The sequence below is a fragment of the Sminthopsis crassicaudata genome, chromosome 3, assembly GCF_048593235.1.
Source record: "Sminthopsis crassicaudata isolate SCR6 chromosome 3, ASM4859323v1, whole genome shotgun sequence".
NCBI lineage: Eukaryota > Metazoa > Chordata > Mammalia > Dasyuromorphia > Dasyuridae > Sminthopsis > Sminthopsis crassicaudata.
Genome location: NC_133619.1, coordinates 247,832,381 through 247,904,469, shown reverse-complemented (window position 1 = coordinate 247,904,469; position 72,089 = coordinate 247,832,381). Strand labels below are relative to the sequence as shown.

The 72,089-nt window shown below is 36.5% G+C and overlaps 1 protein-coding gene across 2 annotated transcripts; it reads left to right on the top strand.

The window, feature by feature from the left end:
• Positions 1–12,903: 12,903 nt before the first annotated feature.
• Positions 12,904–65,516, top strand: CNGA3 (cyclic nucleotide gated channel subunit alpha 3). Of its 2 annotated transcripts, none has more exons than XM_074297322.1 (7): positions 12,904–13,026; positions 38,998–39,111; positions 46,303–46,482; positions 52,375–52,428; positions 58,966–59,073; positions 60,714–60,820; positions 64,108–65,516. In XM_074297322.1, the coding sequence occupies exons 1-7, from the start codon at positions 12,926–12,928 to the stop codon at positions 65,514–65,516; spliced, it is 2,073 nt and encodes a 690-aa protein (XP_074153423.1). In that variant the 5' UTR covers positions 12,904–12,925. The 2 variants fall into 2 exon arrangements, with proteins under 2 accessions (XP_074153423.1, XP_074153424.1); XM_074297323.1 differs by lacking the exon at positions 52,375–52,428 and adding an exon at positions 48,427–48,439 and having other exon boundaries at positions 58,970–59,073.
• Positions 65,517–72,089: the final 6,573 nt, after the last annotated feature.

Here is a 72,089-nt window from a genome sequence, read left to right as displayed (position 1 = left end):
ATCAATCAACCAAAAAATACTTATTGTCTACTATATACTATGTAGAACATAGCTAGGTAGCGCAGTGGATAGAGCATTGGCTTTGGAGTATAGAAGACTCATCTTCATGAGTTCAAATACAGACTCAGACAACTTACTGGTAATGTAACCCTGGGCAAAACTTAATTCCACTCCAATATCTTTTGCCAAGAAAACCCTAAATGGGATTGAAATTATACATAACTGAAAGTGATTCATCAATAACCACATGTACTATATACACTATTCTAAAGACTAGAGAGATAAAAGATAAAAATGAAATAGTTTCTGGTCTCAAGGAGCTTAGATTTAACTAATCATGCCATTTGGAGAAAGCCATTTAACTCCTTTAAACCTCAATCTCTCCATCCATAAATGGAGTTGATAATTGCATTGCTTCCTCCTAGAGGTATGCTCTCAAAATTTTTGTAATATAGCAGTTCTTCATCAAACACCTGCATTATATAGGTCTCATGGATATTTCCCAGGATACTAATACAGAATAGAGACAATCTGTGGCAAGTTCAAATGAAGTTTCTCTATTGAAATGAAGGACAATTTAGAACATGAATATCAGAGGCTGTGGTCTACCAACCATTACCATGCCTCTTCCAACATTGACCTAATGTTTGCCAGTCAACTTGCATTTATTAAATGTTCCAGGATCAGCTAGATGGCTTAGTGGATAAAGATAACATAGATGATAAATGGTCATTCAGCTTTTTTCTTCAAGGTGCCCAGTGAGGGGTAACCCACTACTCCTATTTGTGCAAGATCTACTTGCAGATAGATCTAATCAATAGGAAATGTTTCCTTATATCATATATAATTAGTCTTCTCAGCATCTATCCATTGATTCCAATTCTGTCTTTTGGTTCAAGCAAGATAAATTAAATTCATCTTCCCTGTAATAATGCTTTAAATACTGAAAACATCTGTTGTATCCTACCAAAGTTTTCTCCTTTCTAGAGCAAACGTATTCAGGTCCTGCAAATGTAAGAGAGGGAATTCCATGCCTCATCTTGGTTGATATCACAGATAGCCTAGGATGTAATCATAAGGTATTAATAAGAGATATATAAGATAATAATAATTTTGAGATGCATTTTACCTTATTCCATTTATGAATATGAAACCCTGATGGAATGAAGAAGGGAGCTAGACTGTTTGAGAAAATAAATTAGCTGTACCTCAGAGGACTTTAAAAAGACAAGCCTTGAAGAGCTCAAAGTATTCAATGATCTTAGAGGTTGTAGAACAAAGGGGTGTGGTAAGGGAGAGAAAAAGGAATTTTTTTCCTCCCTAATTTCTATTAACCATTAAACTGCAAAGGGGACATACTGGACTAGTAGGAAATGCTATATAAAGCAGGAGATGAGACAGACAGAGATATAGAAAGAGTCACCTGGAGTGGGGGAAGAAGGGAGCAACTTCAAGGAGAATGATCCCAAGTTAGATTGTGGAAAAGAATAGAAAAGAAAGAAAAAGGGAAGAAAAAAAGAAAAGGAGGAGGGAAGAAAAGGAGAGAGGGAAGGAAGAAATGAAGGGATGGAGGGAGGGGAAGAGGAAAGAAGGAACTGAGGGAGGGAGGAAAGAAGGAAGGAAGGAAGGAAAGAAGGAAGGAAGGAAGGAAGGAAGGAAGGAAGGAAGGAAGGAAGGAAGGAAGGAAGGAAGGAAGGAAGGAAGGAAGGAAGGAAGGAAGGAAGGAAGGAAGGAAGGAAGGAAGGAAGGAAAGAAGAAGTGGAAGGAAGGAATGGAAGAAAGGAATGGAGGGAGGGGGAAAAGAGGGGAAAGAAAGGAATAAAGGGAGGGGGAAAGGAAGAAATGAAAGGAGGAGGAAGAAAGAAATGGAGGGAGGGAGAAGAAAGGAATGGAGGGAGGGAGGGAAGAAGAAGGAAGGATTAAATGCTAAGCACTTTTCAAATATTATGTCATTCAATAGAGATAGGTGATATTATTATACCCATTTTATAGTTAAGAAAACTGATATACCCAGGGGTACATAGCTATTAAGTGTCTGAGAACTTTTTGAACAGGACCGTACAACAGAAGAAAGTACTTCCAGTCCCTACAATATCAGAAATTGGAAATAGCTTATGTTGTGGAACCACCTGAATTAAGGCCTCATTTGTACTCTTTGCTTGAATCCATTTTTATACTTAATAATATTTTTATTTTTCCAGTTATATATGATAGTTTTCAACATTCATCTTTATAAGATTTTGAGTTCCAATTTTTTCTCTCTTCCTCCTTTCTCTCCCATCTCCCCAAGACAGCAAGCTATCTCATATAAATTACACATGTACAATCATGTTAAATACACCTCCACATTAGTCATATTGTGAAAAAGAATCAGAACAAAAGGAGAAAATATGAGAAAGGAAAAAATGTTTGCATTCAGACTGCATAGTTCTTTCTCTGGACGTGATTAACATTTTCCATCACAATTCCCTGAGAGTTGTTTTGGATCATTCCATTGCTGAGAAAAGTTTAAGCCTATCATAGTTAATTGTTGTATATTGTTGTGATACTATGAGCAACGTTCTCCTGGTTCTGCTCACTTTACTCAACATTAGTCCATGTAAGTCTTTCCAGTCTTTTCTGAAATTGACTTGCTCATCATTTCTTATTTATTTATTTTTCATCATTTCTTATAGAAATTCCTTTACATTCATATACCAGAACTTTTTCAGTCATTCACCAATTGATGGTTATCCCTTCAATTTCCAACTCTTTGCCACCTACTATAAATATTTCCATATATATGGGTCCTTTTCCATTTTTCATGATCTCTTTGGGATACAGAATTTGTAATGGAACTCCTGGATTAAAAGTTATACACAGTTTGATTGCCCTTTGGGCATAGTTCCAAATTGTTGAGCCAAATTTTTAAATGGATTCTTTTTTATGTGTGGGAAAGTTATCTCTTCGTTTATGGGGGAGTTCACCAACTATTCTTATTATGCCATCTTAGTAAAAACCTTTGCTAAGTAACAGACTGATAAATGGAAGAATCATTAAAGGGAACTCATGAAGTACAGACCCATAGAATTGCCCAAAGAACCCAAGGAAATAGTCACCCTCAAGCTATGAATGCATTGCAGATTGGGGAGGGAGAGTCTTAAAAAGGGATTGCAATATGTTTGTGACAAAACATTCAGTCATCTTTTATCCTGATTATTCTTCTCTGTACTCTTATGGGATTATCAATGTCTTGGATAAAATGAAATACCTGGAACTGAACACAATATTTCAAGTGTATTCTGAGTGGCGTGATGGATACTGATGATATCTTCTAATTTCTGGCTGCTTGCCTTTCTCAGTATAACTTAAGATAGCATTAGCTCTTTTGTACTTGTGTCACACTATTGACTTACATTGACCTTGCAGTTCACTTAAAGCTCCCAGATCTTTTAAAAAGACAAAATGCTATTTTTCACACTTCCGCCTTATTGTACTCACAACAATAATTTGTTGAGCTTAAGTTACTATATGTTCAAAGGAATCATGATGGATTTTGATAACATGGATGCAAAGAAAGACATCATTGCCAAAAAGCCTCTAAGCAATATTTTGTTCTATATAATCAATTATTCATTTGGAATCAACAAACAATAAGCACAATGAGATCTTACACAATTTAATTTTTTCAGCTAATTGTAAAACAATAAACACTGGCTCATTATTAAGTATTGAGTGTAAAAGCTTTTACAATTACTTAGTCATTCTTGTTTATTCCCTAATACTCTCAGATAATTCTCATAAGAATTTGAACAAAGGAAAGAATAACTATATAAGTTGGTAATTATTCAAGTTTTCTTTGTTACCTTTTTCCTTTATTAATAAGGAGGTCTGATTTCCTCCCTCCATGTCTTTCTTGTCTTGCTTTTCTTCAGATAGCTGGGATATTGGTTTTTGAATGCTTTTACAACTATGTCATCTCCAACACATATTTCTTTTATATATACTAAATCTAATCCGGCTGTTCTTTCTTTCTTTGTCTCTTTAATGCAATTTTTACCTCTTCTATAGAAGCATATCTGAACCTGTAGTGTTAGGGTTCAGGTGTAGTGGATGTATTGATCCACATAAAAAAGGCAATTGTTACAATTTATGCACATCTTTTTTCTCCTATTTATAGTTTATCTTCCTTCCATTTTCATCTTTAAATGTTCTTGAGATGGCTTTGCTTTTTTTAATAGTGTCAACTTGAAAAAAAAACTGTTTTGCCATTCTCCAGCTCATTTTACAGAAGAAAAAACTGAAACAAAGTTAAGTGGCTAGCCAAGGATCATAGTTAGTAAATATATGAGGCCAGATTTGAATTTAAGATTAGTTTTCTGGGACACTAGTACATTGTTGGTGGAGTTGTGAACTAATTCAACCATTCTGGAGAGCAATTTGGAACTATACCCAAAGGGCTATCAAATTGTGCATATCCTTTGATCCAGCAGTATCTCTACTGCACTTGTCTTCTAAAGAGATCTTAAAGCAGGAAAAGGGACCTATATGTGTAAAAATGTTTGTGGCATTCCTTTTTGTGGTGGCAAGAAACTGGAAACTGAGTGGATGCCCATCAGTTGAGGGAATGGCTGAATGAATTGTGGTATATGAATGTTATGGAATATTATTGTTTTATAAGAAATGACCAGCAGGATAATTTCAGAGAGGCCTGGAAAGACTTACATGAACTGATGCTAAGTGAAATGAGCAGAACCAGGAGATCATTATATACGGCAACAACAAGATTATACAATGATCGATTCTGATGGATGTAACTCTTTTCAACAATGAGGTGATTCAGACCAGTTCCAATGATTTTGTGATGAAGAGAACCATCTACACCCAAACTGTAGGAACTGAGTATGGACCACAACATAGTATTTTCACTCTTTTTGTTGTTGTTTGCTCATGTTTTGTTTTCTTTCTCAATTTTTCCCTCTTGGATCTGATTTTTTTGTGTGTGTGTGTGCAGCATGATATTTGTGCAAATATGTATAGAGGAGTTGCACATGTTTAACATATATTGGATCACTTGCTGACTACGGAAGAAGAAGGGAGGGAAAAAAATTAGGACACAGGGTTTTGTAGGGGTGAATTTCAAAATTTTTCCATGAATATATTTTGAAAATAAAAAGCTATAATTAAAAATTAAAATAAAGATTAGTTTTCCTGAGTTCTAACATTGTACTCTATTCACTGAGTCACCTAGAACCTACCAATTTTTTTCACAAAGTGTTTATGATATGGAAACCTGAAGCTTTTTGTATAATATGTAAGTATTTGGGACCTTTCATTCCTCTTCCCTGAATCACATATTTCTCATTATCCTTAACCTTTCCATCTTTGCTTGAAGACAACAAATGTCAGTGTATATATCGATTTAATTTGGAAGATCTTAGCAAATCCCTTGTAAGATTTTCTTACCACCTCATCCTCAATAATATATTTTAATGCATAAGATACAATTATTTTCATGGTGGTCTTTTTGTAAACATTATCATTAGTACTATAATATGTGATGACCAGATGTAAAATATTATGAAATAATGTTTCTTGTTGCCTTTGAACAAATGTTATACCATTTCATTTCAATATATCTTTAGTAAAACCTGTTGAACCATCCAACACACTTACCCAATATGTCCTAAGGAAATAGCCACATTTTATTAAGAATATCTTAAATTTGAATAATACTTTACAGCTTATAAATTAGTTTTATTTTCAAATTTTTATTTCACTCTATCATTTGGTCATAGCAACAATTCTATAAAATAAGGCAGGGCAGATAGGGTCCCCATGTTACAGAGGAGGAAAATGAGAGCCTAAGAAACTGACTTATCTGGAGATATACAGATAGTAGTGAAGTTAGGACAAGAACACATAGTTTGTGATTCCCGTTTGCCTGTTCTTTCTATTTTTTAAAATATAGGCTTAGTCTTATAGCAATGCACTCTGATCATTTGAATCAGCTTCTAGCCAATCATCATTTCTTTCAGAATGAAAATGACCTCTTAAATTTCTTAGTAGCTTTGTCTCACCAAGAAATTTTCTGCAGATGAAAATAAGAATGAGGCTACCTTGTTGAGTTTCAAAAGTAGTGATCTTCTTACACTGATTACCTTTGCAATCTGCTCTTCCATTTTTAGCTAATCTTGGGGACAAATTGTTCTGCTAAGGAAAGAATCATGAAAATACACCCAGCCTTCCAATTCTGCATGTTCTACAGTGCATACAATGAGGAAAAATAAGCATACCATGTAACTAGAGAAAAACAGCCACTAATGTATGTTTCTTATCTTGAAGCTTAAGCAGCTAATATGGATCATATAATGTTTATAGTGTAAAAACATACAATTTAATTTTGTAACATGCTGTTGTCTCCAGAAGCTGCCGGATCGCTCTCTGGGAGATCTGCTGTGTCAACTCAAATCTCTCGGACAGATTCTTCTTCCTGTAGAGAACCATTGTCTCCAGACAGTTGCCATTAACTCTGGTCCAGAGAAGTGACTTCCCTTCCTGCAAAGAGCCGCGTCAAGCCTGGTCTAAAGCAGAGGCAATTTACCATGTGAGGCAATAAACATACAAAGTCAAGTCAATAAACATTAAATGATTCCTATGTGCCAGACACTGTATTAAGCACTGAGAATATACATTCATGCAGAAAGAAAAGCTAATCCATGCCCAAGAGAGGTTATATTCTAAGGATGGGAGAAAACAACACATAAAAAGGGAGCTAAAAAGTAAAAGAGTGGAGTAATAGAGGCAGGATGGGGAGAAGACAAAGATATTTGTCATCATAACATTATAGGGAAAGCCCAGAACAATCAACAGTGGAGACCCATAAAGGAATGAAGATATGACTGGCTTGAGTTTCCATATTATATTGGAGGTTCTAAGAGATACAAGCAAAATAGAGTAAGAAGCCATAGAGTACTTCCAAAGAATGAAATCCAAGGGTGCTGTCCAGGGTGGAAGAAGCTTCTGGGATGAAAAAGTTTATGGGCATCGAAGAGAAAGACCAAGGATGTCAGAGAGGCAGCCTCGAAAGGAATGCAAATATGAGTGGGACATAATACCTATCTTCTAAACTTTACATGCTAGTGAAGCCAAGCAGATACATTTCTAACAGAAAACAATACAATGGGTGCACAAAATAAACACAAGATGTTGTCAGAAAGTTTATAAAAAGGAAAGATTACTTTTGCCTGAATGCAGAGAGGCAGCAGAATTAAGCAAGTTTTTGTGAAGGAGATGGTCTTTCAGCTAGGATTTGAAGAATGTGTAGGTTTTCTGCAGGGGAAAATTAAAGGGACAGTCTAGATGAAGGAGGTAAAAACAAACAAACAAACAAAAAAAAAACACAGGTAATTCCAGACCTGATGGAATGGCTAAGTGAGCAATAAATGAGCATTTATTAAGCATTAAAGAAGCATTTATCAAACTCCTATATGTCAGATACTGGTCAGCCTGAGATCAAAAATTTGAGAAACTTCAGGTAGATAAAATTGAATGGCTTTATATTGTTTCTCGGAACTATAGAATGTCAGTGCTTAAAGAAATTTTCTTGTTATTGTTCAGTTGTTTTCAGTAGTATCCACCTCTTTGTGATCCCCATCTGGGGTTTGCTTGACAAAGATATAAGAATGGTTTGCCATTCCCTTCTGTAGCAAACTTTATAGATGAGGAAACTGAAACAAATAGGTTTACGTGCCTTACCCATCTAGGAAAACTTTTTTTTCTATAAATAGTATTTATTTTTCCAAATACATATAAAAAGTTTTCCATATTAATTTCTGTAAGATTTTGTGTTTCAAATGTTTTCTCCCTCTCCTCCCCCTTCAAAGAAAGCAAGCAATCCTATAAAAGTTAAACAAGTACAGTTCTTCTCATATATTTCCAATATTTGTCATGTTGTACAAGAAAAGTCAAGGCTAAAAGGTAAAATCACAAGGACAAAAAAATTAAACAACCAAACCACCATGAAAATACTATATTTTGATCCATATTCTGTCTCCATAGTTCTCTCTCTGGATGCAAATGGCATTGGACTTGTCTTGCATCAATCACTACATTGATGAGAAGAGCTGGGTCTATCATAGTTGATCATCACATAATCTTGCTTCACTCTACACAATGTTCCCCTGGTTCTGCTCCTCAATAAACTAATCCTGTCTTTTTGGTTTTTTAATTTAAAAATTTGTAATCAATAAAAATTCTTATGTTCTTCAGAATTCTGGTCAAGGATCATAGATTCATTGGATCATAGGATACAAATATTTCTCAAAAATGGGATGTGAATTGGGGCCTGTGAGTAGATTTTTTATGAGAAGGATATTTTCCCAGATAAAACAAAATATGTAGTTAGCTATGTATCATTTTCAGTGGGAAAATTGGCTTAATTTCCTATATTTTGTAGCAAAACATACCACTCCATATTATTCAAAAGATGTCCCCTATCTTCAGCCTTATCTAAACTAACATTTATAGCTTCTGTTAATATATTTCAAGTCCCAAAATATCTTATAGACATTATTTTGGGCCTGTGGAATGTGGTTCTTATTTTTAACATTCTCTCAACAAACTTTAATAAATTACCAAACAAATCAAATATGGAGTTCCAAGTCTTCAATAAAACCATAAAATTCATGTTTTTTTTTTTTATTTTAAGGAAAATATATACTAGAAATATAGCTAGAATAAAAACAAGAATAACACATTTATCCTTTCCCTGCCTAAATCTATATTTATTCCTATAGGGATCTGTTGCCTCTATTAGTCATGCATATATTATTATTATCATTATAATTATTCCCTTGTCCTCAGCAGCTTCCTAGATACATTTCTTTTTATTTGTCCTTTTATGATATAATAATCTCCACTTACATCAATATGACAAATTCCATTGAATATAACATAATTTCTTCAATTTTTCATAAATAGTGGGGCATGCTTGTTGTTTCTAATTTCCTACTTCATAAGTAAAGCAAATATAAATATTTTAACATGGTTGAGTCTTTTTTTTTCTTTTTAATGATATCTTTATGACTTAAGTCCTATAATAGGACCGCTGGGCATAAACAGTGGTTCTTATTTTATCTTGCTAGATTGTTCTACAAAAAAGTTCAAACCAATCAAGAGTGTGCCATGGCAGTGGAATGAGTACCTCTGTCACTTATGAGTTATGTAGACCGTGAACAAACACCCAACTTTTTGAGTCTCAGTTTGTTCTTTTTTAAAAGGGGACATTAACAGTTGTGCAAACTCTCAATAATTATGAGATTTGAATGAGGTGATTTATTTTATGAACTAGTAAATTATTATACACATATATTATTATTTTGATAAGAAGGTGCAAGTAAAGAAAAATAGCACTCAACTTGAAGCCAGAAAAGATAAGTTTGAGTTCTAACTCCTTTCTAGATTCTTGTATAAACTTGAGTCATTTAACTTCTTTGATCTTCAGTTCCTTTATTTGCAAACTGAAGGGTAATTATCATGCCCTGCCTACTTCTTATTGTCGCAGTATGAAATGAGCTAATAAATGTGGAAATGAATTGTGAATTATAAAGCCCTATGTAATTATATGACCTTATTATCATTATTATATTATTATCATCATCAAAAATCAAAGATAAGCAAAGGATCCCGGTGAATAATGCCATAAACAGTTGCTGTTCAGAAGCTTACAAGACTTTCATCTTATTAAGCAGTATTCATGTATGTTGCTGATGAAAATGCCTTTGTTCCTTTGTTGACCTTCATCTGTTATTAATAATTAATTTGGTTCTGGGGTGAGTCACTGGGTGATTTCCAGAAATCACTGTCTTTAGAGACCTCTTCACTAACATCTGCTACATTTAAATCAAGTACTTATACAAGGGAAGATTGAGTTGCTCCATCCAAGAAAAACAATCTTTTATAACAACTTTAATTGATATCTTTTGTTTTTAATTTCTTTTTGTTTTGTTTTAAATGTTATTTTTAATTTATATAAAAACAAGCATTTCCATAATTCATTATAATAAAAAGATAATTGTCCACAAAACTACAAATCTACTGTGTACAATTTGATATTCTTTTCAAATAAACAACAAAATTATTATACAAATTTCTTTTTTCTTCCCTTTTCCCATTTTACAGAAGTGACTACAATAGATGCAAATATATATATATATGTAAAATTATTTATACATACTTCTATTTATCATTTCTTTCTCTGAATAGAGATAGCATTTTTCTTGTTTTTATAGTTAATTTGGGAATTTATGAAAGACAATATAACTTATTTGCAACCCTTTCCTTAACTAAGTAGAACCATCTTTATAATAAATAATAAAAAAAGAAAGAGAAATAAAACAATTAACAAAATTAGTCAAAACATCAATAAAGTCGGCCCTTTTAGGCTATGTCTATCCTCTATAATCTACAGACTTCTGCAAAAATGGGAAGAAGACTCCTAGAATTTCTTCATTTGGACCAACCTCAGTCTTTATGATTGCACTATACTCTGTGTTTGTTTATCTTGTTGTTCTTTCCATTTATATAAATGTAATCATTATGTATATTATTTTCCTAATACCATTTTCATGACTTTGCATCAGTTCATAGAAGTTTTCCCATGTTGCCCTGTATTCTTCATATCTATTATGTCTTACAGCACAGAAATATATTCTATTCTAGTAATGCATGATAGTCTAATTAGCAATGTCCAATCAATGGGCTTTTTGTGGATTCAATTTTTGTGTTCAATTGTTTCTAATTCTCTTTAGTCAATTCTATAGTTCTATTTAAAATTCTTTGGCAATATCAAATGGATTTGGTGATTTCTATTCTATAATACAACTTGCCTTTGGATATGCTATTTTATATTCCTCCTTTTATTCATTGCTTCTCTGGATATAAGAAGCAAAAAACAAGAAACAAAAAAACCCAACATTCCCTCCTCCTCCAAATACATTTTTTAAAATTTTATTTGATCTCTTGGAGTTAGGTTAAGATAACACTAAATTGAATCTTTAAATTGATTTAGATAATATCCATTTTATTATGATGGCATACTCCCACTATTATCAATAAATACTTCACCAATTATTTACTATTTTCTTTATTTCTGTAAAAATATGTTGTAATTGTTATGTATATGTCCTGAATATATCCTAATAGCTGGGTTCTCAGATATTTTATGCAATTTTCCATTGTCTTGGATGAGATTATTCTATATTTTTTCCTAATTTTTGTTGTTTCTATATGTTTCTATATGCTGATGATTTTGTGGAATTATTGTGTATCTTGCTACTCTACTAAATTTAGTGGCCATTTTAATAAGTACTTGCTGATTCCTTTGCATTTCTAAGTATATAAATGCATGTTGTATAATAATCTATCTATATGCATGTTGTCTATAAGTAGGAATGATTCTGTCTCATCTTTGTCAATATGTATACACACACACATAAAAATATTTCATTTTTTTATCTTAGTGATGCCAGTAGCATTTCTGAAACTTTACCAAATAATGGAGAGAAAACTTTGTTCTATTCCTATATTTATTATGAAAGCTTCCAATATTTCTCTGTCACAAACAATGCTAACTTTTGGTTCTGGATGTATATTTTTATCATGTATTAAAAGGATCCTTCTATGCCTATTTTTTTTTAACATTTTACATGAATGCTTTTGAAAAAGGTTTTTATTTTTCCTGAAAGATATAGAGTAACACAAGATTTCAAAGGACCTTAATGTTCCTCTCTCAGCCCTGAAATGAAACTAACAGCAAGGCAATTGAAAAGGAACATGTACAATTTAGTCTTTGAGAGAAAAAAAGTAGATTTGTAAGACTTATGGCATCTTCTGAATGGGAACATTAAAGAATATATATATTTGTCATCACCATATGGTACTTGTGCAAAAATGGGCTGCATATAATTTTACATGTAATGGGGAAATTGAAGCATAATCAGAGTGCATCAGCATGCTCAAATGATGCAAATTCTTCTCATGAGAAAGACTAGAGGGCATGCTTCTGGAAAAGTCATGATGACATGTAATGGATGCCTTGGGAAGATTTGAAATTTAAGCATACATAGATATTCTGTAATTGGTTCTAATCTGTTGACCACATATTTTTAAAATGACTTTTCAGTTGTCTTGTTATCTAGAGCCAAGGTGCTTTTTTCAAAAGCATTGGAAAATAGAGCCTCAATCCCATTTTATTTGGCTCATTATTTGTAGTAATACTGCTCTTTGTTGACTCTTTTGCTAATGGTCTAATCATTCTCTCTTTTTATTTCCTCCTCCCTGTTGATTCTACCTTCACAACATCCCTGATTATACTTATTATCATTGTCACTATTTTAACAAAGACCTTAATTGCCCCTTTCCCAAACTATTTCAAACATGTCATTACAGGTCCTTCCACTTCTGCTCTCTTTGGAGAGTACATGCTATAAGAGAAGAGGTCCTAATTTTGTCTTCCAGGAGTCAGGAAAATAGGTCAGATTTCTTTTCCAAGTGGCCATTAACATTAGATCACTTTTATTTTCTTGTGACTCAGGAGGTACATATAAATCCTAACTTATGTTTGATGAAAGGAAATGATTTACGGATGAGGTTTCTAGCATGTGTTCCTTGACATTCCCCACCATAGGGATGAATTTTTTTTTATTCTTACAAAAAAATTCAGTTAAAGAGAAAATAAAAAAAAATCAATGTTACCAATTATTACCATCCATCTTAGATCTACTAGTGTTTTCCAGCTATGAGGTATGACTAGTCATTAGTGAAAACAGTGAAATATTCCATTATAAATAATTATTTGACTATTGTCTCATACTTTCCATCATATAAATGTTAATTCTTTGTGTTTTAGCTGAAATTTGGAACTTTGTGACTGAAAAACAGAAAGATGGCCAAAATCAACACACAGCACTCCTATCCTGCCACACACAGACTCTCAATCAGGACCACTGACGAAGACCTAGAAAGAGTTGAAAATGGCACCAGCAGGTAAGCTATGACATTCCATTTTGTGCCTAGAATGAGAAAAAAAGCTGATTATTTTTCATGCATAGCTTCCAAAGATGGTGTCTAAGGTAACTTTATAATGTGAAACTGCCTATGAGAGGCATTATAGTGAATTTAATTTCCCATATCCACATTTGTCATTATCCGGCTGTCTATTGCCAAAATCTACTTAGGATGACTACTGGGAGAGGCATAGGTACTAGAAAAAAGAATAGACAGCTTTAGGCTACATCTAAGATGAGACTTCATCATCATTCAATTCATCCTTTCTTATTGGTCTAGAAGCTGGAATTTCACAAGCACATGACCTTATGCCCACATTAACATCCAGAGACATCCCATGTTTATCTCTCATGGATCCCACAAGGGGAGAATATTCACAAGTCTCAATAGATTTGCCATTTGCACTTCTTCCAGCCTCATCTGGCTTTTCTCTCTGTGCCCTCAAAACAATCACAACACATTTCTGCTCATTATCACATATAGGTTGTTCTGGTCAGTGTTATACCAGCTTCATTCCCTTTGTCTGATTCTCTTAAATACCGTGGCTAACTTGTAAATAGCCTTCTATGAGGAAGTACTATAATCTGATTATATAGAAGTTAAGAAGAGAGTGAATAATATAGAAGTTTAAGCATCAAATGTAAACAACTTTTTCAAGACACAGCAGTGAAGGAGAGAAGCATGATGGGATATTAGTTACATGGTAAAGATCAATTAAAAGGAAGAGTACTTGTTTTTTTGTTATTTTTGGAGACCTGAGCATGTTTTTAGGGAAATGGGGGCAGGAACCAGTTGGTGGTGAGAGAGAGTAGGAATTTCTGGATCAAGATATGGTAGGAAGAAATGGAAGAAGAGAAGTGTTTTTTGTCTTACTGACACTAAAAACTTTGCTTGTATAGAATTATGACAATTTGTTTCACCTATTTTGTGAAGTTTTTTTAACATATTTCCTCCATAGTTTTAGTTGATTGATTTGATAGTTCATCACGTTATCCCCTAATAACTCAAGTGTTGGGGAGGAAGAAAGAAGGAACTAGTATTGGTTTTCATCTTCCTGTACTTTTTCCCTTCCTGTATTCTCTTTACAATATTTTTTTACTTTGGGATTTGGGAAGAAGGAGAAGAAGATAAGAGTGTGCAAATGGAAAGTTAAGAGAACAGAGGAAAAAATGTGTATAGGGTGGGAAGGAAAAAGCAAAAGGGAATGTAGCATGCCTCTTATCTACTCAGAAATGGGGAATTACTAAGAACAATGATTCTCATTTCTGGGCCACTTTCCTCCCCACTAAGTATTATCTTAATATAAAGGGGTTCTATAACATGAGGAGTGGAAGATATGAGAGAGGAGCAATAACTATGCCCAAATATACAAATGTTTTGGTACTTGCCAGTAGATGTCTCGGACATGGAGTGTATAAGGCTTTTTCCCAGGGCAGTGATGCTGCCATATGGGGGCTTTCTTTCTGGGAGGATAGGTTTTCTAACTTAGAGGCTTAATTTTTCATATTATTGAGCAGAGCAATGGATGACCAGATCTGGAAGGGGTATATAGGCTAGCTAAGAGGCAAGAATATAAGTGGAAAGATTTGTAAGGACACTATTGCAATATTTTAGGAAGGAGTGGATGGGCTGCAATTAAGGCTTTTACTAAAACTGGCAACAGTAATAAGTATGTTAAAGATGCTGTAAAGGTGGAATCAACAGAACTTGGTAACTATGAGACAAGATGAGAGAGAGATGCCAAATGAGAGAATGTCAACTGAGCCATATCTAGATAGAGAACTTTTATAGGCAGTTAGAATTCAAAAGATAAGTCAGACTAATACATTATTGGTGCAGTTGTGAACTTATCCAAGCATTCTGGAGAGCAATTTAGAACTGACCAAAGGAATATCAAACTGTGCAGACCCTTTGATCCAGCAGTGTTACTACTGGATCTGTTTCCCAAAAAGATCATAAAAGAGGGAAAAGGATCCCCATGTACAAAATGTAGCGGCCCTTTTCATAGTGGCAAGGAAACTAAATGGATGCCCATCAGTTGGAGAATGGCTGAATAAGTTATGAATGGAATGAAATATTATTGTTTTATAAGAAATGATCAGCAGGCTGATTTCAGAAAAGCCTGGAGAAACTTACATGAGCTGGTGCTAAGTAAAATGAGTAGAACCAAGAGAACATTGTACACAGCAACAGCAAGATCATGTGATGATCATCTGTGATGGACTTGGCTCTTTTCAGCAATGAGGTGATTCAGGGCAATTCTAAAAGACTGGTGATGGAAAGAGCCATCTGCATCCAGAGCGAGGACTATGGGCACTGAATGTGGAGCACCATATAATATTTTCATCTATTTTTTGTTGTTGTTTACTTGCTTTTTTTTCTTTCTCATTTTCCTCCTTTTGATCTGACTTTTCCTGTGAAGCATGATAAATGTGGAAATATATTTAGAAGGAAAAAAAAAAAGATAAATCAGGACCAGAAACAGAAAGAATCATCTTCATAGAGGGAATGATTGGAGCTATGGGAGTGAATGGGATTCCCAGAAGAGAGAATATGTAAGGAGAGGAACCACAGCTAATCTTTGAGAAGCACCAACATTTAAGGATCCGGAAGAAGATGAGGAGGAAAAAACACAATATGACTAACAATATCGATAGAAGGAGAGACTTTTATATTTCTGATGCCAAGAGCATATCCATTAGGAGAAGGTGATCAAAATTGTCAAAAGCAGCAAAGAAGTTAAGCAAGATGTGGAAAGAATTTAAAAGGTCATTGGATTTGCAGAAAGGTTGAACCAACTCATAGCTTCACCTGATTATATTAATACTTCCTATTAGCATACCTTTCTTCTCACAGCCAAGTCCATTAGATTTTGTAATTGGAAGGTCATTGGTGACCTTTGAGAAAGCTATTTCAATAACATTCTGACAATGAAATGCTGATTATATAGAGGTTGAGAAGAAAGTGGGTGGTATGGAAGTTTAAGCATAAAATGCAGACCAATCTTTCAAGCAGTGAAAGAGAGAAGCATGATGTTTTAAAAATTCAAAGAAATTGGAGATGTTGTTGAGAATATAAGGAAACTTTCAAAAGTCATAATGGAATGAATTAAAACATGGGACGGATAAAGGGTAATCAGAGTAGGATGGGGGTAGTATAGATATGTCACCTGCATCTAAGATGATGGGACTTGGATTATAAGAACTACAGAGCCAGAACAATGGGTTTTATATATATAGGCAGAAGTAATATAAATCCATTAACAACTGACTCATAGAACTAAGCTACTCCAAAATTGAGGAAATTCATCTTCTGGAGACACAAAGGAAACTGTCCTCCATGAGGTTTCAGAGACCTTAACGGGGTCATACAGTCAATCCCATCATATAAGAAGTAGAATTTGAACCCAGATCTTCCTGAGTCTAAGGTCAATTACTAAGGCAGGTTTCTAGTAAAATAGCATAGTAGGAAGCAAAGTAAAAGTTCAGTAGTGATGAGTGATGACTCATAAAATGTTGGTCCTCCCCTAGATAACCCTTAAGTCAGATTCTCATCCCTGAGCATCAGTTTACTTGGTGGCTGTAATGTGCCATTGTCTCCAGAAGCTGCCATTCGCTCTCTGGGAGGAGATCTGCTGTGTCAACTCAAATCTATGGGACAGATTCTTCTTCCTGTAGAGAGCCGACTTCCCTTCCTGAAGAGAGCCACCTCAAATCTCGTCCAGACAAAAACTCTCTCTTTCCTCCAGAGCTGCCCTCTTTTATCCTCCCAGAGAATGGGAGTGGGATAACGCAAGGGCTTCTGGGAAAAATTACTTCAACCAATGAACTTGCTCCTCCTAAGCATGCAAACTCCTCCCCAAGAATTCACAAGTAAAAACTCCCAGTAAAGGCCAGAACTAGAGAATTGTCAAGTACCGACTTAGCACTTAGTAAGAACCTAATATCTCATTATCTCATTAGCACTTAGTAAGAACCTAACAGGTGGCAAAACAGATTTGGATCATTCTGAAGCCTAATTTCTAGCCTGAAGAAGAGTAAGGGGAGGGTTGCATGTCCAGAGATGTCCTGATTCAGGTTCAGCTCGTACATGAAGTCAAAGGTTTTGTGTTCAAAACCCAATTCTATCACTGGTTATATGAATAACTTCATTAGCTCGTTCGGACCTCAGCTTCTTCATGTAAAATGAGGATCTTCACTTCTAAATGTTTGATCCTATGAGATTGAAATATTAAGATTATCATGAGAAAGATATTGATTTTAGACTCATTTCCCATGATAATAATGGAAATGCCAAGGTCTTTTCCTTGGAAAGGGGGATTAAAGAGCTAGAGCAAATGGGCAATTGTGACTACCTCTTGGCCATTGTCAGTTTGGCAGTTTCACTGTTGATTAAATTTCCCTGGTCTGCAGTGTATGCTATTTGCCTTGGCAGCAGTGCATAGGATAAAGCTGGGTTCAAGGTTCAGCAAACATCAGCAATATCAGCACTGGCCAAGAAGACACACATTTGGGGCAGCTGGCTGCATAGTGGGTAAAACTCTATGCATAGAATCAGGGAGATCGGAGTCCAAATCTGGCCCCAGATACTTTCTAATGGTGACTTTGGGCAAGTCATTTAACCTCTATTTGTCTCAGTTTCCTCATTTGTAAAATGGGGGCTATAATGCATCTACCTCTCAGGGTTTTGTGATGATCAAATGAGATAAGAATTGTAAAGTGCCTGGCACAGTGCCTGGCGCAAAGTAGAGGTTATGTAAACGTTAGCTATCATTAATATTATAAATGGAGTTTTTTTCCTCAGTGAATCACTGTGCTGAGCCACCTACTCATGGTTCTCCTTGTTTCCGATGGACATAGATAGCTTCAAAGGAGCAAGCTCTTGTGAGATATGTTCATGGAATTATTCCTAGAGTAGCAGCTGAGGCAGAAATCATCAATCTGCAAATATTTTTCAAGCTCTTATTATATCCCAGGCCTTGTGTTGGGCATTGGGCATATAAAGAACAGTGAAAATGAACCTGCTCTCAAGGTGACAAGCTATGTGTAGATATATATATATATATAATATGTGTGTGTATTTATGTATATATATATATATATATATATACATATATATATATATATATATATACACACATAAACATGTCTATATATACAAAATACATAGCAAGTAATTTAGTAAGAGGGTATTATCAGGAGGGTATTAGCAAAGGCTTTATGTAAAAGTTGACATGTGAGCTGATGTTTGAAGAAAATAAAGAATTCTACTTCTAAGAGGTAAAGATAAAAATGGAATGTCTTCCAGACATAAAGGAATGCTCCGGAAAGGTCCAAATTCAATTTGGATGCTTTTACTTTGATCACTGCTAAAATCAGGGTTTTGGGATTGGCCTTCTTCCTTTTGTTTCTCCCAGTGGTATCCATCCAATAAGATTCATCTTAAAGTCCAGTCTTCCCTAGAATTATCTAGATAAAACTATAAAGTTCAATTGTTAACCACAAAACAATAAAAAATGAAGATTGCCAAGTTTCAAAGAACGAGCTTGGTCTCAGAGAATAGATAAAAAAGACACCTTCCCCCTCTCCTTTGTAGAGATCAGAATTCATGAGTATGAAATCTTGTGAATAATGACATTTTTAAAAAATGTATTGCTCAATTTTGCTGAATCCTTCCTTTTCACTTTTTTTTCCAAAAAAAAGTATTTGTTATAAAACATAGCTCTCTTGAAGGAAAAGGGAAAGGGATTTAGGAGACAATCTAGGTAATGTAAAAACAAAAGACAACAATAAAAAAAAAATTAAGTGACTATAAAAAATTCCTGGTATAATGTAGAAAGAAGAATCATGATGGGCAAGGTGCCTGGAAATTTATAAAAGAAAACATCAGGAAGAGATCAGTCATTGTGACCTATATAGCTATAAAACAAAACAAAAAATATAGGTAGAAAATGAAATTGAATTTTAACCCAAGGAAGTAAATAATATTTATCATTGAGATTCAATATTATGATATTAATGACTGAAATATAACAATACAACAATATACTTTGTTAGACAGAATGCTATTCATGACAAATATAGCAATAAAAAATATCTTGTTCAAAAGTAGCAAGATATAGTCACACAAGAATGGAGGAATACCATTTTATGTCAAGAAGATAAACACTTATTTGGAAACCTATTAAATTAAATAGCAAAGAATATTTGGATAAAGATAAACTGAGTAATATAAAGTTGCAACAGAAGTGCTCTCCTTTTGGGGGTAAAGTGAGACATTTGGTCAGATAGTGTCATTCCGCATCTAGTTGATGCTTTCCTAATAGAGATCAGAAAATGGTTAGCATAGTGAGAGAACTTCAATCTACATACAGGATGAAAGAAAATTGACTTAAGCATAGTTCATATCACAATAATGACCTCAAATTCAAGATGAATCAACAATTAGATGTAGCAGCCAAAAATCTTCAATAAAATCATGTTGCTTAACAGAAGCACAGTATCCTGAATAAAAGAATAAATATGTTAAATGTAAAATAAGATATAATGAGAATAAAAGAGTAAATAGGGTTAAGTGGCTTGTCCAGGATCATCCAGCTAGTAAGAGTCTGAGATCAGATTTTAACTCAAGAATATGAGCCTTCCTGACTTCAGATCTAGCACTCTAAAATAAAGTCTGAATTTTGTTCTTTTCTTTTGTGACTACAAATTCCATTCTTTATGATTTAGTATTCAACGAATATTTGTCTTTTAAAAACAAATTTCCTGGGGCAGGTAGGTGGTGCAGTGGATAGAGCACCAGCCCTGAAATCTGGGAGACTTGAGTTCAAATGTGACCTCAGACACTTAACACTTCCTACCTGTGTGACCCCGGGCAAGTCACTTAACCTCAATTGCCTTTGCAAAATAAATAAATAAATGAGTGGGTGGATGAATGAATAAATAGATAAAAATAAATTAAAAACAAAATCAAGTTTTCAGGGTTCCTATCCTAATGAATTGTGCTTCACTTATCTATGGATGCTACATTTAGGGGGAGACATTGGCAGATTGGAATGAATCTTGGGAGAGCAATTGAAATGCAGACAGAAATGGAAATGTGATATTTGAGGAACAGTTGAAAGAATTTGAGAAGCTTGTACTGGAGAAGAAATAAGTTAAAAGAGACATGATAGCTTTTCCAAATATTTAAATGACTGTCACATAGAAGAGGAGTTACATTTATGTTTGTGCTAGTCCAGAGGACAGAACTAGAACCAATAAGAGATAGTTTTTAGTTCAAAGATAAAGAGGAACTTTTTACCTATTCTCTTTGTTCCCCCGGGAAATGGACTATATAATTAGGTGGTAAGTTCCCTGTCACTGGAAGTATTGAGGAACTTCTATCAAGAATGGCGTAGAAGGAATTGCCACATGGGAGGAAAGCTGTACTAGTTAATCTCTTAAGATTCCTCCTAATTTTGGGAGAAAAAAGAATGAATATGAACATTTCTTTTATGACAGAGATTTTCATTTATTTTCTCAAAAGAATCATGATGGACAAGGTGCCTGGAAATTTATAAAAGAAAACATCAGGAAGAGATCAGTCATTGTGACCTGGCATAGCTATAAAACAAGTTTATAAACAAAACAAATAAGATAATAGTTAAAATTTGGTAAGAGGATCACATGTAAAATAGGTAGCTTTTCTTTTATAGTTGAATTTTTTATTGAAATTCCTGACATTTTAGAAAATGCATTTTTAAAACATCAAGACATGGAAATTTGGAAATTTGAGGTCCTCAGTGAGGGAATGTGGAATCACTAAAAGTTAGAGCAAATTAGGAACCTTAGAGATCATGCACTATAAATCTTTTATTTTACAGAGGATGAAACTCTGCCCAGAGTAATGCAGGTAGTAAGTAAATAGAGAATGGGGATTCAGATGCAAGTTTAGTGCTCCCTCCACTATACCATGCTGGCCGCCAGCTTATATGTAAGCAACCCTGAATATTATGTATTATGTTTGTGATCAAAAACTCACCCAGGGTCTTTATTAAGTATCTTTCTGCAGCTGCCGCTTTATTAAATGCTGTATTGTTATTGTTTAATTGTTTTTCAATTATGCCTGATTTTTTTCCATTATCTTTTTGGAAGTTTTCTTAGCAATTTCTTACCATTTCATTTTCCTAAATAAATATACCAAAACTCAAAAGATTTCTTGCTTTTTCCTTCTTTAGACTTTTTCATCAGTTCTGCTGTTTAGTTATTTCTTGGTATATTTGAATAAGAAGGTGTCAAAGAAATATCTGAGCACAGAGAATTAAATTCAGATCAGGGATACATAAAATCCCAAATTAATTTCTTCATTTCATTATTTTTATTGTGCTTTTGGCTGGAATATTTATGCCCAAAGAAAAATAGGGAACACTTTCCATGTTTCTCCCTGCATGGTGCCACATTTTGCAATTTTCACCAAAGAAAGTTTATTTACCACTTATATTTCTAGGGAAGCAGACTTAAAGTACAGTGCTTTGGTTACTGGCCAAATGGGAACAAGTTAACTGACAGATTTGATTTAAGTTGCTAAGAAGTTTCAAGAGAAGAAAGAAGAAAAGGAAGGAAGGAAGGAAGGAAGGAAGGAAGGAAGGAAGGAAGGAAGGAAGGAAGGAAGGAAGGAAGGAAGGAAGGAAGGAAGGAAGGAAGGAAGGAAGGAAGGAAGGGAAAAATGGAAAGGGAAATGGAGGAAAAGAGAAAAGATGGAGGGAGAGAAGAAGGTAAGGAAAAAAAAAGTCTGAGTTTCTTCTTCTCCAGGTTATAAAAGACAATATTGTTCAGGCCTTTCTTTCCTCATCTAAAAGAAATACCAGCTCTCTTCCAACATAGATATCATGGACTCTTAGCCTTCTCTTTTCATTCTTTCTCTCCTCCTACAGACAACAAATTCCTCTCCACATATCTTTAGAAACTGTGTACTTTCCTTTAGACCAAGGCTTCTTAAACTTTTTTCCATTTGTGACCCCTTTCTGCCAGAGAAATGTTTAGGTGACCCTGGGTATATATGTATATAAAACAGGTATACAAATCAAACATTTGCTAATTAAGCAATTCCTTGGCATATTTTTAATTTTACTTTTATTTTTATTTTTACATAAAGAATTAAATCTTGGAATATTTGACAATGCAGGACACAGAGCAGTCAGAAACCTTTTACTGTTGCCAAATTTTCAGGCTTTCACATTCAGTTATATGACCCAATATGGGAATGCAATCCACCGTTGAAGAAGCTTTGCTTTATACTAACTAGTTCACAATATAACCATAGCTCTGGCTTTTCTCTGGCATCTTTATAGCCAATGGGTTTTTTGCTCGTTTAGAATATAAGTTTCATGAGGGCAGGACCTGGATCTAATCTTTGTGCATTTTTTCAGCCTCTCACAATTCTCTGCTCAAAGTAGGTTGTTTATAAAGATTTAATTAAATTCATGCGAAACTTCAAAATGCATTTCTTGAACTCCCTAATTGCTAGTACCTCCCATCTTGTATTTATTTTGTATTGATATGGTAAATATTTATGAACATGCCATCCTCCTTGCTCCACATATACTTTCTCCCCTAGAATGTAAGAGCCTTGAGAGCAGGGATGAGGGATTAGTACATTTTTTAAAATCTTTGTATCCTGCACCAGGTATTAGAAATACAGAGAAAAACCTAATACCACATCTACGCTTTAAAAGCTCTCATTCTTATAGTGATCAATGCATCATCACACTTTTTTCCAGTTGTGATGACAGCACTGATTTAATTATTGTCCTCAAGATGAAAAATGCTATTTGCATCCAGAGAGAGAGCTATGGATTCTGAATGTGGATCGAAGCATACTATTTTTCACCTTATTTTTTTTTGTTTGCTTTTTCTTTTTCATAGTTTTTCTCTTTTGTTCTGTTTTTTCTTTCATAATATGACTGATATGAAAATATGTTTTAAAAGATTATACATTTATAATCTATATCAGATTGCTTGCTGTTTTGGGAAGAGGAAAAGTAAGAGAGGAAGAAAAATTTGGAATTCAAAATCTTACAAAGATGAATGTTGAAAACTTCTTTACAGTTAATTGAAAATTTAAAATACTAATGAGGGGAAAAAATTACTGTCCTCAAAGTGAGAGTAAGAGATTGAAACAGATTGCGGTAGAGAGTATACTAGCAGGCAGAGGACAAAATGTAGTGCTGTGCAGTTCTTGTTCTCCTGGTAGAGTTCTGGGTGGTATTTTAAGCATGGTCTGGGGTCACAAAAATGGAGTGGAGATAGTTAAGTTTTCATTTATTCATTAGACAATAAGGATAACTCACCCCTAAAGCAAAGTGCCAAAGGTGAATTGATTAACTTCCCCAGGATGGAAAGACTTGGAGGTCTTGTCCTGATAAAGAGAAAGGACACAGCAGTACATGTAAATGTCAAGATACCTCTACTAAGTAAGCCTTGGTGTCTTGGTGTTTGCTGGAAGAGACCTTCCAGAGAATTTACTTTCATTGTAAAAATCCAGTAAGATCATGTCTGTACAGTGCTTTAATGATGTACAAGGCACTATGATGGGTACTGGGGTTACGAATATAGTACCAGCACTAAAGCAGTTTACATTAAGGAAGGGGAGACATCAAAGTAGTAGAATATCCCTTCCAGGTTATTCCAGCAACTTCAATTTTCTTTTGTGTTTTGGAAACCCCAGAAGGTAACTGCTACTTATGTTCAAAATTCAGAAGGTAACTCAAGAAGGGTCTATGACATTTTATGATACAGTCCTAATTACAACCCACAATTTGTATGCTTCTCACCATCAATCAGCCCATAAGTTTTTTAACAAAAGTATTTAACAAAGAGATATAATAAGAATAATTGGTACAAAAATTCTCTCAAAAATTTAGAGCATAATCTACCACAAATACACATAGGACTATAGGAAGGATGGGCTCAAACTTAGAGTGTAGTGGTAAAGAAACACAAGTTTAGGATAAATGTGTGGCAAGTCTGTAACTTATATCTTAGAACTTTATGTCCTAGCCGTCCTTTCTGAGTCTTATTTCCTTGAACAACATTCTTCTCTAGTATGTGTCCTTGATGTTGTTTCCCTCCTCAAGTGACTATTTTTCCAGACTTATCTTCCTCAGAGTCAGTCCTGGCCAGTCAACAATTTGTGAAATAGTTACTATGTAGCAGGCACTGTCAAATACTAGGAATAGCAAATACAAGATTTCCCATTCCTAGGAAGCTTACTTTTATTGCAAGAAGCTGCACACAAATAAATATAGAAATAGATATAGATAGATATTAATGTATACATACACAGAGAATACATATATAATGTATATATGTGTATATAAAATATATACATACACATAGATATGTAATTATGTATATACAAGATATATAGATATAGATATATGCACCCAAATTATATAGATATGTAGACAGATATACACACACATACACAACGTATATCAAAAGTAATTTCAAAGGGACAAGAAATGGGAATTTTAGCTGAATCTCAAATGAAGCCAGAAAAGCCAAAAGGTAGAAGAAAGAATATTCCAGAAATAGGGATAACTAGTGAAAAATCATATTTGTTTTTTGTTTTTTTATAAATAGATTTTTATTTTCAAAATACATGCAAATAACATTCACCCTTGAAAAACCCTGTGTTTCAAATTTTTCTCCCTCTTTTCACCCCTCCATTTCTTGCCTAGACAGCAAGCAGTTCAATATATATCAATATATATCAACAATAAACATGTCACATTTCTATACACATTTCCACATTTATCATGATGCACAAGGAAAATAAAATCAAAAAGGAAAAAAAGGAAAAAGGAAAAAAAAACAAACAAAAAGGTGAAAATACTATGTTGTGGTCCATACACAGTCCTCATAATACTCTCTCTCTGGGTGCAGATGGCTCTCTCAAATCATAAGCCTATTGGAATTGACCTGAATCATCTCATTGTTGAAAAAATCCAAGTCCATCACGGGTGATCATCATATAATCTTGTTGTTGTGTACAATGTTCTCTTGGTTCTATTCACTTTACTTAGCATCAATTCATGTAAGTCTCACAAGGGCTCTCTGAAATCATACTGGTAATCATTTCTTATAGAACAATAATATTCCATAACATTCATATACCATAACTTATTCATCCATTTCCCAACTGATGGGCATCCACTCAAGTTTCCAGTTCCTAGTTCCTATAAACAGGGCTGCTACAAATATTTTTGCACACATGGGTCCTGAAAAAAACCTATTTGGAGTAAGCTGATATAGCTGGATTGTGGAGTATATAGAAGGGAGTAAATAAAAAGATTGTAATAAAAGAGAGTGACCAGAGTGTTAAATACTTAAAATGGCAAATATTTTACATTTGACTCTGGAGGTGATAAGAAGCCTTTGGAGTTGATAAAGGTGAAAAGTATAACATGGTCAGATCTAAGCTTTAGGAAAATCACTTTGACAGTTGATTGGAGAGTCGTTTGGAGTAGAAAGTGAGGAGGTAGTAAAGCCAACCAAAAGGCTATTGCAATAGTGACATGGAATGGCATGAACCTGCTTTAAGATGAAGCTTTTTGTATAGAAGGAAGAAAAGAATGTATAACATATGTTGTCAAAATGGAAGCAACAAGATTTGACAACAAATGGATATTTGGAAGTAAGTAAAAGTGAGCTGTCCAAGATGACATCAATGTTGCAAACCTGGGTAAATAAAAGGTGATAGTGCATTCAGTTGTCATAAGGAAGCTCCTAAAGGATGGGTTTTGGAGGGGAGACAACAATTACTGTTTTGTATATTTTGAGTTTGAGATACCTATAGGGTATCCAATTCTAATTGTCTAAAAGACAGTTAATGATGCAAGACTAGAATGAGAAAGATTAGGACTGGACATACAGATCTTGTAATTCTCTGCATAGAGACAATAATTAAATTCCTAGAAAGTCATGAGGTTACCAAGCAGGATACTGCATTCTCTTCTCTTTTAAGAAGAGTTCCTGGAGAGATTTGCATGAACTGATGTTGAGGGAAGAGACCAGAACCAAAAGAGCATTGTACACAGTAAAAGCAACAATGTGCCATTATCAGCTATGATTGACTTAGTTCTTCTCAGTACAATGATCCAAGCAGTTCCAAGGGACTCATGACAGAATTGCTGATCATATCCAGAGAAAGAACTATGGAGTCTGAATGTACGTTGAAGCATACTATTTTAACTTTGGGGAAAAGGGGGTCATGGTTGTTTCCCTTTTGTTCGGTTTCTTATTTCACATACATGTGGAAATATGTTTAACATGATTGCGCATATATAGCCTATACCAGATAGCTTGCTGCTTTGAGGAGGAGGAAGGGAGAGAGAGAGGGAGAAAAATTGGAACGCAAAATCTTATTTTTATTTATTTTTTTTTTATTTTTTTTTAAATGTTCATTTTATTTTTTATTATCATTTATTAGATGTTTGCATTTTTATTCTTTTTCTCAATTAAATGTGAAAATTCTTTTTTTTTAATTTTGACTTGGAGATTTTTTTCCCCTCTCTCCCACATACCCTCCTTAAAAAGGCAAGCAATTTTATATAGATTACAATATGTAATTGTGGAAAACATTATCATATCGGCTATGTTGTTAAAGAAAACAGAAACCTTCCCTCACCAAAAATATATAAAGTTAATAAATGTGTTGTAAGTACATTCAGACTCCATCAGCTCTTTCACTGGGGAAGAATATCATTTTTATAATCTATCCTTTAGAATTGTCTGAGAAGAGTATCTGAATTGCAAAAATGCAATTACTATGTACAACGTTCTTATGTTTCTGTTGACTTCACTTTGTATCAGTTCATGAAACCTTTTTTAGATTTAATTTATTAGCTTTAAAAATAGATGGAGACTTTGCATGAACTTGAAAAGTCCTAGGGACAAATCTGTATATGCCCTGGCATATGGACTTCTGCATTCTGGGCTTAATACATGCATTAATATTTTTTTTATTTTATAATTATAACATTTTTTGACAGTACATATGCATGGGTAATTTTTTACAACATTATCCCTTGCACTTACTTCTATTCAGATTTTTTCCCTTCCTCCCCCAACCCCCTCCCCCAGATGGCAGGCAGTCTTATATATGTTAAATATATTACAGTATAATTTAGATACAATATATGTGTGTAGAACCGAATTTTTTGTTGCACAGGAAGAATTGGATTCAGAAGGTAAAAATAACAGTTTACATTCATTTCCCAGTGTTCCTTTTCTGGATGTAGCTGGTTCTGTCCATCATTAATCAATTGGAATTGGATTAGCTCTTCTCTATGTTGAAGAAATCCACTTCCATCAGCATACATCCTCATACAGTATTGTTGTTGAAGTGTACAATGATCCCCTGGTTCTGCTCGTTTCACTCAGCATCAGTTGATGTAAGTCTCTCCAAGCCTCTCTGTATTTTTCCTGCTGGTCATTTCTTATAGAACAATAATATTCCATAACATTCATATACCATAGTTTACCCAACCATTCTCCAATTGATGGACATCCATTCATCTTCCAGCTTCTAGCCACTATGAAAAGGGCTGCCACAAACATTTTGGCACATACAGATCCCTTTCCCTTCTTTAGTAGTTCCTTGGGGTATAAGCCCAGTAGTAGTATGGCTGGGTCAAAGGGTATGCACATTTTGATAACTTTTTGGGCATAATTCCAAATTGCTCTCCAGAATGGTTGGATTCTTTCACAACTCCACCAACAATGCATCAGTGTCCCAGTTTTCCCACAGCCCCTCCAACATTCATCGTTATTTGTTCCTGTCATCTTAGCCAATCTGACAGGTGTGTAATGATACCTCAGAGTTGTCTTAATTTGCATTTCTCTGATCAGTAGTGATTTGGAACACTCTTTCATATGAGTGGAAATAGTTTTAATTTCATCATCTGAAAATTGTCTGTTCATATCCTTTGACCATTTATCAATTGGAGAATGGCTTGAAAATCTTATTTTTAAAAATGAATGTTGAAAGCTATCTTTACCCATAATTGGAAAAAATAAAATACTGCTTTAATTAAAAAAAAGAAGAAGAAGAAGAAGAAGAAGAAGAAGAAGAAGAAGAAGAAGAAGAAGAAGAAGAAGAAGAAGAAGAAGAAGAAGAAGAAGAAGAAGAAGAAGAAGAAGAAGAAGAAGAAGAAGAAGAAGAAGAAGAAGAAGAAGAAGAAGAAGAAGAAGAAGAAGAAGAAGAAGAAGAAGAAGAAGAAGAAGAAGAAGAAGAAGAAGAAGAAGAAGAAGAAGAAGAAGAAGAAGAAGAAGAAGAAGAAGAAGAAGAAGAAGGCACAGGACAAACACCTGGGAGGACCCTCACAATTAGTGGGCATGCTTAGATCTCAGCTGGATGTTCTGTCTTCTCATCTTCCTTCTTCTGGCTTCCCTGCTCACTTCAAATCTGAGTTAAAGTCCCACTTTCTACAAGAAGCCTTTTGCACTCCTCCTTAATCTAGTGTTTTCCCTGTGAAACTATCTCTATTTTCCCTTACATATGTCCAATTTGTGCATAGCTGTTTGATTTTTGTCATTCTCCATTAGATTGCAAGCTCCTTGAGAGCAAGGGCTGCTTTTTTATCCTGTTTTGTTTTTATCCATTTCTGTCTCCCCAGTGCACTTAGCATAGTATTTGGTATTTAATAAATGCTTGTTAACTGGCCAAACTTCAGTCCTACATGATCAATTTCCTATTGAACATTTCAAACTTGAAACTTTAGAGACATCTTAAACTCAATATGTTTAAAACTGAGCTCATCATCTTTCTCTCTAAATACTCCCCTCTTGCAAACTTTCTGTTAAAGGTATGGCCATCTTTGAAGTGTTTCAGATTTGTAACTTCCTCATTGTCAATGATTCCTCTCTTTTCCTCATCTCAAATATCCAGTCAGTTGACAGATTGACAAGTTAAAAAAAATCTTGCCATTTTTGATTTGGCAGTGTCTCTTCCATCTAACATCTCTCCACTCACAAAGCTACCTGCCTTAGTTGAGACCTTCATTACCTCTCACCAAGATTGTACTAACAGATTCCTAATTGGTCTTCTCACCTCAAGTCTTTCACCTCCAGTCTATCCTACAAACTTATGCTTAACTAACTTTCCTTAAGGGTAGATCTGGCCAAGTAACTTTTCCTCTACTCAACTAACTCCAATAGTTTCAGATTGCCTTTAGAATAAAATATTAAATTCAAACCAAATAATATATTAAAATCAAAAACACTAACCTATGTTTTCAATCTCATTGATTGATACTAGCCTATTCCCTCTCTGGAATCCAAACTGACTTTCTCTCTGTTCCTCAATCAAAACACTTCATCCCTTTTTGTATTGGCTGCCTCACCCCCAACATCCGCCAAGTCTAGGATCCCATGCCTACTACTTTTCTCTCCCTCACAGAATCCTTCTGTTTCTTTACAATGTAACTCAGTCAGCAATATCTACATGAAAACGTTTTTGAATGCAACTGCTAGTGTCCTCCCTTCCTTAGCACTGTTATTTTATTCCTTTGTATAAACATAAATGTAAATTAATTTTATATTTGTTCTATATGTATTATATGTACTTATTGTTCCCTTCACTAGAATGTAACCTGGTTGCTAATAGAGATAATTTCATTCTTTATGCTTAATACTTTTAACTTGACTACTCTGTTTTTAGAATCCAAGTGGTGTGATTTGATCTTCTTTCCTAGATGTTTCTTATGTGGTGCCATTTGTTTTCATGCAATAGCACAAAGCCTCCAATCCTCTCTAATTGATTGAGAGGATTATTCACATGTTGTTGGAAATTTCTTTGACACTTCTGTTAATTGATTTCTTGATCAGTGGAGGCATCTGGTTCTTCCCTGATTTCATTAATTGAGGTGACAATAAAAATTCCAAGAAGTAGAAGGGAGAAAGGAGTCCAGATATAGGGGATAGTCAGTGTATAGGTTCAAAGACAGAAGACAATATTATGTATGGGGAACATTATGCTAGTAAATAGGTCAGTTTGGCTGGGAATAGAGAATAGAGGAGTCTGGAAACTAAGTCTGTAAAGGTATTTTGGAGTCAAATTGGCTACAAATACAAAACTGTAGAATTTGCTTTTTATTTTAAAGGCAACAGGGAGCCATTAAAAATTCTTGATCAAGGGAGGTGATATGATGAGCTATGATTTAGAGAGATTATTTATCTGTTTGATGGAATATAGATTTGACAACAGAGAGACTGGAAATCAGATTAAATCTAGATTAAATAAAGAGCTAGACAGAAAGTTAAAGACTATATGGTTCAACTTCCTCTTATGACATCTGTTGAAATTAAGACTCAGAATGGTGATGCGGCTTGCTTTTTGATGGAAGTTTCTCTGAATATTTATTTGCTCACCATTTTTTCAGGTCACCTATGGAAGCACCATCATTTCTTTTGGCACAGGTCTATCCTGTTCACCTTTTTTTTTTTTTTTTTTTTTTTTTTTTTTTTTTTAACTACCTTCAAGTAACCAAGTTGGGGCATCCTAAACAGAATTGTGAAGTAGATAAATTTGGACTTCAGTGCCTGTGGTCTCAATGTCACCTACTCCTCTTTATCTAGATTCCAAGACCATGATCCTTCTCCCTCCCTCTTCTCCTTATCAAAATCTGTTCTCAAGAAAAGGCCCAATAAACTTATTTGGACTGATTTGTAAAAGACTGTAAGGCTAATATGTTGCCACACTGGGAGTATTGGCATTTAAGAAGCAAAGGAATAAAAACTCAGCAGATTTCAATAGGAATGTGAGACTTCACTAAGCAAGTTTGAAGGTATTTTTAGGGACAGGAGGAGGGCTTCCCATCTCTTTTTAAGTCCCACTGCATAGAATTTCTGGTTTCTCAAGTCTAGCAGGCATTAAATTTAAATAGTAGTACTGCAATTTTGCTATTCTAGATTTTTTTTCTATTCAGTATCCTGTGCTTAAATTATCCTATAATCATACTAGTACTACTACTACTACTATTACTATCACCATCACCACCACCACCACCACTTCAACTACTACTTACTATTACTACTATTACTTTCAATAGTTTTCAGTTGCGTTCAATTCTTCATGACATCATCTGGGGATTTCTTGGTAGAAATGGATTGCCATTTCTTTCTCCAGTTCATTTTACAGATAGAGAAACTAAGGGAAATGGAGTTAATTGATTTGCCCAGAATCACACAATTAATAAGTTTCTGAGACCAGTTTTGAGCTCAGGAAAATAAGTCTTTTTGACTCCAGGTCTGGCACTATCTCCTGCTTTGCTTAGCTTCCCTGTCTATAATCATAAAGTGCTTTAAAATATTAATGAGAATAACAAAATTGAAGAGTGAGAAGAAACTTCATTGGTCATCTAGTCTAATCCACATTACCTATACAATAATCCTTTCAGGGATATTTCCAACAAACTGTCACCAGTATTTGTTTATACCTGTAGTGCTGAGTAGAAAAGCAGCAGCAATATAGTTTAAAGGAATCAAATATACAATTTGTGGACTCCATAAAGCCCAAGATACTCCTGAATACATCCAAACCAAATTAAAACATAATTGGGAGGGGGGCAGCTAGGTGGCGCAGTGGATAGAGCACCAGCCCTGAATTCAGAAGGACCCCAGTTCAAATCTGGTTTCAGACACTTAACACTTCCTAGCTGTGTGACCCTGGGCAAGTCACTTAACCACAATTGCTTCAATGGGGGAAAAAAAACCCACAAAAACTCCACAAAAAAACCAAAACATAATTGAGAAATATTTGACTAAATAAATAAAAATACAATAAATCAGAGTAATATTACATTTTAAGACTAAGCCAATATTCAGCCCACAGGGATCCTTATGTTTGTGGTAGCTGTTTCTATCTGAGCTTGACATCATTGGAGTGGACGATAGAGATCTGGTCTTGTTTGGAAAGACCTGGTTTCAGCATTGGTTTTTGACCCTGACTTGGCAAATCAATTATACTTTTTAAGGCTCATCTGTAAAATGAAGAATCTGTATTAAATGGCCTCTATGTTCTCTTCTATAACTAGGGATAATTAATAATTACTGAGGAAACTATCTGAGCCATACTATTTATTAGCAAAACAGGTGTCATTATTGAGTCAATGGACTCCTCAGTCAGTCTAAAAACCCTGAATAGGATGAGACAGATTTTTATGTATTAAAAACAATTACTCAAATTAACAGGATACAATCCAAAGTACAAAATTAGGGAATCTGATTTCTAATTGAAAGAAAGATTAGAAGCTTTCCAAGGTGGGAGAGAGAAGAATGAAGTTCTGTTAAGTTGGGAGGGGGTTAATGAAAATAAAGATATGGATTTTTTTTCCCCAGCTAAGTGGACTCCCTGAAATCTATCCATGCATTCTTTTGGAGTCTGTGGATCTAGGTATACCCCTATACCCCTAATAACAAGTCTCTGCTTGGATATCTCAAGCAACAGGGAATTCACTGTCTAAGGAAACAGCCCCATTCCATTTGAGGACAACTATTGCTGGAAGTAGTTTTATATTATTAGAAATATATTAAAGGGGCTCAAGTGGTTAGAGGGCTGAATTTAGAAGGTCAGGAAGCTCTAGGTATGAGTTTTGCTTCTGGGACATACCAGTTATATGATGAGTCACTTAACTCCTTGGAACCCCCTACAGTCAACTCTCAAAGAGTATAAGTTGTAGAGAATGTGTGGAACTGTAACTGTGGAGGGATTTTCCATGCTGGGAGTTCCCTTACATTGAAGACATTCCAGAGGTTCAGGTTTAAAAAACAATAACAATAATAATCACATCATCATTATAAAACTATCGTCTACTAGCAGTACCCATCATTTGTAATGGTCCAGGACCTTTGAGCAACCTGAGAGAGATAGTCCTTCCCTTAAGACTTTGTTTGATGAGATAAATTCGGCTCTGCCAGTATAAAGGAACATGACTTTAAGTCTGCCCCTCTTTTCATTGATGAGAACTAGGCAGGAGCAGAAATCTCTTGTGAACTGCAGACTGAGGTAATGTTGATGTAGGTTGAACACCTAAGTTCTCCAAAATTTTTTGTGACACTTATCTCTGACTCATGTCTCCCTCAGCCAGTGTAGTTTCCTGACTTGAAACTGCTTGTTAGCTGCTAGTATCTTGTGACAGGCAATTACAACAATTTTCTGTCTTTTTCCTTGGCTTTATGGATAATTGATTGAGATGGCTTGGGAAATGTGCCCCCCGTCTCCTCTCTGGAGCAAATATTATTACCAAGAGTATGTTTTATAGCAGACCTGTGGAGAGAGAGATTCTTGCCTGCTACCTAGATCTTGTTACTGCCTTGTTAAAAAAGGATGATGAGGTTGGAATAGGCCACATGACAGTTAATTCAGCTTGCCTGGGCTTCTGAAGTCAAACAGAATGAAATTTCAGTCCCCCAGAGACTACTGCCTGGATGATTCTTAATCTGTCTGATGAAACCTGGGCCCCAGGAGGTTTTAGCAGGAAGGTAAAGAAAATTTAAAAAAAAAAAAAAAAAAAAAAAAAAAGATTCACAAACACATTGATCTGATTTTTGACTCTTCTACACAAAAAGTGTTTTTTGTGTGTGGTTTTTTTGTTTGTTTGTTTTGTTTTGTTTTAAGTGGATTTTCACTTGCATCCAGACTGGTTGTCATCCAGGGGAAGCAAAGCTCGTGAAAGTGTCATTCCCACCACCACCACCATCAACAACAATAACAGTGGTCAATAACTGCTATTTCTGGAACAGGGAAATCCAAACCCCCCAAAAAACAACAGTGTCCCTCATATCCCTGTCTTTGTTTCTAGCCCCATGGCCATCACTTAGTAGAACTAGCTTAGTAGAAAAGGGTCCCACCATTCCCAACACTACCATCTGCTGACCAACTGCCACTAGGAGTCAGGTGAGCCCAGGAGCCCTGGGAACAGAAGCATAGTCTCTCATACCTCCCTCTACACCAGACCATGGACTTAATGTCAAATCTAGCTCCCATACCTATCTTCTGGAGAGTCACGCCTGTGACTGTGGAATCATCGAACTTATAGTTAAGAAGGCTGCTTGAGTCTAATTCTCCTCCATGACTTCCAACAGCGACTTTATTTTTTTTAATAGCTTTTTATTTACAAGACATATGCATGGGTAATTTTTCAGCATTGACAAATGCAAAACTTTCTCCCCAACCCCTTGGCAGGGGTAGTGAAAGGTAGACATGTTAAATATGTTAAAGTATATGTTAAATACAATATATGTATATATATATATATATATATAAATATATATATATATATATATATATATATCCATACAGTTATTTTGCTGCATAAGAAGAATCGGACTTTGAAATAATAATATACAATAACCTATGAAGGAAATAAAAAAAATGCAAGCTGACAAAAACAGAGGGATTGGGAATGCTATGTAGTGGTTCACACTCATTTCCCAGAGATCTTCCATCCAGCCAAAACTTCAGCACCAAACCAAATGATCATCAAGAAATCCAAATGGAAATTAGAGTAAATACTCTCATCCAACCTAGCACAAAAAGACAAATTTCTGAGCAATAGGAAAGGAGTCCTATTAAAAAAGCCAGTGTGAGCATGGGCATATATGACAAAAGCCAGTCTATAAAGGCCAGAGATACTTCAAAAACAACTGAAACCTTCTGCATTATGAGGCTTGAGGCAGAAGATCAAGATGGCTAATGATATGAAGTAGTCAAAAACTCACAGTATTCTGACAGCAGGCTGGGAATTGGCAGTAACTAGGGCAGGACAGATCTGGTCATCCAAAAGACTCTGAAAATCCATAGCACTTTAAGCTAGATTTCCTTGAAGATTCAGAGCTCTAAACCCAGATGATCGAGGCGGGGAACTAAAACTTACTAATGTTCTAAGTGCAGACATATACATCAACATAAGTGGAAATCAGAAGCAGGAGCTAAGAAAATGCAAGGAAGCACCCAACAGGACCTGACCACCTTTGTCAAGAGTATAGAAGAGGAGATTAATATGACACTGGCACAAAGTTTAATTAAGGAATTGAAGCTAGATATATTAATAAACATAATACAACATTGACCATGATAAAGGGATATTATGGTTCCATATACACCCAAGAAGCCAACCTAGAAGAAGAGAATAACTCTACAACAATTACAAACCATTGTAGCCTTGGAGCCTCAGAGAGAAAAAAATTATTTTGGCCAAAATGAAACAAGAGATGAAAAATGAAATTAAGATAAGAATATAAAATATTTTTATAAAATAAAAATGCTGAAGGAAAGAATTAGGAGAAGAATAATTTGGAACAGAAGCTGGTAAACCTCAGTCACGTATCAAAGACCCTGAGAATAAGATTGGATAAATAGAAATCAATGACTTTTTAAGATAAGATTTATTGGAACAAAATCCAAAGAGTAGGAAAAAAGAAAATATAAGGCATCTGTTTTTAAAATCAATTGACCCAGAAAACTCAGTAAGGAAAGATAATTTAAGAATCAGATTTGCTGAAAACCAAAACTACCTCTGGCTATCTTTCCTAACTAATTCCTATATCTAGAACTCTTTCCATCTTCATCTCTACCTCCTGTTTCCCCTAACTTCCTTCAAATCTCAACTAGACTAATACTTTCTGCAAGATGCCTATCCCCTGAATATGACTCTTTTCAACAGCCAGGTGATTCAGGCCAGTTCCAACAGCCCTGTGATGGAAAGAGCTATCTGTACCCAGAGAGAGAATGGGGACTGAAGATGGATCACAACATAGTATTTTCACTCTTTTTGTTGTTGCTTGCTTGCTTTTTGCTTTCTTTCTCATTTTTCCCTCTTTGATCTGATTTTTCTTGTGCAGCATGACAAATGTGCAAATATGTATAGAAGAATTGTATATGTTTAACCTATATTGGATTACTTGCTGTTTAAGGGAGGAGGTGAGGGAAAGGGAGGGAGAAAAAAATTTGGAACACAAAGTTTTGCAAGCATGAATGTTGAAAATTATCTATGCATGTATTTTGAAACTAAAAAGCTAAAAAACAAAAATGCCTAATCCCAAAATCAACTAGATGGCTGTGGCTGATAGAATAGCAGCATTGGAGTCAGGAAGAGCTGAATTAAAATCCAACCTCAGACACTTATTAGCTGTATAACCCTGGGGAAGTCACATAATCCTGTTTGCCTCAGTTTACCCATTTGCAGAATGAGCAGGAGAAGGAAATAGCATTCCAGTATTTTTACTAAGAAAACTCCCAAAAGGGTTTGGAAAAGTTGGACATCACTGGGGAAAAAAAAACACAAAAAACACCTAAACACAATAATAACCCTTATCTGACATAGGAGAGTTAGAAAGAATCTGTTGTGGGGAAGTCAGTGAGTATTGGTAGGTCAACGTGGTCACGTATGGCAGACAACTAGGATTCAGGACTAGAGCACAAAAGAGAGATGATCTGTAGATTTGGGCATCATATGGCTAGAGCTGATAGTTGAACTCATGGGAACTGATGAATTCTCTAAGAAAGAGAAGAAAGAGAAGAGGACTCAGAACAGAGGCAGGCAAAAGGCTCTAGAACATCTCCATCTCCAAGCATTATGTTGAAATTCCATTCGTGAAACTCCATCATTGCTTCTTCGCTTTCCTGGCTTCCTTTACGACTCAGATAAAGCCCCACCTTCCGCAAGAAGCCTTTCCCATCCCTCCTTAATCTAAGTGTCTTCCCTCAGAGTCTAGTTCCCACTTTATCTCATACATTGCATCTATACACAGCAATTTGCATGTAATCTCTCCCAAGGAGGATGTAAGCTCCAAGAGAGCAAGGACTGCTCTGTTTTGTTTTGTTAGGAGGAGATCAGGGAAGATGACCACTCTGCTTTTCCTATCGCGTAGCGGAGTGTCTGGCACTTAGTAGCCACTCTGATAAGCACTGCTTGACTGACAGTTTAATTTAACGTAAAATAGTCAGGCAGCATGGAGACACCCCTTAAAAAATAAAAATAAAGCCGCTTTACACAGTCCTTGTCTGCTAGGCACTTAGGTTCTAGTGGGCGAGAGAGGGAAGTATACTATATTTCAGGGAAAAGGAAATGACCCCCTCAGTACTCTGTAGGCATTCGCTGATTGTTAAGAATGAGGTCCAGTGCACCTGACTTTCCGGACTTGCTCCAAAGGGGAACTTCACAGTTTTGTTCTGGGTTTTGGTGTGAGCAGAGGAACAAAAGTTGACAAATATTGTAGGATGAGAGAGGAGAGTGATGGAGGAAGGCAAGGGGCACTGACCTAATTATCTGCTCTCGGCTATTGCCAATCTATGGAACGTAACCCCAAATCATTTGGGTTCCTCTTCCCTAACTTTCACTTTGTGATAAGGCCATAGGAATGGGAAACTTTTTTCAGTTTCAAAATGAGAGTGATGGGAAAGGAATAGGAAACAGAAAAGGGAAAGAAACAGCAGAACCAGCTATTGGGGTATGGGAAAATGAAATTGAAGAGATATTTGCAAAACAAAATCTTCCTATTAAGCCTTAAATGCAAAACAACTTGTCATATTTGAGCCTTTCGATATACAATAAGTATATATAGTATTATTATCTCCATTTTGCAGATGAGGAAATTAGGGTTCAGGTTAAGTAACTAAATTTCAGAAGTAGGATTTAAATCTATCAGTATAGCCCTATGTCCCTCTGCTTTTCAGACTTAAGAAAATCTTGAGAATGGAAAATAATATTAGAAAGGAAACTATTTAGTCAGATGCTATAGTAAGGGCACTGACATTAGTGTAAAAAACTGTTTCAGTCCCTATGTGCCTATGTGTGTGTGTGTGTGTGTGTGTGTGTGTGTGTGTACACACATATACATGTTGTCTTCATCACTAATGGTATCATTTTATAACTGTCACCATCAAAATCCACTGATTTATTGACAATGAGTGTGTGCCATATATTCTACAAAAAGCCCTGGCATTTAGGAAGCTTATAGACTTCCACTACCAACACTGACAAAGACTGACATGGGAAGGACATGATAAACAGCAGATTCAAATTTAATTAGCCCATTTTCAGACATAATAGGAGCATTAAATTGTTTTGCTTGACTTATCTGTTACAATAGAGAGTGAATTCATGGGTAATGATGGAGATTTTTTAAAAATAAAAGTTAATGAACTATATAAATTTATAAAAAGTCATCATTGTTGAATCATTTTCAGTCATATCCAATTACTTGTGATCCCCCTTGAGGTTTTCTTGGTAAGGATATATATAGAGTAGTTCACTGTTTCCTTCTCCAGCCCATTTTATAGCTGAGAAGGCTGAGGCAACAGTCCAGTTTCTGACATCTAGTAAGTATCTGAGGCCAGATTTGAACTCAAGAAGGTGAATCTCCCTAATTTTCAGTCATTCTTTATTTTTTCATATTCGATACCCCTATTATAGGAGTACCATTTAGCTATCCTTATAACAAGCTAGGTAATAATGGCATGTAGACAGACCATAGGGGGAAAAAAAACCAAAACATTGAACCACAACATGATTAAGCATTAAAGTATTACACATTCCAAGTCAAGGCTAGATATATTTTCAGGTCAAGGAACTTAAGTAAAACATTACTAGAGTTTCTTATAAAGAGCTACTGAATACAGTGAAGACTATAAAGCCTCCAGAAATTTGTTTCACTCAGCCCACGATGTACAAATAGCATTTCCACTGCCCAGGATCATGGTGGGCCAGACACTAAACAGACATGTGTAGTTCCCAGAAGGAAGGACTTGACCTGAGTGTGAATTGGTTTAGTTCTGGGTCCAGAATTCCCAATGGTGCTATTCCTTGTGGCGCTAGCTAGGTATCTGGTCACCCTATTCCTGTCTGCACTTCAGGAGATGATGAATTCATAATCAAATCAGTTTGTTACACATTTTATTTCACAGGGCTCATTCCCCATGTGAGGACTCATCATCAGAACTGCAGCGAGTGATTACCATGGAGACCAGAGCCCCATCTGAATCCCGGCAAAGTTCTTTCACAAGCCAGAGGCCAGCCAGGTAACAGATGGAATAATATTGCTCATCCTATAAAGAAAGCCAACATGAAAAGCAAACAGCCTGGGGAAAAGGGGTAGTGGAGAAGGGTAAAGAGTTAGAATTCTATCTTTGACTGATTTTATCTTGGTCCAAATGTTGTTGCTGTTTATCCTTTGTTCTCAAAGAGGACCATGATATCAAGAACATGCAAGTGAGTTGGATTTAAGTGAGGGAAGACTGTGCTAAGTCAGCAGCCTTAGTTTCTCCTCCAGAGCCATCTGGATCCAGTAGTCAGATATAGCTCAGGACGATTGGTAATGGCTCTGGAAGCATCAGGAGACCTTGGTCTTTTTAAACTAAGATCTTTAACAGATCTCAGTGTGGCTGAGGCAAAGTTCCATCAATGATTAAGGCTAGGTAAGGACATGTTTAAACTATATTGGATTGGTTGGTGTCTAGGGGAAAAGAGAGGGGAAAAGGAAGGAGAAAAATTGGGAACACAAGGTTTTGTGGGTGGATGTTGAAAACTACCACATATTTGGAAAATAAAAATCTTAGTCTGAGAGGGGAATAAAACTTTGAAAGGACCAAGTTGAATTTCTATAGTAGAAAGTATGTAAAAGCTTGGCCTTGGAAGCATTTGTAAAAAGTGACCTTGATTAGAGTAGAGCTCTTTCCATTATTAGCAATAACAATTAGTTGCTGTAGATAGCCAATGGGTGAATAACAGGGGAGTGACGAAAGATGAAAACATCTTCCTAGGCCCATGAAAGTAATCTAAATCTATGTCTAAAATATACTAAGTACTTTGTTGTTCATCATTATTTTTGTTAAATATATCATATACTTTTTCAAGAGAAGTATCATGGCATTAGAGAGAGGGGTATATTTAGAGCCAAAAAGACCTGAATTCAAGTTTTATCTCTGACAAACATTACCTGTATGACCCTGGACAACTCATTTTCCTTCTTAATGCCCTAGAATTTTTTTTCATTCATTTATTTCATTGATTAAGGACCAGCTTAAGTACTAGCATTTGGGCCCTGAGGATAAAAAGAAAACAAAACAGTCTCTGCCCTCAAGAACATTATGCTTTATTCTATACACATATGCAACCTTTCTTGTCATTTAGTCATTTTAGTCTTGACCTATCCTTTGTCACCCCATTTAGGGTTTTCTTGTCAAATATATTGGTTTGCCATTTCTTTATCTGGCTCTTTTTACAGATGAGGAACTGAGGCAAACAGAGTAAAGTGATTTGCCCAGGGTCATTCAATAAATATCTGAGGCTGAATTTGAGCTCAGGTTTTCCTTTCTTCTGGCCTAGCCCTCTATGCGTTGTGTCACCAAGTTGCCCTCATATATACAACTAACAAAATACAAAATATGTATATAGTGAATACAGTGTAATTGGAGGAAGAAGGGAGTAGTGACTGGGGAGGTCTGGTAAGAGGTTTGAAGGAAAGCTGTCTGAGTGAGAAATGGGTGCCTTTCAGGAATGGAGAACAGAATGTTACATGTGTAAGGAAAAGCAAATTGCCCAATTTGTCTAGAAGGTAGAATGATTGAAGAGGAATAATGTGCTATAAGCCTGGGAAAAGCAAGCTATAAAGGGTTTTCAAAGGTGCTTGTATTTTATCCTAGAGATCCCAATAAGGACCCACAATAGATTTTTTTTTGAGTAGATGAATAGTGTAATTAGACCTAGGTTTCAGAATTCACTTTGACTGTTGAAGTTGCATTGAATCAAGAAGACTAAGTGAGAAGTTTTACAAAAGTTCAGGCAAGAGATGATGAAGATCTGAACAATGATGATAGTTATGTAAGAAAAGAGAAAGCAATGAATGAGAAAATGCTGTTGAGTTTAAAACCTTGGCTGTCTCTGGGGAGAATAAGGAAAAATTAGCAGTGAGGTTATAAATCTGGGTGACTAGAAGAATGGCAATGCGCTCAACAGTAATCAGGAAGTTAGGAAAAAGAATAGTTTGGGAGGGACCTCAAAACCAAGAGTGTTATTTGGGACAAACAACAAGTTGTATTTTGGGCCTGTTAATTTGAGATGCCTATAGGATGTCCAGTGGGAAATATCCAACAGACACATGTGGGTTGGAATTCAGACACATGCTAATTAAATTTGTGAATAACAAAAAGTTAGGAAAAATTGCTAAGTTACTGGATGATAAAATCAGAATAGAAAAATATCTCAGTCGGCTAGACTGATCTCCCAAATCTGATAGGAAGGAATTTAACAGACATAACATAAAATCCTCCAAATGGATTTTTAAAAATTGACTCCATAGACACATTAAATTGGGGAAGTTTGACTACATTTAGCAATGTTGGTCTTAAATGTTCCCCGGCCCCCCCCATCATTTATTTCTATTATTCTCCCAGATCTCCATGTTGGAAAAGGCAAGAAAGTACATTCCTCTGTGCTTTCCTTGGTTCCTTTCCATTCACTTAAAAATATGGTATGTGGACCAACTAAGCCCCAATCATTAAGAACAGGACACCACTCTTCAACTACCATCCACCTCACTCCAAGGCCTTGAGGCAGATCCCTAATGAAAGTGAACATTTTTGCCATCCAGGAATGAAAATGATATAAGGTGCCAGTCATTGCTTGGTTGCCATTCAAGCTAAGTAAATGATTATCAATATTGGACATAGTAGGCATTAAATTTCTTAGCCCATAATCAGGAATAATAGATAGATAGATCACTGCCCATCAAGCTTATCTGGAAGAAGAGGTATAAATATAGGTGTAAGAGTTTAATAGAAGATAATATTTCTTCAGTGTAGACACTGTTTGAAGAGTGGACAGATGCATCTGTGGGCTCTATATAGGTAAGCTTTAGCTGCTACTACTGAATTAGTAAAATTAGTTAATATTTAATGCCCACAAAATCCATAGTCTCTAAACAATGACCTATTAGGTGTCAAAATTCAGAATTTTCTGACAATGAGTCTGTCTACAGATTTCAGCATCCTAGAATATAGGCAATAAAGAAGTCAAATATATTACCAAAGGGTCCCCAAATCTGGGGTTGACTGAACTACAAGATAGTCTCAAGATGCACCAGGCTCTTAATGGTCATTGTTAGGGATGCTGGGATATTATGCTCCATTCTGATGGTATTTCCATAATTCATATATGAGTAGCCCCTTCCGAAACTGGCTGTTCACTAATGTGACAAATAACCCCGTATTGGTGTGGGCTCTAGAAGATGGCTCAGTGTTGCACATGAGAATTTAGGGAGATATCAACAGGATAAGCCACCATTCTCTGGTTGAACAAGTCTTAAAAATCCAGTAGCATAACCCAATATTTGTGCAGGTTGAACAGGATCTGGAATGCTATTCCCCATTCATCAAACTGTCTTAGCTGAAAGTTTGCATATCTTTCAGTAGGTCAATTTGGTGTCTGTACTTGTTCTTTCCTCCTCTCACAAACAGGTCCATCAGGTTGGGTGTTAAGGTACAATAAGAGGATCATTAGCTTAGGACCTGGGCTTCTGATGGAATGATGTGATTTTGACCTGTTTGTCCCAGTTTCTTTATCTAGAAAATGAAGGGATTGATTTAGACAGCCTCTGGGTTCCCTTCTAGCTTTAGATATATACTCAAAGAAACTTCTCTTGGATAATAATAGTATTTAAGATTCCATAGTTACAATAGAATGGTAATTCTCTACTCTTCTTTTTAATGAATAGCACTGAGGCTTTATTGCCTATTATCATACATATGTTAGGTGGTGACCTAATAAAAGCCACTTTAGCCCAAGGTATGGAAAACTCAGAGTAAAAGTCAATTATCTTGTTAGTGCCAGAGAGCCAGTTTTACACTAGAAATTAAAGTTTGGAAATTATATCAATTGAAGACCAGGAATTAATCAATGAATAGATATTTTTAAATGTCTATTTACTATGTGTCAAGCACTGTTCTAGGACTGTAATACAAAGATAAAATGAACAATCCATATTCTCAAGGAGCTTACATTTTCTGAGAGAAGACAGTAGGTAAATAAATACATTTATATGAAATAAATACAAGGTAAAATTTTTGAGTGGGAAAAGTAGGTAAGGAGGGCAACACAGGAAAGAACATGCTATAGAAAGTAGCACTTGAACATAATATAAAAAGAAAAAAAATTCTAAGAGGCAAAGGTGAGGAAGGAGTGAATGAGGTGTGGGTGGGCATAGCTAGTACAAAGGTGCAAAGATGGAGGTAAGATATGGCTATAGAGATCAAGGAACAGCAAAAAGACCAGTTTACCTGGATTGTAGAATTTCAAAAGGGAAATAATGTAGAATTAGGACAGGAGGATAAATTAGGACTAGATGGTGAAGGGCTTTCAAAATCAAATAGAGGAATTTATATATTTAATTTATATATAATTTAAAAGCAGTTGGAGCCACTAAAATTTTTTGTTTAGAGAAATAATATGATTGGACTTGAAAAAAGAAAAGAAAAGAAAAGAAAATCACTTAGGTAGCTTTTTGAAAGATGAATTGGAAAGGAGAGAGAGACTTGAGGCAGGAAAAGCAATCAGGAGGCTATTTTGTAATAGTCCATCAAGATGATGAAACCCTGATGGAGATGGGGACTGTGTGAAGGAAACCTAACTAACTATGGATTTTCTGGAGATTCAAGATTTGTCTTGTGGGTTGAAAGAGAATTAGGCTTCTAGAATAAAGCCAAGATTGCAAACCTTGATAGCTCCTCTACCTAGCTAGTCAAAAGTATCTAGAAGAAGGCTTTTGCTCCCAGGTACTCCACCCTATTTGCCTCAGTTTCCTCATCTGGAAAATGAGCTAGAGGTGTTAAATGGCCAATTACTCCAGTATCTTAGTCAAGAAAACCTCAAATGAGTTGGAAAGCATCTCTCTAGCTTGCCTCTCTGATCCTTGTCCATTTTTATTGTCTCTTTTGCCCTGAGGTCTATAGACCTTTTTCCTGGTGAGCTAGCAGAGTATCCAGCAGCTCTGATATTAACACCCTGAAAGGACAAAAAAGGATAGTCAGGGATATACTGGTAATGTTTAATAACTGACTTACTAGAGGAAAAAATTTTACACTCTACCTTTTTAAATTTCATATGCATTATTGAAATTTTCTCCTATATTTTTATGTCTAGACAATTCATACAATCAAATCCTGATTTTTAGTAATTTCCACTTTCTGAGATACAAATACTCACACTGAAAGTTTAAGAAATAGAACTATGTTGGATCAGAGTTAATATCTGTATCAAAATGAGGGTAAAATGATAAATGTGGAAATACATGTTTAGAAGAATTGCACATGTTTAATCTATATTTGATTGCTTGTTGTCTGGCAGATGAAGAGATGGAGCAGAAAGGAGAAAAATTTGGAGCACAGGGTTTTGTAGGGGTGAATGTAGAAAACTATCTTTGTATGTATTTTGAAAAATAAAAAGATATGATAAATTAAAAAAATAAAGTGAGGGCAAAGTGTCAAAATTTACCAAAACATTAAAATCTCTTCAAAATTCCTACTCTTTTCAGTTTTTGTTGTGATTCAGTTGTTTTCAGTCATGTCTAATTCTTCATGATTCTATTCATGGTTTTCTTGGCAAAGATACTGGAGTGATTTTTATCTCCTTCTCCAATTCATTTTACAGATAAGGCAAACAGTGTTAAGTAACTTGCTCAGGGCCATACCGCTACTAAGTATCTGAGACCAGATTTGAACTCAGAGTCTTCCTGACCTCAAGCCTGATACTCTATGTCACCTAGCTATCACTTCCTTTTTTTAATACCATATCTGTTTTTCTTTTTTTATTATAGCTTTTTATTTATAAGATAAAATGGGCAATTTTTCAGCATTGACAATTGCAAAACCTTTGTTACCAATTTTTTCCCCTCCTTCCCCTCACCCCCTCCCCCAGATGGCAGGTAGACCAATACATGTTAAAAATGTTAAAGTAATACCATATCTTTGAACACTGCTATAACTGTCTGGGGTTTGTTTTTTTTTGTTTGTTTGTTTGTTTTTTGTTTTTTTTCTTTAATAGCGCTCTATCTTTGCTCTCCCTTTCCAAAAGATAGTGAGTAGGAAAACATGATGATCAGTCATTTCATTAATTACTCTTATGGCTGAAGCCTGATTCTTTAGATCGTGGATACTACTGCTCCATCAATGGCTATATACTCAAAATGTAAGTAGCCTATTATGTTAGATTAACTGAGCTTCCTAATATAAACCTATAAAATGAAGAAATAAACATTAATTATAAATATTACATCCATCCTACTTTGAAATCCCACAGCCCATCCAAAACTGCTCAGTTCCTTTAACCTTACTTCCCAATTATATACGCTATGTGAGCCTGATCCATCACAAATGTATAGGACCAGTCTTATATATTAGCTCAGTCTGGCACAGAATGGCCCATAACCATTCTCACCACTGTTTGTATTCAGCTTGAATGGCCCTAAAGTGGTTAGTATTGGAATGTAGGGTTGCTAAGCAAGACATCTTAATAAAACGATACTTTGCCTGAAATAAAATGTTAGGATTCAACTCTACTCTTTCCACCATGGTGTTTCTCTGGCCTTACATGAGACTGATGGAGTAGTGAATAGGGCACTTGCTGAGCCTGGAGTCTAGTTGTATGACCCTGGTCAAGACCCTTAAATTTTATCTGACTTAAATTTCTCAATTCTAAATTAGAAATAATTATAGCATCTCTCTGTCAGGGTTGTGATAAAGATAAAATGTGATAATATTTGTAAAACAATTAGCACAATGCCTGCTACATAGTAAGTGTTTAATGAATCCTTGTTTCCTTCCTACCACCACTAAACTTTTGATTGCATTGTTCTCAAATTCTGACCACATCTGATCTGATGTCTTCTGGATTTCAGAACAAGATACTATAGTGAAGAGAAATGAAAAGTCTTGCCTGGGATATCATGACTTGTGAGGCAGCCAGACCTGAAATTGAAACCAGATATTCTAACTCCTTGAAGGAAGCATAAAACAGTAGAGAAGGGCTCTGAAAGCAGATAATCTTGCCATAAATGTTTGCCACTTCCATAACTTTGAACAATTCAGTTACCTTCCTTAGGTCTTGGGTTCTTTGTTTGTGAAATAAAGAGTTTGAACTAAATAACCTCTAAGGTCCCTTATTGCTCCAGCTCTATGATGCTCTTTTTATCCCATCACCCTTTCCTTCTTTCTACACAGGTTGTCAAGACTCATTCTTTCCCTTAGAGCATGGGCTTCAAGACATATACATCATGAAGACCAAAGACCAGATTCTTTCTTGGAGCGTTTCCTAGGGGGAGAACTCAAAGAGTTGTCCAGCCAAGAAAACTACATCCAGCCCAACTTAGGCATCCAAGAGGTGTCAGACACAGAGAGCAGGTAAGACACCTTTTAAAGACAATGAGAGCTAGGATTTCAAAAAGGAAGGTTGGATTTTTTCCCTTTTTTTGGCTTAATAGATCAATCAATAAACATTTATTAAATGCCTACTATGTGCCAGTCACTGTGCCAAATGCTGAGAATACAAAAAAGAGGCAAAGATATTAAAATATAATTGGAGAGATAACAAGCCATAAATATATACAAAGCAAGCTATTTATAAGATAAATAGAAAATAATTAACGTAGGGAAAGTAATAGAATTAAGAAGTATTGGAGAAAACTTACAATAAAAGTTGGAATTTTAGTTTGAACTTAACTCTCTGACCCACTCGATCATCTTCTCAGAGTCCTTTCCCTAGTTGGGACTTAAAGGAATTCAGAGAGGTCAGTAATCGGAGAGAACGAGGGAGACCATGGCATGGGGGACAGACAGACAGAGTGCCTGGAACTGAGATGGGGTTTCTTGTTTGTAAAAGAGCCAGGAGGTCAATGCCACTGGATTGAAGAAGATGGGTGGGAAGTAAGGTGCAAAAGACTAGAAAGGTAGAAGGAGTCTAGATTATAAATGGCTTTGAATGCTAAGCAGAGAATTTTGTATTTGATCCTGGAGGCAATAGGATGTTTATTGAGCATGAGAATGACCTGATTGGACTTATACTTTAGGAAAAGTCCTTTAGAAGTCCAATAGAGGATGGAATAGAGTGGAGAGAAATTTAAAACAGAGAGATCCACCATCATCAGGCTATTGCAATAATTCAGACATGAGGTATGAGAGGCTAAATCAATGATGGAGATGTCAGAGGAGAGAAGAGCATATGTTAGAGAGATGTTATAAAGGTAAATTGACCAGTCTGGGCAACAAACAGAATATTGGGGGGAAAGGGGAGAGACTTAGAAATTCAGAATGACTCCTGGATTGTGAAGAACTGGTAGGATGCGTCTCTTACATTAAGAGGACAAGTAGGAGGGGAAGAGAGTTTAGGGGAAAAGTTCTGGTTTAGCCACATTGAATTTAATCTGTCTCTTGGCCATCCATTTTGGCATCTGGAAGGCAATTGGAGATAACTGATTAGAGACCAGCAGATAATCTGGAACAGGATATTGGTGAAGTGGGATAGAGGAAGAAAAGAATAAAGTTCAGTCTGCCTGGCTAGGGTAATGGCCAACATTATAGCACAAAGGATGCCTTATCACTATACTCCTCACTAGTGAAGCTGGTATTCCTACAAAATTCCTTTCTCCCTGAACAGCCTATTGGTGCAATTAAAAGCAGTGCCTTTAAGATCAGACCCAGAGAAATCTTGATCAGAAAGATGAGCTTCTCTAAATTGCCTTTCTCTGACTTTTGTAAGAGGCTCTGGGTTTCTGCAGAATTCTACTGATGATACTTAAGCAACGTCTGGCCAGTTAGAAGCTTTTGCAATTATCACAGAAACCACAGTGGATGTTTTTGCACACTTTTGTGTGGGCTTGGTAGGGGATGGAGAGAGAGTGGTTCAGCAGGGTTCATCATGTCTTGGATAAGTGTCAAGGACAGGTTTATTCTTGTCTCAGGCCATTTCCCTGGAAGAATGAAACGATGCCCTTTGGCTGAATCCACAAGGGCTTATCCAGCGTCACACTTTGTAGAAAAACATAAGATAGCAAAAGATATAGCCTTTCCCCACCCCATTCTATAGCTTTTGATAAAGACTTACATTTAACTATTTAAATTAGAGCAACATCCCCTAGACAAGTTAAAGGTGATTTCCCTGACATCATTTTCCCCTGAGTTGCAAATATGGATGATAAACTTTCCTAGTTCTTAGTTCAATCTAAACTTGGGGCTGAGGGGTGATCTGGGTAATTTTACTAGGAGCCCTCAGCTAGGCATTTGGATGTGTTTTAATGGTGCAAAGGCCAGTCAGTCTCTTTATCTTGCAGCCTCCCATATGGCTCTGAGGCAGAAAACTCAGGCTCCCTTTGGGTCACAGAATCATAGTCAGTGCTGGTGAACTACACTGTCTCCTCTCTGACCTTGTACTCAGCCAGATATTAAATTATGTTTCTATATAGTGGAGAAAAAAGATAAGGGAAGTGTGGAATGACTGAATGGAATAAAGGAACTGACAGGATGACATGGATATGGGGTGGAATGGGGCTATGCAGTGGAGGTGAATTGGAATTAGGAAGGTCTCCTGGAGCAAATGGAATTAAATTAATACATCAGGTTGTTTGACTTCTTTTGCCTATGTCCAAAATGAGATATTGGCTGAAGGATATGAGGTCACCTTTCTCTCCTGTTTTGAAAGACATGTTTCTGGCTCTGTAGAATGAGATGAGATAAACACAGTAAACAGTGGCTAATTATTACTAATTATTGATGTGTTTGTATAACACCTCTCTGGACCAGAGAGCTCCGTGGGCCTGAATTTACATGCCTTTAGAATAAAAGGAGAATTGACTCCATTATTCCCCTAGGAATTCTTTATATAATCAGAGCCAAGCATTGCACCCTCAGAACAAGTAGAACTGGTCATGACCCAGCAAGCCCTAGAATCTGTTAGCTGAGCTTCCCCCTTGACCCCTCCTCTCCCTCCAAAATTCTAGCCAAGAGCAATAACAGCTTGATCTGGGCAAGGTTGCTTCCCACTATGGCACAGGAAAAACTTGGTTGTTGCTTGGATAGAGACGGTGACAGAAATAGCCAGGAGGATATCTTGCTGGCCTGTCTAGTGCCATAAATAGTGAGAGCTGGGCTGTTTAGTCCATCTGCCAACAGCTTCGGTCACATAGCATGGTCACAACTGTGTGTGTGTTCTGGGTGGGATCGGGGACAGGCAGGACTAGCTAGCTGTGCCAAGAGGCTTAGAGCAGGGATCAAATGGACTTTCTTAAGCTGTTGAGGTGAAGGGTGGAGGGGATGGGGGAGGAACGATGACAGCTGAAGGCATATGTGGTAGTAAACACACAGAGACACTCTGTAGGAGTCCTGGGAGGGAGAGCTAATATGTCGGACAATACAAGCAAAAGTCACAAAGATCTTCCCAGACTGCAAGGATGGCTGGAACAAACACAAAATTTAATAGGTCTGAATGTAAAATCTGGTCCTTGGAGTTTAAAAAAAAATAGATGATAGATAGATAGACAGACAGACAGATATAGATATGTAGATATATAGCTGCATCTCAGCTACTCAATTACAGGAAAGACTTAGGGGCTTTAATTGCTGTGAGCTCTCTGTGACATGGCTGCTCAGAAAGCTAATTCAATCTTTCACCCATCACCTCTTGACAGAGGCTCTTTAGTCTACTTCTCCCCCCTGACCTTTTCTGATGACCTCCAGAGCCACATCTCCAACTGTCAGCAGGGCAGCTCTACTGGTACTTCAAACTCATTACATTCTAACTTGGACAACATTCCTCTTTTTGGCTTCACTCTTCCTGCTCAGGGCACTAATTTAGTTGCTTTGGGTTTTTCTTAGATTCCCTCTCTGTTGATTTCACTTCTCCAATATTTCTCCCTTTTATTTATTCCTGTTTCCCCAATACCATCACCTTTGCACAAGTATTCTTGTGCTAAGTATTCTAGTAGGATTTGTAGTATTCTAGTATTTTATTCTAGTAGTATTTTAGTAGGATTTGAGGGCTCTACTTTTATAATTCAGTTCAATTCAGTAAGTCATTAATTGACTGCTATGTGTCAGGAATTCTGCTAAGGACTAGGGATATAAGATAAAGTCAACATGATCCTTCTTTAAAAGAGCCTATATTCTACTGGGAGAAAACAATCTGTCCATAAATACATGTATATGAATATTCTATCCTCTACAATCCATCCTCCATATATCTGCCCCCCCAAAAAAAATCTTTATTGTGTACAGATCCAGTCAAGTTACTCATCCACTCAAAAATCTTCAGTGGCTTCCTATCACCTACCCAATAAAATTCATTTTTCCCCTTTTATTTAAGCCCCTCTACAAACTGACACCATCTTACCTTCCCAATTTTGTCTTCCAGAGCTTATATCCATCAACTCTATATTCCCAAAAAGGATTAGGTCCTGCCTTATGCTGCCCTGATCCCTATGCTTTTGCTCAAAAATTTACCTCATAAATCAATCCTGGACCTTCTTCTCTTTTATCTCTACATATTCTCTCAAGGATTTTAGCTCTCACTGGCTCAATAACTTCAGGGCAGTTGGCTCCTAGGTCTAGTTATTTAGCCCCCACTTTCTCCTGAGTTCCAGTCTCACATAATTCCCTGCTTGTTGGACATCTTCTATTGATATATTGGATACATATCTTATATTGGATACATCATAGGCATATTAAATTCAATACATCCAAAACAAAACTCATTATCTTCTATTAGAAAACCCATTCTTCTTCCCTCCATCTTTCTCTTTAGGTTACTGTTGACCATTATTTAGTGAGCCAAGCTCATAATTTCAAAATCATTCCTCACTCTTCTCTCCTTCATCCTCATCTCTAAAAAGTTACAAAGTCTTGTTGATTCTATCATCACAATACTCTTCCCATCTACATTTTTTCTCTACTCATGCAGATATCACCTTTGTTCAAGCCCTCATCACTTCTCACATGGAATATTTTTCATAGGTCTCCATTCCTCCAGTTTTTCCCCTCTACAATCATTCTCCACCCCCACTGCAAAATAAAAATCCTAAAGGATAGATATGGTTATTTGTCACCCACTCCCAGTTCAAGAAGCTTCAGGAGTAACCTCAGTCTCTAGAATAAACTATAAAGTTGTCTATTTGACATTTTAAACCCTTCACAATCTGACTCCAACTTCAGTTTCTAGACTGATTTAACATTATCCCCTGTCTTGCATTCTGAAATCCAATCCACTTGGCCTACTTACTATTCCATTTTCCACTTCCGTGTCTGGAATGCTCTCTCTACTTCTAGCTCTCCCTCTTGGAATCTCTACCCTTCTTAAGGGCTAAGCCTAAATGCCACTTTTTACCAAAGCATCTTCCTGGTATATCCAGTTCTTAGAACTTTCCCCATCTCCCTGCCTAAAATTACAAATATACACACACATACACACACACACACACACACACACACACACACACACATATATATACCACACACACACACATACAGTACACACACATACATATATATATATATCATGTATCACATACACACATATAATATTTATTTTTTGTGTACATGTTGTTCTCTTGTGTAGAATGGGAAGTCCTTGAAGGCAGAGAGTTTTTCATGTTTGTTTTTCCATCTCCAGTGTGTGGCACACAGTCTGGTTTAAAAAATATTTGTTGGATTAATTCTACTTTGTTCTTGGACACTTTAATGGCGATACCCCACACTTAATACAATCTTCAGAAATGCTCATGACCTGGCAATAAGAATAGAGTGGAATTCTTGCCACCGTTCTGCATTTTATCGATATTCATTTGTTTCAGTCGTGTTCAGCTCTTAGTGACTCCATTTGGGGTTTTGTTGGTGGGGGGGTTAGCAGAGACACTGGAGTGATTTGCCATTTCCTTCTCTGCTTCATTTTTACAGATGAGGAAACTGAGGCAAACAGGGTTAAGTGACTTACCCAGAACCATTCTCACTCTACATGTTATGCTCTTTTTAATGCAGTCTAAGAAGGATGCTTTAGTTTTTTTTAACAGCCCATTATATTGGTTTTCTGTGAACAGCTCAACTCCCTAAATAGCTTGTGATGAACTCCCTAATGGGTACAGCCATCAGAATGGGACAGAACTCAGTGAAAACAGGAATAGGTCCAAGAAACAGGGGAAAGAATGGAAGCCAAGGACTTGGATAATGCACAAAGTAGAAATCAAGGGCCGTGAGTAATTGGAAATAGATTGAAAACTCTCCAAATTTTGTGTTTTATTTACCTCCTTGCAGAGGCTGGCCGCTGGCCAGATATAATATCAACACCTGCAACAATACCAGCGAAGAGTAAGTACCCCCAGCATTCCTCTTAGCCAAGGCAACCAAACCTCCTACCTGTGTTTGACAACGCCTCCCTCTAGCGATAGATAGCTGTAGAAATTCCTGCTTTACTCTCTCTGTCCCCTTGTATACTGCTGCTGCTTGCCCTTCTAGGAAGATTTCTGAGTAATCAAACTTTCTGTTCTCTCTTTTGAAAGTCAGCTACAAGATTAAAGTGGGAAAAAGTCAGACCGGAGTCATCACTCCTCCATGTGTCCCCCGGTTACAGACTATTTTTCTTCAGTATTGTTCCAATATTAAATGATTACAACTGAAGTTAGGAATCACAGGCTAGATTTCATTTTCAAAACTATATAGTTTTAGCAAAGATGGCTTTACATTTTCTGAGCATGAGAGTAACAAATCATACCCTCATGACCCTACAAGGCCAGATTTCTAAGGAAAAAAAAATGTAGATTTTTGAGGGAAAAAGTAAGTGTAATGGGAGAGCAGATTGAGAAAGTTATCATTTTTTCAGTCCAATTAAGTTCTCTACCTTGAAGTGCTATAATTATTCAGAATTCCTTGTTATGTATCATTTTATTCCTAGGGTAAGATTTCCCTCCCCTTTATTTCCAGCAAGGACCAATATTTGCATTTTGCTTGCATAAATTTGCACATCAATTTCAAGAAGCTAGAACTCCAGCTTGTTAAAAAAGAAAAAAAAAATTCATTCATTCATGAAACCTATTTGAATCATAGCCAAACTCAATATTTAAATACATCTGAGACTTTAAACATATTGAAAACACACAGATTTAAAGTTAGGAAGAAGAGTAGGTAATGGGATGGGGAGAGTTTGGGGGGATCGTCTGTCTTCCTTTTTTCCTCCATCCTCAACTGAGAGTCAGAGAGCACACTGAGAAAAGCACTCTGCTATGGTAGTGAAGAGACATGAGTTCTAGGTTTAGCTTTGCAAACTGAGTCAGACTGAGACACTCTCATCTCTCCTGGCCATAGAAGAGAAAATTGAGCTGTGTACTGACTAAGGGTTAATCCAACATTCCATGAACCAAATCTGTCCCCCCAGAGGGTACTGAGGCTCCCTCCATATTAGGAGGTGCTGTCCCAGACCATCCCTCAAAGCCAGAAACAGGTGTGGATATAAGTCAGAGTAGAGCCAGGGGGATACAGTCAGAGATGAGTCTATCAGAGAAGGCAAATTGGACAGAAGCACAGAATATAAAAGATGACTGTATGTCCAAAGACTCTCTGTGTCTTCTTCATCTGGGTTTCTCTTATTTCTTTTTTTGTCTCTGCTTATCTGTCCTGTTTTGTTTTTTTCTGTCAAAAATTTCAGGGAATTTTTCACATCTGCCCTATTGCATTTGGATTACATTACTCAATCTTGTTTTCAATTGCTCTCAAGGGTCCCAACTAAGGAACATTGTCAGCTCTCCTGATAACCATAGAATGCCTCCTTTGTTTAAGAAAAGAAAGAAAAGAAAAGAAAGAAAAGAAATCTCTCTGTAATTTGATAAGGCAGAGTTACAGATAGATTTGATGATGGCCATGGATTTAAAAAATAATTTAAAAGAAATAGAAAACATCATTGCCATGTGAATAGCAGAACGTAAGAGAAGATTAAAAATATGAGACAATAAATTTCCATTTCAAGAAAGCCTATATAATAAATATTCCACATTGTGTTCAGAGCTGGCCATCTTTTCTTCCTTATAGGTTTTCTTCTGTCCTCTGCTGTTCACTTTTTTACTTTATTCTTTTTTTCTTCTTTCCTCCCTTCCCCTACCTCCCCCAAGAAGGCTACAATTAAGTGTGACGACATATCATTTCTTACACCACAGCAGATTCTGCCCTTATATTGTCTAGTTATTTTAAAGCAATATTAAGATGACTTACATATAGTATAGTTTCTCTATTTTTCCTTTTGATTAAATCTGTCTTAGCTTTAACTTTGTCTGAGATGAATGATTACTATCCCTGCTTTTTTTTTTTTTTTTTAATAAATTCTGCTCCTGACCATTATTATTATGTTTGTGTGTATCTCTACTTTCCTATCCCTGCTGACTCCTCTGCTTTACTTCCACCCATTATCTTGTCTTGGTAATACTTAATCCTCTCCAACGATTTTTCCTTTATCTTCTCCCCCCACTCTTTTCCTCCCTCTTTTTCTCATTCCCATTAATCAACACATCAGCATGGATGTTCTTTCTAGGTTTTCACGGTACTCTTGGTCAGTTAACACTTAACAGGTAGCAGATGGATTGCAGAGACAGCAAATTGTCACAGTGCCATGGAAAGAGATTGGAGCTTTATGAGTCTGACCTCCCCCACTGATCAGGGAAAAACTCAATCTAGGGGCTGAGACTGAGTGATAATCGTGTGAATAGCATCCTCTGCTGGTGAATTGATGCTAATACTTTATAGGCCAAAAAGGATTCTGGGAACTCTGGGATTTTGGGGACAAGCATTTATTTTTTCTTCATGGACAATCTGGAGGCTATAATTTTCTTTTTAAAAGACTCAATGAGTACTATTGGGCTTGTCTGATGTTTTTATGTTCTTACCAATTCATAACCTAAAAAGAGGGGAAAGGTGAATTATAGATTGTGTTAAGCATCAATACTACTCTGATATTCTACAAATCAAATCAGTGGGGCTGAGGTTCTCTCTTTATTGGGAGGAACTGCTGTAAGCCTTGCCGTCTGAAGAGCAAACCCCAATATCTACCTTGTAGAAACTTGAATTTTTACAATTATTTCCAACCCAAAGCAGGTAGAAGGGTAACTCCTTCAAAGACCTGCTTGACCAAATAGGATGAGATGTTGGGAATTTCCCATGAGACTAGGAATTTGCTCTGAACTCTGCATAGTTGAAAAGAACTTTGTACTGGGAACCAGAAGACCTAATCCCATCATTCACTCGATGTGTGACCTCTGGTCTTAAATCCCTCCTCAGATAAAGAAAAGAAGCTAAATGATCTGTGAGGTTCTTTCCAACTCTAAGAATCTTCGAATTTGTGATTGCTACAGTGACCCTGACTGAGATCCATCACTATAAGTGATCCAAACACCTTCTTGCCTAAGTTCCCTGGTTTGTGATCTATTGCTAATGATTTTTCTCTTTTTTTTTCTTCCTTCCCTTCTCCCTTCCCTTCTCCCTTCCCTTCCTTTCCCTTCCCTTCCCTCAATTTCTTTTTTCTTTTTTTTTTTCAGTTAGGCAATTAGGGTTAAATGACTTGCCCAAAGTCTCACAAATAGTAAGAGTTTAGTATCTGAGACTGGATTTGAACTCAGATCCTCCTGAGTTCAGGGCTGGCGCCATCTAACTACCCCATTACTAATTATTTTTCAATATTCAAGATTTTGATTAGAAACAGGAGTCCTGAATTCAGTACTTAAGAGCTCAATTTATAGGGAGAATAGGAAAATAATGATGACCCTCTTCCCATTCTCCACCCCTGCTTTGGGAGATGATTGCTTCTGTCTATGAAATGTTATAACACCTTTTGTGCCTAAAAACTAACTTGCTTATTATAATGCCCAGCATGCATGTAGGGTTTTTAAGATATGCAAAGTGCTTTATGTACATTGCCTCATTTGATCTCCACAACAACCCTGTGATGTAGATGCTATTATTATACCCCCTTTATGGAAGGGGAAACTGAGGGAGAAGATAGTTAAGTGACCAAGATTTAAGGCAGGTCTTCTTGACTCCAATTACAATTAAGTATGCTGTGCTCTCTCTCTCTATCTCTCTAAAAGAAGATTCCAAATGCACTAGCCAGAGGGGACCTTAGAAGTTAGCTGATCCAACAAAAATCCTCCCCCTAGAACTACCCTCACCTCATTTTATAAGTAAAGCTTATGAAAAATCCAAAATGCTTGTTGTTCATTTGTTTAGTCTTCCAGTCATGTCTTACTCTTCATAAGCCCTTTTGGGGTTTTTTTTTTTTGTTTGTTTGTTTGTTTGTTTGTTTTTGTTTTTGCAGAGATACTACAGAGGTTTGCCATTTCCTTCTCTAGTTCATTTTACAAATAAGCAAACTGAGGCAAACAGGGTTAAGTGACTTACACAAGATCCCATAGTCAGTAAATGTCCAAGGCTGAATCAAACCCAAGCCTAGAATTTTATCCACTGCATTATCGAATTGCCCATCCAAATATCTTATAGATATTGAACAATAGAGCTGACATTCAAACAAAGACCCTCTAGTTCCAGAGTTAATCCTCTCCTGCTTTTAGGACCTTCTTCAAAATGACTCAACATGTTTCAAATGGTCTTTCCATCCCATAGATTTGAATTCATTTTAAGTTTCATTTTGACTCCCCCAAAAGTCCTAAGATGATTTATGACTCTTCGGGGACATTCTACAAACATTTCAAGAGTAGAGGTTGGGAAATAAGTTGTCCATTAGCAGGATACACTATTTCCTTTGGAAATATTTTCTCAACTCTGTGTATTTTGACTTGAAGTCAAGGTCAATGGATTTTTGTTTTCTTTTCCCCAATCAATAGTCTCCTGTCATCCTAGATTGGGCCATATAAGCTATTTCTTCTCTGAATTCCAAAATGGGAGGAAAGACACACTCAATTTCTCTATCCCATAAAGAAACATTTAGTTCCTTCCCATCCTCTGCCACTGCTCAGCCTTCTCCTCCTATAGTAGAATATAGTTGGTACCTAAAAGTTGCTCAATGTCACCCTATGTTATACAGCAAAAAGGAGGAAAAGGAGGAGAAAAAGAAGGAAAAGGAAGAAGAGAAAAAGGATAAACCTTCAAAGGAAGTAGAGTAAGTACTGAGTGAAAAGGTATTGTGGATAACGCCCTCCTTCTGAAAGGTGTTACAATCAATACGTCTTGGACATCTTTGGAATGGTGGTCATGCACTGTCTTGTCTTGGAAGCCCTTGGCTCCAAGCTGGAAGCCGGCTTCTGTGTTCTCAGGTGGGCTTCCACCATCTTCTCTTGTCTTCTCACCTGTAGTCCCTACTTCAACATAGGATCTCAACACCATACAAGGAATAGAGGTATTGGTATTATGGGGAATGAAACAAGTAGTCTTCAGTCTCAAGAAGATAATTTCCTTCCTGGAAATTGTTTCAGGGAAACAATTTTTTTTTTTTTTCAACAAGGAAAGGTCCTTCACCAGAGCCATCAACAAAGAGGGACTAGGTAAATGAGTTCCTTTGTAGTATGAAGGGAAGGTTAGAAAACCCATTTGCCCACACAATGACCCCAACTATATGTCTTACCTGTTTCTATTATACCTCAGAAAAATCTGATAGTCAGCTAAGTCATACTGTCCACCCACACAGGCAAACACAAATGGACTTAGTTTGCTTCTTCCGAAAGCTGAATCCTTCTTTAAAGAATACAGATTCTTTTGGCCCTTGAGTGAGCTTACCAACTTTACATCAATTTTGGTGGTGGAGGGAAATTCTAGGAAAATTCCAAAGCCATACAAATGAGCATTTGATTCTATTCTTAGAGATATCAGCAAAGGTAGACAGAATTTCTGGGAACTCTTAAAGCATACAAGAAAAAAAATTGGCAAAATGTGAGTGAGTCCTTGGATTCCAGATTCTGGCACACATGGTGTGACAGAGGAAAATCAGCTATATCTAAGTGAAAAATGGGAATTCTGAATGTAATCCTTAAGAGCTAGTAACAAAACAAAACAAAAAATACTTTTCTAGAATCATTATCAACTACAAGCATTTATTAAGTGCCTGCTATATGCAAGAAAAAAAGAAAGCAAAAACATTTTCCCTGATTTTAAGATCCATTTATCTGCCTAAAGAACCTAGATCATTCATGGAGACACAATCCATGAAACCTGAAGGGAATGGCTGTGCCCAAATAAAAGCCATGAAATGAAAATCTATGGTTTGTACTACTTATTTGTTGTACTTCATTTTCTCTTATACCCATCCAGAGGACTACAGTGAAAGGACTCATGACTTCTTTGTCATGATATCCCCTTTCTGGGTACAGTGAGCAATCCTTCCTTTATAAGTTGCCATGACTGAGAAAATTCATCATTTCCTGGCTAGCCTTCTGGTGACAACTGAGCATACTTGAGCTGCTCCTTGGACAACAGATATACAACCTGTGCTAAGAGAAGGAGACTTTCTGACTTGTCTATCAGACAGACTTTCTAACTTGTGTTGTTCTGATCTGAACTTTGAGATACATTGGCACTGGACTCAGACTTCTGAGAAGGATGTTATAACATTAAATTTACTTCTGTCGTTACATGCTTATTAACAAAAAGAGGAAAGTGTCCTGGAATTGAGTCCTGAAAGGGAACTCCACAAGACCTGGAGTTTATGGTTCCTGCTTTTGCTTTTTAGGCAGTACTCCCCCTCCAATTTATTTCATAAAATTTATGGAAGTAGAGGCCATTACCCTCTTAAGTGACTGAGTGACCTAATTATCTTTCCAAGAAGCACTTTGGGCCCAAATGTTCTGAGTCTCCATCTGAACCCCCATCTGAATCTATTGTGCTTGTTAATGTGAACGTGTACATTTTTTTTTTCAGAAAGAAGAAAGAAATCTTTATGATAGATCCTTCAAGCAACCTGTACTATAGGTGGCTGACCATTATCTCCATGCCTGTCTTCTATAACTGGTGCATGCTTGTGTGCAGGTATGGAATCCCAGGGCTGGAAGAGAGAAAAGGTACCTTAGATTAAGAATCAGGAATCAGTTCTAGGTTTAGCTCTATTCCTTACCTCTCCAAGGTAATGACGGTGGTTCCTAAGCTGATCTGTGAAGAGATTTCAAGAAGTCTATAAACTTGGATAAGGTAAAAAATATATGTGTTAATACCATTGGTCATCTTGGTGATCCTATGTATGTTATTTTATACACTTAAAAACATGAGAAGAGTTCCACAGGTTTAACCAGAGGGTCGAAGGGGTCCATGACATAAAAAGAATACCTTCTAGCTGTAAGATTCTGTAGTTTCAAGACCTCCTTTTGGACTCCCTACCAAGAGTTGGTCCTTTGTAGAGAAGTAGGAAAGATGGAAGATGGATTGTGATCTGTTGCTGATCTTAGGATAAATTTAGGGCTTTTAGATATTGTTTATCTGAAGAAGATGAAGTAAAGAAAGCCATTAAAGTATAAGAAATAAAGGCAGCTTGGTGATACAATTGAAAGAGCACTGGTCTCAGAGTCGGAAAAACATGAGTTTGAATCCTGCCTCAGACTCTAGAAAAATTACTTACCCTTTCAGCCTCAGTTTCTTTGTCTATAAAATGGAGATAACAACATCCACCCCTTATAATGATTGAGTGAGATAACATGTGAATGGGTTATATAAAAGTTGGCTATTATTATTATTACTGACTGCCAACACACTGAGTTAATGACAGTCAAAGATGGTCCTTTCAGTGTACTGTACAAAGGCAGTATTCTGACCTCTGTAATCTTTAGTCCTTGTCTCAGGACTCTACATCTTCTTCCATCTTCCCTGAGTGCCATCCTCCTTAGTGTGATGATTAGAAAGGTTTGAGAGATGTCGTTTCTGAATAGTTTAATCATTTTATGAATAATACTAGCATGTTACTAACAAAAAGATGGTCATTTGGCTGTCTTTCTTAGACCAAAGATAATTATGGCAGGTGACTAAGGGCTTATATGTTCTTTTGGAAGAAAAGTGGCAATTGAATGGTTAATACAATGGGATGTTATATTAAAATGAGGGGCTAAGAGTAGTGTCATGTCACCCTTTGATAGAGAATCTAATCTCTCTACCCAGATCATCCCCAGCTTTGGGCAATCTAATTGAAGAATTTATCCTCACCAAACCTGAAAACAATGGGCTTCCCCACCTTAAATTAAATTCCCTATAAGGTTAGATGAAGTCTAATCAAGACTGAAGACAGTTACTTCAATCTCAATGTTCTTTAAGAGATTAAACTTCTTTTTTTTTTTTTTTTTTAAATTTAGGACTTTAGAAGAAAGGGAGGGGGCAGCTAGGTGGCTCAGTGGATAGAGCACCAGCCCTGAATTCAGGAGGACCTGAGTTCAAATGTGGTCTCAGACATTTAACACTTCCTAGCTGTGTGACCCTGGGCAAGTCACTTAATCCCAGGCTCAAAAAAAAAAAAAAAAAAAGAAAAAGAAGAGAGGAAGAACTCTAAGTTTCACAAATTAATGATTATTATTAATCTTTTTTCTCTTTAGAAAGACATAGAAATTGACAACTGGGTGTACATTCCTTGCTTTCTCCATCTGCAATAGGGGCTCTGATACCACTTGTATTTTTTTGTGATTGTTTAGAGCCTGTTTTGATGAACTCCAAAGTGACTACTTGATGACGTGGCTGATCTTGGATTATACTTCTGATGTCATCTATATTTTGGACTTGCTAGTTCGAATGAGGACAGGTGAGTCTGAGCAAGGTTGCCACATCCTATCATAAGCTACAGGTAGGATGTCATAGGAGGTGATGATTCATGAGAACTGCAAGGTTAAAGGATACACAGGATAGCTGACTCTCAATATTACCTGGATTGACTAAGGATTGTAATGAATATTTGAGCAACACCCTTAACCTATGAGAATAAAGGCACTCAAACTAGATTTGATCAGCATTTTTGACTAATGAAACAATAAAATGCCAGATGGGTTGTGGAGATCAGTAATCCCCTGGCCATCAAACATGATGGGGAACTAGCAGCCCACTTTGACCTAGCTTCTTAGATTTCCCTTGATTGCCAGTGAAGTATTTTTATTAACAATCTAGTCTCAGTGTTGGATAAAATAAGTGGGAAAAATAAAATGTTATTCAAGACTAGACGGAAAGAACATGGTATTGAGGAAATCTTAGATCTCCAGTCAGGTAAAAACTGCCACTCCATCTCAAATAGCTCAAAGGTCAGGTGTATTAGAGAGAGAATAAGAAAATAAAAATCTCAGATAGGAATGAGCTGGGGGGGTGGAGAGGAGGGATAAGAGCTTGTCTTCTTTTTACCTGGGGTGGTTTCTTTGAGAGTGAAATTATGAAAAGATGGGGTTAAAAGCCTGTTGTGAGCAGGCTAAGTATAAGCCCCAACTTGTAGCCACTGTCTACAAACTTCTAACCCTCAAGGCCCTTTCACCAAATCCCAAATCACAGTTTGGTCTTTTGAATCTCACTGTATATTACTTTCCTTCCTGTATTCTAGGGTCCAGGCAAATAGACTTTTTTTTTCTTTTACTCAATTGTTCACTCCATTTTCCATTTTTGAGCTTTTTAACTGACCATGCACTTTTTCTTCACAGAATCATTCACTTCCTTCAAGAATCAACTAAAGCATCACTTTTAAAATTTTTTATTTTAACTTTCATTTTTTAAATATTTTGAATTTCAAGTTCTCACCCTCCCTCTAGCTCTTCCTCTAGTCATTGAGAAAGCAAGCAATATGATAGAAATTTCACATGTGAAATCATTATTTTCTAATAGTTTATTTTATTTTTAATTTATTCCATAATTTATGGAATAAAATTGAAACTGCAAATTTATTATGTACATCTTGCTATTCCTTTTAAAATATAAGATAAAGGGACAGCTAGGTGGCATAGTGGATAGAGCATAAATCTTGAAGTCAGGAAAACCTGAGTTCAAATTTGGCCTCAGACACTTAACACTTCTTGATTGTATGACCCTGAGAAAGTCACTTAACCCCAATTGCCTCAGCAAAAAAATAAAAAATATATATAATATAAAGTTATCATGGAAATTTTTTCCCTTTTTTATTCCTTCTCCTCTCCTCCCTTCCTCACTCCAAGAGACACAAATATGTGCACTTAAATTATTCTATACATATTTCTATTTATCACTTCTTTCTCTGGATGCAGATAGCAACTTCCTTCTTATGTCCTTTGTGGTGAATTTGGGTAGTTATAGTAACCCTTAAAGTATTATCTTCTAAAGGAAGCTTTTCTTAATTCCAAAAATCTCTCAAGTGTTAGTATTCTCCCTCCCAACTTTCTTGTTTTATTTTGCATTTTTCTACAAGTGTTTATATATGCAGATATTATATGCATACATTTTAGATATGTATATACGTATATTGTTGTCTCTCCTTAAGGATATAAGATCTCTGGGGGAGAGACAGAGACATAGAGAGACAAAGACAGAAAGAGACAAAGACAGACATAGAGAGGGAGAGAAAGAGAGAGAGGAGGGCACTTTTTTTTTTGTCTATTACTTATTATCCAGCATAATGCTTGGTACTTGTTAAATGCTTAACATTTGTAGATCAAATATCTGTATTGATTCCAGTCTACTTCCAGTCTTATAATGATCACTTAGTAGGCAGTTAATAGAGTGATATAAAGAAGTCTGGATTCTATCAAGAAATAAGATATGAGAATTAAATGAGATCATGGATGTTTATCACTTTGCAGATCTCACAGCACAATATAAATGACTCAAGCCTCAAGCCTAGTTATGATGTCTACAATACTCCTACTGACTTAAGCAATATTTATAGAGCTATACAAGGGTGAGCTGTAAATGTTTAACAACCAGCCTGAGGCAAGGAGGGTACAGGGGAAGCATGAAAACACTTTTAAGTTCAAGCTACATTATTAATACTAGACAATCAACAAAACAAGAAATTCTACAAATTCTAGTTTGTAGCTCAACTTTTGTGAGTACATTGGAAATTTAATAATGGACCCTCACAAGCTGGTTTGAGCCGGCACATTTCTGGACCTACTGGTAGCTGAATGACATTTGTATCGTCTGGCTCTCTGGAGGATCTCGGTGCCAGCCTGAGTCCTTGGTCTTAGAAGAAGAGTGGGACTCACATAGATGGTCAAACATGGGAGTCCATTTATTTCAAGTTCTTTCAACCTTATATACCTTAGTACAATGTTAGCAGAGTCTTCACTAGTTGTGTGATCCTGGAAAAATGACTTACATGCTTTCTGCTTCAGCTTTCTCAGCTGTAAAATGGGAATTCTAACAGAACTTACCTCATAGAGTTGTTATAAGAACCAAATGAGGTATTTACAAAACACTTAGCACATAATAGATGTTTGATAAATGCTTCTTTCTTTTCTTCTTCTCTCCTTCTCTCCCTTCTTTCCTTCCTCTCTCCCTCCTTCCCATCTTCCTTTCCTTCCTTCCTTCCTTCTTTCCTCTCCTTTTCCTTCCTTCTTTCCTCCCTTCCTTCCTTCTTTCCTTCCTTCCTTCTTTCCTTCCTTCCTTCCTTCTTTCCTTCCTTCCTTCCTTCTTTCCTTCCTTCCTTCTTTCCTTCCTTCCTTCTTTCTTTCCTTCCTTCCTTCTTTCCTTCCTTCCTTCTTTCCTTCCTTCTTTCCTTCCTTCTTTCCTTCCTTCCTTCTTTCCTTTCTTCCTTTCTTCCTTTCTTCCTTCCTTCCTTCCTTCCTTCCTTCCTTCCTTCCTTCCTTCCTTCTTTCCTTCCTTCCTTCCTTCCTTCCTTCCTTCCTTCCTTCCTTCCTTCCTTCCTTCCTTCCTTCCTTCCTTCCTTCCTTCCTTTTTTCCAATCTATATCCCTGGAGAAAACTTCTAAACCAGAACTTTCTTATACCAATGAAACCAAAAGTCTAGACTTTACTCTTAATGCTAAAAAAATTTCAGCTTTGATAGTTGGTAGACTTTTCCCTTGTCTCATATCCTTTTGTAGAAGTTCTCTAATGACTAAGTGATCCCTTTCCTTCCTAGGCTTTCTTGAACAAGGTTTAATGGTCAAAGATTCAGAGAAACTCAGAAAGCACTATATGAAAACGCTTCAGTTCAAGCTGGATGTACTATCTCTGGTCCCCACTGACCTGGCTTTTTTAAAAGTGGGACTGAACTACCCCGAGCTGAGGTTCAATCGTCTGCTGAAATTTGCCAGGCTATTTGAATTCTTTGACCGCACAGAGACCAGGACCAACTATCCTAATATATTCAGGATTGGAAACCTTGTTTTATACATTTTGATTATCATCCATTGGAATGCATGTGTCTACTTTGCCATTTCTAAGATCATTGGATTTGGGACTGATTCCTGGGTTTACCCCAACACCTCTATCCCAGAATATGGGCGCCTATCCAGGAAATACATTTATTGTCTCTACTGGTCCACTCTGACTCTGACTACCATTGGGGAGACTCCTCCCCCTGTCAAAGATGAGGAGTACCTTTTTGTGGTGGTTGATTTTCTGGTGGGAGTGCTGATATTTGCCACCATTGTGGGTAATGTTGGCTCTATGATCTCCAACATGAATGCCTCCAGGACTGAATTCCAGGCTAAAATTGACTCCATAAAGCAATACCTGCAATTCCGAAAAGTAACCAAGGACCTGGAGACCCGGATCATCAGGTGGTTTGACTACCTATGGACCAACAAGAAGACAGTTGATGAAAAGGAAGTTCTCAAAAGCCTCCCAGACAAGCTAAAAGCTGAGATCGCCATCAATGTGCACCTGGATACCCTGAAAAAGGTTCGCATTTTCCAGGACTGTGAGGCAGGCCTCCTAGTGGAGCTGGTCCTAAAGCTTAGGCCTGCAGTGTTCAGTCCTGGTGATTATATTTGCAAGAAGGGGGATATCGGGAGAGAAATGTACATCATCAAAGAAGGGAAGTTGGCAGTAGTGGCAGATGATGGCGTCACTCAATTTGTGGTCCTCGGAGATGGAAGCTACTTTGGGGAAATCAGCATCTTAAACATCAAAGGCAGCAAAACTGGGAACAGAAGAACAGCCAATATCAGGAGCATCGGTTACTCTGATCTATTCTGCTTGTCCAAAGATGACTTAATGGAGTCCCTCACTGAATATCCAGAAGCCAAAAAGGCCCTGGAAGAGAAAGGACGGCAGATTCTAATGAAAGACAACTTGATAGATGAGGATGTGGTTGGGAGCGGAGGAGATCCAAAGGACATGGAAGAAAAAGTGGAGAGACTTGAATCTTCTCTGGATAATTTACAAACTAGGTTTGCTAGGCTCCTGGCAGAATATAATAGCACCCAAATGAAAGTCAAACAGAGACTGAGCAAACTTGAGAGCAAAGTGTGTGGAAGTGACTTATTGGATGGAGAGAATATTGTTGGTGGAGATGCTGAGAAAGATAAAGACAAAAAGCAATAAGGAAATAAAGCCATTTTGCTTAGTTGGTTACAGTAAGCATAATGCCATATTCATATATATATATACCCAAAAATATATACAGATATACATATGAGCACCCACATACAATTATTTTTATATGGAATTCAAAAAGGTTTTAGACTTTTTAATGAATTTGTAGGGAGAGAAAAAACATATAGTTACCAGAGAAGGTTTTGGTTGGAGAAATGGCTGGTGAGTGATCCCAGCAAAGGCTTGGGTAGTTATAGGGAGCATTCCTTTCATGATTTAGTTTGTCTTGTTCCAGGGATTATTCATCCTTTTGGGGTATGGACACCTTTGGCAGTCTGGTGAAGCCTTCTCTGATTAATATTTCAAATATATAAAATAAGATATTTACAATTATAAAGGAAACCAATTATAGTTATATACAGCTATCAAAATCATTTTTAAAAAACAAAAATACAGATTCACAGACCCCAAGTTAACCATTGGCTTCTAACGTTACTTCTAACTCTCAAATTCTGTGATTCTATAATTTTCATAAAAAGATTATTTTTTATAAACAGATTACAAAATGTTGTTTTTCTCTTTTTTTCTCGAAAAAAATTTAGGTTATTGCTTAGGAGGGTAGATGGGGCTCAATGAAAGCAATAACTGTGCTCTGACAGTTTGGGACTCATTTTCTGTTCAAATTCTCTTTAAAAGCTGACCAACCTAAAGTTGGATTCAGTCATGGTAAGAAGGAGGTTCCTATCTGTGGAAAACATCACATACCAAATCTTCAGGTACTGAGCAGCAGAACCATAAGCTGGACCCACTTTGCCCATAGAACTGACTCAATTTGGGAAGTGATGGGATGGGAAGTTGTATGAAGAAGTTCTTATGCAGGCAAAGATAAGTCAGTAAACTATACTAAGTGCTGGGGATACAAAGAGGCAAAGGACAATACCTGCCTTCACAAAGCTCACAACCTAATTAGGAGACAGCAAGTAAATATGCACAAATTCTATACAGGAAAAACCGGAGATAATTAACAGAGGGAAAACACTAGAATCAAAAAGTATGGGGAAAGCTTCTTGTGGAAGATAGGATTTTAATTAGAAGTTAAAGGAAGTCAGGGAAGACCATGGGAGAGAGACAGAGACAGAGACAGAGAGACAGAGACACAGAGAGAGAGAGAGACAGAGACAGAGACAGAGACAGAGACACAGAGAGAGAGAGAGAGAGAGAGAGAGAGAGAGAGAAAGAAAGAAAGAGAGAGGAGAGAAAGAGAGAGAGAGAGAAAGAGAGAGGAGAGAAAGAAAGAGAGAGGAGAGAAAGAGAGAAAGAGAGAGAGAGAGAGAGAAAGAGGAGAGAGAGAGAGAGAGAGAGAGAGAGAGAGAGAGAGAGAGAGAGAGAGAGGAGAGAGAGGAGAGAGAGAGAGAGAGAGAGAGAGAGAGAGAGGAGAGAGAGAGAGAGGAGAGAGAGAGAGAGAGAGAGAGAGAGAGAGAGAGAGAGAGAGAGAGAGAGAGAGAGAGAGAGAGAGAGAGAGAGCATATTCTAGGTGTGGGGGACAGACAGAGAAAATATTCCAAAGAGTGAGCAAGGTGACCTACTGAATGTGATTGATTCCACAGCTGCAGGCTTGGGAAAGCATAGTCCTAGGCCCGATTTGCCCTTCATTTCTCTACAAAAAGATTTAATCTGAACACACAACATGTGGACTTTGCACTGTGAATACACTATGCTGCCAGTAATACCTCAGCTCAGATTTAAGATGGGGGTCATTAAAAAAAGGTCACAAGTGGAAAAAGTTTAAGAACTGGGGGTTAGATGATGTCTAAGACCCTTTCCAACGCTAACATTTTATATTTCTGAAATTATATAAATTCTGAAATAAAAATCGGGGTCATTCACGGGGAGCAAAAACAGGTTAGTACAGAAATGATATTTCTGCAATAAAATACTACACTCTGATATGGCAAAATATGAAATTTATATGGTCTGACGAATACTAACTCTACAGGTCATTAATGTTCATCCTTAACATGGGTTTTACCAGGCAATAGTGTCTCTAAAGGGCCAATATTTGGAGTGGTGGGAAATGTTTGGGGATTATATGAGCCTCATATCTCTGCGTGCTACTGATAATTTGGACATGTATGACTTCATTTTATTCTTTCCCTCCCCCCAATATTAAAAGGTCTGAAAAAAGTAGCAAAAATGGAAGCCACTCTATTTTCTCAGAAATGTACATTTAAAAAACCTTGAAATGTTAGTTCTGCCTGAGCTAATATTTGTTTAATAAAAATATGGACTGAAAAATAAAATAAGGAGTGATTCTTTTCCCTAGATGTTATTCTGTGTGAAGGTTGAGGTACCAAATATGTTTCTATGGCAACGAGCTTGGCTTTCCTAGAAAGAACAGGTGCTAAGTTACAGGGAATACAGACAGGGCCTCAGCCTCAGATAAACCACACACACACACACACACACACACACACACACACACACACACACACACAACATATGCTAATACAGAGGAAGCTGGAATTTTTATTTTTTTAAGCAAGTGAGAAAAGTAATAAATGTGGCAAAATTTTTCAATGTAAATAATTTAAAGCATCCAAATGTGTTAGGAAAAAGTCTACTAACACTAAAAATGGGGAGTTTCACTGAGTATTCAGAATATGGCCTAGTTTTTCTGAATCCCTTTCTTCCTAAAGGTGAGTGAAAATTCCTGCTTTTTATGATAGGGCTCTTCCAAAATAACCAAAGAGGAGGGAGGAATCCGGGTGCATTGGGGGAAGCCCTGTATAAAAAACTATTGGTTTCTTGATTATTTTAACTTTTAAAACTATTATTGCATTGGGCAATCAATTTCCACCAATGAGGAGAGCCATGTGCAAAAGACCTCTATACTAATCAAACCCATCTCATCTACTTTAAGATTTACAAAACACTTCCTCTTACAACAACAGCTCTATGAGGTCAGGACTACAAGAGTTGTGTTTTGTTGTGTGTTTTTGGATGGGAAGCAGTCTAGATCTGCCATTTCATTAGGTAAGAAAATTCTGGTGTGGGAAACTTATTCCATAATGTCAATCAGCAGCTCTTCAATAACTTGCAATGTTAGAGAGTTGCATCTAATAATATCAAGATAAGGTCGAAATGGGTTAATGATTTAGATATAAAGAGTGATACTGTAAATCAATTAGGGAAATAAGGGGTAGTTTATTGGAGAAAGGAGGAATTTACGGCCAATGAAGAATTAAAGAACATTATGAAATGCAAAATGGATCGTTTAAATTACATTAAATTAAAAAAGGTTCTGTGCATACAAAATCAATACAGCCAAAATTAGGGGGGGAGCAGAAAATTGGGAAAAAATGTTTACATCCAATATTTCTGACAAAAGCTGCATTTCTAAAATGGGGGAGTTGAACTAAATCTTGAAGGAAGCTGGGGAAACCTAGAGGTGGATGTGAGAAAAGACATTATCTTAATCATAGTCAATAGGTGTCAAAAGGAAATAAGGAATGTGGTGGATGAGGAGCATAGCTAGGTCAGCATGGCTTATTGTATCATAAAGAGTCCTAGCCACCAGAATTAGGAGTATTTGCACCTGGATGAGCAATGCAGCCTAAACAATAAAGGTATTGCCATTTGGGGGTGAAGTTGCTTGATAGGAAGACAGAGACCCTTGGATACTGGGCATATGGTTACTACTTGGGAAAGAAGAGAGAAATAATGGGGGAGAAGAGGCAGTCTTAGCCCGGCATCTGGTAGCATCCTATTTTAATTTTGTTTTCTTTTTAATTCTAGGGAAGCCAATGGTACAGTGGATAGATTGCTAGACCTGGAGCCAGGAAGACCTAAGTCCAATATGGCCTCAGATACTTACTAGCTGTAGGACTCTAGACTGTGTGTGACCCCAGTTTGTCTGTCTTAATTTTCTTATAAAATGAGGATAATAATCGTACCTAACTCCTAGAGTTATTGTGAGATGAAATAATGTAACATTTTAAAAAGCACTTAGCACAGTTTTTGGTATATAGTAAGTGCTTAATAAATGCTTATTCTCTTTCCCCTTGCTAAATTAGTGTTAAACTCTATTTTGTGCTGTGAAAGAACCACAAATATTGTCAGTTCTTTTAAAATTTGGCAGATTACAGAAAGACTCAGTTATACTTCCATACTTGGATTATGCTCTCTAAGGCCAATCAAGGCAACATGGCTTATTGGGGAAAATCTTAGATAGTTTCAGAGGACATGTGTCAAATACATGCCTCTGTCAACTATTATCTGGGTCCCTTCAGCTAAGTCACCAAGTTTCTGCTTCTTAGGGGTTCTGTCTTCTCATCTGTAAGAAGAGGGAGGTGGGTTTCATAATATTTAAGGTCTCTTCCAGCTCTAAATCCTACCTGTACTAATGTTGAAAATCAGTTATTAAATCTTTTGCAAACATAAGGGATTATCATCAGTATCACTAGGGTAAAAACATTATTGTGGTTGTTCAGTCCTGTCTGACTATGGATGACCTCATTTGGGGTTTTATTGGCAAAAATATTGCAATGGCTTGTTTTCTTCTCCAACTCCTTTTACAGATGAGATACCTGAGTATTGTAATAGTAAGTATTGAGGCTGATTTCAAATCATTCAGATGAGCTTCCCTGACTCCAGTCTGGGTACCCACTGTGTCACTTAGCTGTCCTGAGAATGAATAGGGTGGACAGCTAGCTGAGTATGGATGAGGATGTTCTTGGGGAAACAAATGGAAAACCAGAAGATATTAAGATATAAAAAAAGATTTGGAGATGGAAAATAACACTGAAAAGGGATCACTAGAGACTGGATTTGAGATTTTAATTAAGATTTTTTTCACTTGTAATACTATTGTGCTATAAGAAATGATGAAAAGGAGAATTGTAGAGAACCTGGGAAGGCTTAAATGAATTGATGCAGAGTAAAATGAGCAGAAATACAATGACAACAACATTGTACATAGAAATAACTTTGAAAGACTTCTGACACAATGACCAATCATAATTCCAGAAAACTCATGATGAAACACGATACCTACCTCCTGACAGAAGGGGATAGATAGGTAGACAGACAGACAGATAGATAGATAGATAGAGTTAATAGTTATACACATGTGGGAATTTCTTTTACCTGATTATGTACATTTGTTAAAAGGTTTCTTTTTCAATGAAGCTGAGGGAAGTAGGAAGGAGAGAAGGTTGCTTCCAAGCACTTAAACTTTCTCTCAAGATCAGTGTTCAGTCACCACTCAGAAAAGGAAATTCAAAGCAAAAAAGGGAGAATTCAGCATTGAACTTGCTTTATTGGATCTCCTTGATTCAGCCCTCTCTGAGGAGAGTGAAGGAAGGGGGGAGGGAAACCAGGGTCCAAGTCACTCCCTTTTTAAAAAACACTTAGCAATTCTTCCTGTTAAGTGGCCTATAAAGTGTCTCAGTGAGGAGCTAGCACATAGGGGTTGTTTGGAATTAGGAAAGGCAGTTTTGTGCCTGTAGTATTCAACCCCCAGTTATGGGGGAAAAAACAGAAAACAACAACAACAAAAACAAACCAAAAAAACACCACCAGTTCTAAGAAATAAAATGGATATGTGATGTGAGAACTTCCTTTACCAATACTGATAGCAATCCCTTCATGTTCCTTTATCTTGGGCAGTTCTTGGCCTTAGCTTTTTGCAAAATATCTACAGAGTATCTACCAATGTCTTGAAGCTTTTCCTCTGGTACTTTCAAGAGCTCTTTCCACAAAAAAAGGCTACCTTCCTTCATCTCCAGGTGCTTGGAGCTAGGGTTAAAATTAGCTGGATCACTTGTAATTCCTGAGTTTGTCCCCTAGGTGATGCTATTGCCCAGAAACACTTTATGCAGATAGCCTAACTTGATGGGAGGACTTTGCTGGGGTCCTGTAGGGATGCCTGGGAAAGCTGAAGGCTGAAGGGCTCTGTTTCTGGCAGCCAATTCAGGAGGTCCTGCTGTCAAAACCACCCAGCCATCTGCCGGCATTTAGCTTCCTACAAAGTGGACCTGTTGGGATGTCATTCTTGTTCTGCACAGTTGAGCCTGGGAGTTTCTGCAGCAATTAAACCATTACAGCATTTCCACCCCGGAGGGAAATGCAGTGAAACGTCACTCTTCTCATCTGCATTATTTGGACAGAACCTGGAATAAAATTCTGAACCACTGCAAAATATCCAGGGAAACGAGTATTGGGAAAAAAATTCAGAGCACTTAGAATAGATTTTCTAATTATTTACATATAAATGAGAGATTCTAAAACTGTCATTTTTTTTGCCAAGTTAAGCAGCAGAACTATGGATGGAAGGGTTCATTCAGATTACCTGGTGCAGTCTGTGAATTTTAGAGTTGAGGAGAGAGGAAGCAAGCATTTAATAAATGCCTATTGTGTGCTAGACGTTGTGATAGGCAATTTGTGAATACAAAACTAAGGAGATAAGAGCTATTTTTAATTCTCATTTTACACAACTAGTCACACCAATAAATAGCGACTGAGGCTGGTTTCCAACTCAAGTCTTTCAGACTGCAGACCCAGCACCCCTTACTGCCTAGTTAT

What these genes read in the sequence shown, in the direction of transcription:
- CNGA3 (XM_074297322.1), top strand. Translation starts at nt 12,926, where the DNA reads ATGGCCAAAATCAACACACAGCACTCCTATCCTGCCACACACAGACTC. An exon ending in GTTGAAAATGGCACCAGCAG is followed by an intron (nt 13,027 to 38,997) that starts GTAAGCTATGAC and finishes TTTATTTCACAG; the next exon opens with GGCTCATTCCCCATGTGAGG. An exon ending in TGCAACAATACCAGCGAAGA is followed by an intron (nt 52,429 to 58,965) that starts GTAAGTACCCCC and finishes TTTTTTTTTCAG; the next exon opens with AAAGAAGAAAGAAATCTTTA.